Source organism: Urocitellus parryii, chromosome 14 (assembly GCF_045843805.1).
Source record: "Urocitellus parryii isolate mUroPar1 chromosome 14, mUroPar1.hap1, whole genome shotgun sequence".
Lineage (NCBI taxonomy): Eukaryota > Metazoa > Chordata > Mammalia > Rodentia > Sciuridae > Urocitellus > Urocitellus parryii.
In genome coordinates this window covers 52,427,107-52,494,145 of record NC_135544.1, presented here as the reverse complement: position 1 = coordinate 52,494,145, position 67,039 = coordinate 52,427,107, and the positions used below count along the sequence as shown (strand labels likewise).

General features: G+C 55.5%; 4 protein-coding genes across 9 annotated transcripts; 2 read left to right on the top strand and 2 right to left on the bottom strand.

Moving 5' to 3' along the window:
* Window positions 1-953: 953 nt before the first annotated feature.
* Reep4 (receptor accessory protein 4) lies at window positions 954-4,579 on the bottom strand. Of its 2 annotated transcripts, XM_026397512.2 has the most exons (8): window positions 4,095-4,579; window positions 3,234-3,306; window positions 2,737-2,813; window positions 2,524-2,644; window positions 1,986-2,099; window positions 1,477-1,612; window positions 1,198-1,352; window positions 954-1,114 (listed from the first exon to the last, which is right to left on the bottom strand). In XM_026397512.2, the coding sequence occupies exons 1-8, from the start codon at window positions 4,124-4,126 to the stop codon at window positions 1,049-1,051; spliced, it is 774 nt and encodes a 257-aa protein (XP_026253297.2). In that variant the 5' UTR covers window positions 4,127-4,579; the 3' UTR covers window positions 954-1,048. The 2 variants fall into 2 exon arrangements, with proteins under 2 accessions (XP_026253297.2, XP_026253296.2); XM_026397511.2 differs by having other exon boundaries at window positions 998-1,352.
* Window positions 4,580-10,115: 5,536 nt separating this feature from the next.
* On the bottom strand, window positions 10,116-15,784 carry Lgi3 (leucine rich repeat LGI family member 3). The gene is made up of 8 exons (XM_026397537.2): window positions 15,579-15,784; window positions 14,665-14,736; window positions 13,897-13,968; window positions 13,498-13,569; window positions 13,324-13,395; window positions 12,422-12,591; window positions 12,144-12,308; window positions 10,116-10,933 (listed from the first exon to the last, which is right to left on the bottom strand). Exons 1-8 carry the CDS (start codon window positions 15,782-15,784, stop codon window positions 10,116-10,118), a joined length of 1,647 nt encoding a protein of 548 aa, XP_026253322.1.
* A 5,560-nt stretch (window positions 15,785-21,344) lies between these two features.
* On the top strand, window positions 21,345-23,472 carry Sftpc (surfactant protein C). 3 transcript variants are annotated; one of them, XM_026397534.2, is made up of 5 exons: window positions 21,345-21,389; window positions 22,020-22,178; window positions 22,511-22,633; window positions 22,871-22,981; window positions 23,338-23,472. In XM_026397534.2, exons 1-5 carry the CDS (start codon window positions 21,348-21,350, stop codon window positions 23,470-23,472), a joined length of 570 nt encoding a protein of 189 aa, XP_026253319.1. In that variant the 5' UTR covers window positions 21,345-21,347. The 3 variants fall into 3 exon arrangements, with proteins under 3 accessions (XP_026253319.1, XP_026253318.1, XP_026253320.1); XM_026397533.2 differs by having other exon boundaries at window positions 21,348-21,389; window positions 22,871-22,965; window positions 23,298-23,472; XM_026397535.2 differs by lacking the exon at window positions 22,020-22,178 and having other exon boundaries at window positions 21,348-21,389; window positions 22,871-22,965; window positions 23,298-23,472.
* Window positions 23,473-24,676: 1,204 nt separating this feature from the next.
* Bmp1 (bone morphogenetic protein 1) lies at window positions 24,677-65,700 on the top strand. 3 transcript variants are annotated; one of them, XM_026397517.2, is made up of 20 exons: window positions 24,677-24,926; window positions 32,825-32,938; window positions 34,954-35,118; window positions 35,285-35,402; window positions 35,689-35,867; window positions 36,398-36,503; window positions 37,685-37,809; window positions 38,359-38,474; window positions 47,760-47,862; window positions 49,456-49,572; window positions 49,837-49,982; window positions 50,118-50,313; window positions 51,309-51,434; window positions 52,145-52,305; window positions 52,648-52,828; window positions 56,634-56,759; window positions 60,854-60,981; window positions 61,340-61,553; window positions 62,967-63,217; window positions 65,008-65,700. In XM_026397517.2, the coding sequence occupies exons 1-20, from the start codon at window positions 24,764-24,766 to the stop codon at window positions 65,140-65,142; spliced, it is 2,970 nt and encodes a 989-aa protein (XP_026253302.1). In that variant the 5' UTR covers window positions 24,677-24,763; the 3' UTR covers window positions 65,143-65,700. The 3 variants fall into 3 exon arrangements, with proteins under 3 accessions (XP_026253302.1, XP_026253303.2, XP_026253304.1); XM_026397518.2 differs by lacking the exons at window positions 56,634-56,759; window positions 60,854-60,981; window positions 61,340-61,553; window positions 62,967-63,217; window positions 65,008-65,700 and adding an exon at window positions 55,942-56,451; XM_026397519.2 differs by lacking the exons at window positions 56,634-56,759; window positions 60,854-60,981; window positions 61,340-61,553; window positions 62,967-63,217; window positions 65,008-65,700 and adding an exon at window positions 55,937-56,111.
* Window positions 65,701-67,039: the final 1,339 nt, after the last annotated feature.

Below are 67,039 nucleotides of genomic sequence, written 5' to 3'. Positions count from 1 at the left end.
CAGCGACCACAAGTAGCAGGGAGGGCCATCGGAGGAGGAGGCCCGGCTGGAGCTCTGCATCGTCTCTGCGGGACAGCCGCCAGCAGCCAGGCCCCGGCAGGGCGAGGCTCTGGCCAGGCTCCCAGCCCCGCCCTCCTTGACCTGGAAGCTGGGGGCAGCCCAGATCCCGGCAGCTGCTGCCCTCTGGTGGCCACTGCTCAGAATGCAAGCTACCCCTGAGGTACCTGTTGATGGAACTCAGTGGCTGGGGAGCTACTGGGAGGTGATGTGGGACACCCCCACCCCAAGCTCAGGACCTAGGACTACCCCCAACATCCCCCCTCGCTGCCCACTGCCCCTCCACACCTTCACTCCCACGGGCTCCTCCATGGTTGTAGCTTCCTGGCCAGGCCCAATCCTGGCTCCTCTTTTCAGACCTCTTTAGGTCTTGCCGTCACCCAGGACTCAGAGACTCCAAGAGCTCATTCATGACAGCAGTGACACCACATGACTACTCGTCAATACAGTCTCATCTGGCACTGTGTGACCTTGGCCTCGGCCTTGACCTTGGCCGTGCCTAGCTGGGCTATATGACTTAAGAGTGTGGAGGGAGGGGTGGGAGATAATCAAGAGAAGCAGAACACCTTTAGTATTTATTTATCAAAACATTCACAAGCCTGACCTCATTCACAACACAAAACACACAGCAAGGCACACACCCGGGGCCTGGAGCAGGCTGCCCAGTACTCTGGAGGACAGGAAGGAAGAAACAGCTGGTGGGCTTTTGATTTCATCTGTAGCAGTTTTGGGGGGCTCTGGTCCCATACCTGAGAAGGCAGAGGGCGGAGGAAGGCAATAAATAGAACCCTGGGCCCAGCCAGCTCTGACACTGTGGGTGCGTCCACAGCAGGACGCACAGCCTCTGCCCTGGCTCTAAGGCAAACGCAGGAGCCAGGAGGGGTGGGACCCAGGTAGCCGGTGCAGGCCAGCCAGTGTGCAGCCAAAGGAGCCCTGCACCTAGCCCGGCACCTGCAGGGCCTGAGGTAAGACTGGGCTGACTCCGCAGACCCTAGCTGTCCATGTCTGAGGGCACAGTCTTTTTCCGAGTTCGGACCTTCAGGGAGCGTGAGGTGCCCTGGGGAGAGAGCAGGTATACTGTGGGAGGTGTGGGCTGTGGTGTGGCCCACCCACCACCCTTACACCCTCCTTGCCACCGACCTCCCGGACCAGCGGCTTCCTCTTGACCACACGCAGGCTCTGGCTTCGGCTCAGGGGCTTCTCCCGGGGCCGCGCTGGTGGCTGGGGGACTACCTCGGTATCCGACCAACCCCCCTCCTCTGTGTCACTGTCCTGCAGGCCCCCTGCCTGGTACCCTGTAGAGAGGGGGAAACAAGCCTGGCCATTTACACAGTCTGAAGGCCTGGGACCAAGCCAGAAGTCCCTAGCCCTGGGGAGGCCATCACTCTCAAATGACTCCCAGTCCCTCTGTTTACTCACCAATGGGTGGCCTCCTGTGGGGTACCTGGTCTTCCAGGTAGAGGGGGTCCTGGTAGGTAGGGGCAGGGGTGTCGGGGATGGAGCGCAGGTCCTGCATGGAAAAGCTCCGCAGGCGACCGGCCAGTGCGCCCTGACTCTGTGAGGGAGGAGGAGGCACTGCGTCACCTGCAAAGGTGGGGGCTCTGGGGGGAAGGGGCTGCAGTAGGGAAGTCACCCAAGGATGTGAAGGGCCACCCTGCAGCTAACCCCTGGGGCACAGGGCTCAGAACTGAAAGCAACTCAGCAGCCTTCAGCCCTTGGCCACTTGGCAGAAACAGGAAACTAAGGCCACAGGCACAGGAGCAGCATTCCTGCTCCTTCAGCCAGGAAGGTCTGCGCGTCCAGCTCTGCTCCTGCACCTCCTCACCTGTCCTGGCACCCTGGCCCTAGCCCTAACTGCCACCTCTCGCCCCCCTGGCAGAGAGCTGGATGGGGTGGGGCAGGGGGCAGGGGGCTGGGGCCCACAGCACCTTGGTGGCAGCCTGTACAGCAGCGGATGCAGCAATGTTGAGACTGCGCTTCCCGAGGCTGAGCACTGTCTCGTAGCTGCGCTCTTTGGCCTGAACAATGTACGTGTCGATCTCCTGCAGAGCCGGGGGAGGAGAGCTCAGGAGGACAGCCAGAGGAGTCTCTCTGCCTCCACAGACTAAGCCACCAGTGATTGTCATACCTTCTGGTCACCCTGACCCAGTATGCACAGTCACAAAGGCCCAGAATGCACCAAGAGTGAGGTTTCCCACCCATTCACCCCCCCCACACACCTCAACGAGGGGCCATTCCCCACCCCCAAGACAACTTCCAGCTGGCACTTCACACCACTGGTCATTCACTGCACCCATTTGGTCAGCCCGGCAGACAAGGAGGCCAGGCCTTGTCAGGGTCCCAAAGTCAAACAGCAGCAGCCCTGGTGTTGGAACCCAGGTGTCCCTGCATCCTGAAGCAGGGTTCAGGGTTCTCTCTCTCCCCACACCCACCGCTAGGTCTCCCTCTCCACCTCCCCTAGGGTACCTTCTCATGACGGGATAGGGATGGGTGGACGAACTTTCGGTAAAGTAGGCTGGCCCCCTTCGTGTAGGGCGAAAGCAGCCACAGAACAAAGGCCATCTTGATCTCATAATAGAAAGGGAACCTGCCAGAGCACAGAGGGGCAAGATGAGCCCAGCAGCCAGGCCAAGGGTGGGACACCCCTGCCCCTTGGCCCACTAACCCCTGTGCCCAGACCAGGAGATAAAGATGTCTGTGAAGGTCTCGGCTGCCATGAAGATTGCAAAGATGATCCAGTACATCATCCACCGAACCTGTGGGACACAGAGCACAGAGGTCAGCCTCAGAGCCTGTGGTGCCAACACCGCCCCTGGCTGGCCCAGCCCAGAGATTCCAGAGAGCCTGTCCCGCTGCATTGTTGCATTCCCCCAAGCCTGGCTAGACAGGAGCCTCTGCGAAGCTGCCACTCATTCCTGTGCCTATCCCAGTGCATTTCACCCACTGGCACTTCCACAGCCACCCAATGGCCTGCCCTCCTTCCACACCCTTCAACAGGCCCATTCCTTCCTTCGACACTCCACTCAGGATGTGCAACAATAGTGGGCCCCGGGAAAAGCGGCAGGCCAGCTCAGACCCTCCACACCTCAATAAGCCCCACCACACCCCCCAATCCCCCTTAGGGCTGTCATCCCACCCCACCTTAGCTAAGCCCTCCTGCCACCTCTCATGCTCACATATTCACGAATGTTCTTGGTCTTCACGGCCTTGTAGGACGCATAAGCTGGATACAGCATCCCAAACACCAGTCTGGAAGAACAGCCAGGGGAGTGTGAGGGGCAGCATGCTCCCCCTGTACCCTGACAGGTGGCTGCCTCCCCCTACTGGGGTGCCAGGGGCAGGACCAGCCCTGTTTTTCCCGCTTGGCTTGCACAACCCGCAGTGCCTGAGTCAGTGCCCTGGAGGCCACCTCTCCACCCTGCTGTTTACAAACATCCTAAGCCTGCCCAGGCCTGCACCTGTGGCCCATGGGTACATGATGGAGAGAGAACACAGCTACCAGACAAGGTGGGTGAGAGCATTAGGCTGTCCCCTCCCCTGGATATGCAATCAGGCCCAGAGCCACCAGACCTGGCACTGCCAGGCTGCAGACAGGGATATTTGAGCCAGGCGCTGGAGTACTCAGAGGTTAAGGGTAAGACTGAGTGAGGAGGCTGAGGCAAGGTTGGTGAGTCATGTGACTGTTCGTATGGCAAGCAGGCCCTTGGATTCCCCACCCTCAGTGTGCCTATTACCTTGCTTCTGCCCTGGCTGGGATCTGCCTGTGGCCCTCAGCCCCAGGCATCTGTCTGCAGAATGTGTTTGCGAGCATGTGGGTAGGGTTGCTTTGGGTCAAGGATTCTGGGGAGGAGTGGGTCAAGGACGCGGTGCCCAGGTGCCCCGTGCAGGCCCGCAGGTCCGTTAACCTTTGCGGTGTGTGTGGGGGGGAGGTGTGAGGAAGCTCAGGAAGTTCCGTCTTCACCAGACGTTCCCGGCTTCCACCCCAGAGGCAGGCTGACACCCGGGGAAAGAAGGAGTCTGAGAGTGGCCATACTCACACCACCAGGCGACAGATCATCCAGGACACCATCCTGACAGCCTTGGGGACGAGGGGAGGGCCCCCAAAAGACGCCCTGGAGGGCGCTCACGCGGGGGCTGGGACGGGGGCTCAGTGGTGGTGCAGGAACCCGAGGGTCGGTCCCGCTGTCCCCTGGCAAAGTGGGGCCCGCCGCCCACTGACTCCGACCCGGCGGTGCGGAGACCCAGGAGAACCCGGAGACCAGCGGGCTGGGGGAGGCGGTGGGCAGGGAGGAAGCGGCTGGGAGCGGGCACCGGCTGGCGCGCTCCTCGGCCCAGCCGCGCGGCGCTGCAGTTGCGGCTCGGACCAGCTCAGTGGCCGAGAACCCGGTGTTCGGCCCTTGCTGGGCGCCGCTGCTGGTCCCCGGCCCGGGTGCCGGGTCTCGGTCTACGCTCTTGCGGGTCGCCGCGGTCCCAGCGCGGCAGGCAGTCGGCACCGGCCTCCGGGGCGGAGTTTGCAACTCACTTGAAAGTTGCACGGAACTGGGTCCTGCCCAACCCCAGGGCTCCGGCGCGCGGCGCAGGCGCAGTGCGGCCCTGGAGGGGCGGAGCCAGGTCAGGGAGGTGAGAGGCCGGCCCCTTAAAGGGCGATGCTCAGCCGGACTCGAGGGTGGGGCCGCAGGGTAGAGCAGCTCTCCAGTTGGGAAGATTAGGCGGTGGGAAGGTGCCACAGAAAGGGGGAGAGACAAAGAAAACCTGGCCTCCAGAGTTCTCACGGCTGTTCACTAGCTTCTCCCAGTGTACTTCCTTCTCGCCTCATTTTTCCCCTCTGTAAAATGGGATAGGGAATGAGATGGGTGGGGTCCACCCTGGAAGCCCAGGCACAACCTGGCAGCAAACTTGGTTGAGCGCGAACAAGTTCCAGTGTTACACCACTGTAGACCAGAAGTCAGTAAGCACCGCGAATCTGAGGGAGTCACCCCCCAAGGATCCACTTCTCTCTGGGGCATCTTTCCACGGCTCACACACCTGGACACGACTTTAATGTACCTTCTTCACTAGAAGTTTGAAATCCCATCTGTTCCTCTGAGTCAGGAATACAGATATCCCTAGGAACACCACAGCATCCACGCTTGAGGTTTTGTACTGATTTTATGCCCATGAAGTCTTAATTTTTGCAAAGATCCCCTTTACCATCTAGGAAATATGCTTGGTGAAGTCATTTGGCCGCTGTCACCCAGTGGTGTTTGCTACTGGCTAATGCTAATTATATGGCCTGGTTAGTCTTGGGAGGGATCAGCAGTGGCCAGCTGTGAGTGACCCTGGAGGGGGACAGGGAACTGGAGAAGTTCCTCTGGGAGAGAGGAGGACATCGGAAGAAGGGAGAAGATTCTAGAAAGAAGGCAGCCTTTGCTGCCTTTACACCTTCCCACGAGGGATTTCATTCTTTGTGATAATACCTGCTTCTTGCCTCAGCCGCTCCTTCTGAAAATGGGGAGAAGAGTGTCCCCCTGTGCTGTGCTGAGGAGAGGGTGAGAGCAGAGTTGCCCCGGGGCCAGGGAGCAGAAACACATACCACTTTTTATTAGAGCCATAGTTAACACCCACCACCTATGAAAAGGATGGGGTAGGTAATGATGGGAGTCAGGGAAAGGAGGCTTTTGGGGGATAAATAAACACACTGTGATTATATGGTCTTAATTATTATCATCAATTTTATTGGTATTGCTGAGTGTGAGAGACAGTAGTGAAACCAGCCCACAAGAGAAACTCTCCCGGGGCGGATGCCTTCCTCATGTTCACCCACCCCAGCCCCATCCCATGCTGGAGGAACAAGAAACGCCAGGGATCCCATCAGGAAGGTCCCAGCCACTATCCAGCTAGAGGCACAGACATGGTTCTTAGGAGAAAAGTATCCCTGGTCTCCTTGAAGGAGGAAGGATGTGATTGATGGTAAAGGGGATCAGCTGGGAGACAGAAGGGAAGGGACATCCATTCCTCAGGAGGCACATGCAAATCCAGGTCCTTTGGTACATCTTCCCCACTGGCTGCCTTCGGGAGCCCCATGCCTGAGCTCATCCACTAAGAACAGCTCTCCTGGCCCATCTACGTCCACCTAGCTGGAATGGTCTCTTACATGGCGACTCCTGGTCCCAATGTTTGTGCTTGGGGGATCACCAGGACTCTGATTTCTGTGGCCTTTGGTCCTGAGCTATTGACACAGTCACCCAGTTAAACTGGGTTGCTAAGCAGCTCTCTGGACACATGAATGAGCCCCAGGGCAGGTGACCAAGCAGCCATGCAGCAAAAAAGCTGGGCATTCAGGGACCAAGGGAGAGAAATGTCTCCCATCCTTGGGGGAGCTCTCCCCTGGAGAGAGCGGCTGTCACAAGTGATGTTTACCTTTCAGCTGGGCAACGCAATGTCAACGCAATGTCAACGCGTCTGGAAGACTCGACTCACTGTCCCTGGCAACCTCTCCCAGGCACAGGCTAAGGGCCCATTTCCCATTTGCAAAAGCAGGACAGGCAATCCCAAGACGATGAGGTTTGGGAACTCTAGGGGGCCTGCTTAGCCAAGAGCACATGAATGAGGTTTGAGGAGGTAGAAACCCAGACCAGTCAACCATAGCGGGTGAGGCCAGCAGCAGGGTAGCTGGGCATCTGAAGTCAAAGGTCAGATGTAGGGTGCAGGGGTTTTCTCCAAAGATATATTGCCTATCACACAAAGCATGCCTCCCAGAGTCACCTGTGTATCTCATACATTCCCACAGACCAATACAGATCACAATTATGTGCCACATACTCTATTCAAAGAGCCTTATATATCTTAATATATATAATGCATTTAAATTTTATCATAGATGACCCTGTCAGGTATATATCATGATTATACCTATTTTATAGATGAGGAGACTGAGACACATAGGCAAAGTCACATGGCTGAGTGTTACTAGCTGCTTTTGCTCAGCTAGTAACAATGTCAAATGGCCACATCAGGATTCCAAAAAGTAAGTCTCCCCACACCTCGTCCCATACTCCCCCAAGGATGGGAGATATTTCTCTCCCTTGGTCCCTGAATGCCCAGCTTTTTGCTGCATGGTTTGAGCCCAGGGGCACTCTACTACTGAGTAGTAAATACAGCCTAGCCCTTTTTATTTTTTATTTTATTTTGAGACAGTCTTGCTAAGTTGCTAAGACTGGCCTTGACCTTGACCAAAGCCTCCTGCCCCAGCCTCCTGAGTCACTGGGGTTACAGGCATGTGCCCCTGCACTGGGCTGGAAGTTTTCTCATCTGCTTTGCAAAAGGAGCAGTTGCTCAGGGAAGCCAATTGACTTGCTTGAAATCTCACACCAAGCAGAGGGACGGAGTCCAAATTCACACATGTGGGATCCTGATGGCAGAACCCAGGGGACGTTCTGCCGGACATCTGCAGTTGCATGGTTCCCTGCTATCTGGGAGCTCTGGGAGCTCCAGACCTGGTGTCCATCCCCCGTGTCCACAAGTCTTCAATGGAGTGATCAGTTAGGGGGTGAATGACCTGTGACACATTTGTGAAATATGTGACACATAAGAGACCAAAGGAGCCCTGGATAGCTAATGAGGTCCTGCAGAAGGGATTTTGGCCTATCCAGGGTGACACAGCTCGGTACCCCCTGCCCGAGGAGATCTTGTCTCCCCCAGGTTCTATCCCCTCCTGTCTGTTATCCTGACATGGACCCACACAAGGCAACAAAAGGCATCCATTCACTAAAGACCGTAAGTGGCAAGGAGGTGACAAGGAGAAGGGGGGCCCTGTCATTCACCACCGCCATTTTGCCGTACCCTGTGTGCTGTCTTCAAGGCCCCCATCTTCCTAGTGCCCTCAGCGTCACTTCCAGCCTAGCCCCATCGAACTCATCCCTTACTCCCGCTTTGTCATGGGCTCTCCGACTCCATTCTCAGACACGGAGAGAAGCACTGACTGCCCACAGAGCCCTGGGTGTGTCAGTCAGGACGAGGTCCCAGAGGACCCCAATGTCACCAGAACAGGGAGTCACGGAAGGTTCTTGGTCCGGGCATGACATGATGGAAGGATGCTTTAGGGGGCTGGACTGAGGATGCGGGAAGTGGGTGGGCAGGGTGGCGTGTAAGGGCCTGCGACAGCAGCGGGGAGGGTGGCTTGACCAAGGTGGTAGCCGAGAAAGGACAACAAGTGGTGCCCGTCTGAAGATTCTTGGGGACAAAGCATGGAGAGGAGACTTGGTGATTAAATAATAAGAGAAGAGAGTGATGTTACCAGGACTCCAGGATGCCTCACATCGGGAGGAGGGTGGCGATAAAGGACATGGCTCATAGAGGAGTTGGGGGCAGCAGGTGATGAGATAGACAGACTGCTGAGCTACTCTTTGCTATCATATGTCTGACCTCTGACAGAGGGGCACACTCAAGTCTCAGTGAGTCCCAAGCCTATAATCTCCCGGAAGGAACATTGGCTGTGAGTCAGCCCAGGTGGAGGAGATTCGTCACCTTGGCTCAGCACCTGAGTGTCATGGTCGTGAACTCCTGACCCTAGCACCAGCTGACCTTGGGGGTCCACTTCCCTGAGGGAGGGGAGCCAGGAGAGAGAGGGTCTGGAAGCCAATGCAGACTGCTGGGTGAAGCAGGGACAGATAGCCCAGCCCTGGCTCTGTTCCCAACGAAACACCTTGATGACATCTGAGAGCTGGCAATGGGGTGGAACTTTTTATTTGAAGCAAGTGAATCATAGCATTGCCCCCAATTGTCCCGGGCATCCTGCCACAAGGAGTCCCAGCAATCTGGACACTCCCCACCTCCACCAGCCTGGCTCACAGAGCTCTGTTCCCAGTGCACGGCAGAGGGCAGCAGAAGCCTGGCTCCCAGGCACCCTGAGCAGGCCCCTCACACGCCCACTGCTCGCCTCCACCGAGAGGCAGTGGTCCCGGGGTATGCCTGTGTGAGTGGAGGGGTGCCAGGGCCCCGAGATGCTCGAAGCCAGGATCCATTCCTGACACAGGTGGCTCAGGTGCCCCAGCTTCTCTGGCTCGGCCAGCTCTCACACGCCCCAAGGAGCAATCACAGTACAGATCCACATTCCAAAGATGGGGAGAGCGGAGCGTGGTCCGAGCCTGAGGAAGCAACAGCTACAGAGGGAAAAGCAGAAACAAAACTTCCATCCCAGCGGTTTCCAGTCCCCAGGTGAGCTGGCATTCAGGTCACAGAAGGAAACTCCAGGATGAGGGTAGATGGCACTGGGAAGAACCCAGGGGTGACTGCCGCTGCTGCTGTTATTGCTTTGGGGCAGAGGAGCTTCATCCTCAGGAGGCCACACCAGAATCACAGGCTCGCCACCATTCTTTTCCTTTCCAGCCTCAAGGTGGGCACACTTGGGTGAGCAGAGGAGGAGCAGTGACGTGGGCCCCTCTAAGAAGAGTGCCAAGCAAGGAACAGAGGTGAGCCCCTCGGGCAGCGTGAGTCCGCGTGTGTGCGCACGCGCCTGGACATGTGTATATATGGAAATGGGAGTGGGTGACCAAGTGTGTCTGCCGGTGTCCACGTGTGCATGCAGAAGGGGCCCAGCATGGGTGGATGCACCTGGAAGAGTGACGGCTGTGGCCAGGGTTGCAACAGGGAGTTGGAGCAGGTAAACAAACACCTGGAGCACCCACGGGAAGGCTAAGCCGAAGAACAAGAGGGTGTTCTCCTCCACATGCCCCACCCACCAATCATGTGCATGAGAAAGGGGGTGTGGCCTCTGGGTGGGGGAGCCACATGTGCACACATACTAGAGGACCTGGGTGCTGGGGTGCCTGGTGTATACATAGGTGCTCGTGATGACTACATTGACGAGGAAAGTCTCCCCTGGGCTAGTCCATGATGTGTGCCTGGGCTCACGAGAGTGTGTGTGTGTGTGTGTGTGTGTGTGTGTGTGTGTGTGTGTGTGTATAAGGGCACAAAAGCAGGTTGGCCGCATATGAACTTCACAGGCACATGTGCTGCTCATAGAGGCCCCCCCCAGCCTCTAGCGCCACCCTAAGGAACCTGGAGGCCTGGGCACCCCTCTAGGCACTGAGATCCACCACGACATGTCGGTACACCAGTGTTTGTCCCTTGAAGCTGGGGGCCAGGAGCAGCTGAGCATCCCCAGCAGGCATGTAGCAGAAGGCCCGGGGGGCCTGCACAGCCAGCTCCTGGAACCGCACAAACTTCTGTCTTCCCTCATCCCACTGGTAGATCTGGGTGAAGGAGAAGTCGCTGCCCAGTGCCAGGTAGCGGCGGCCACCCACCAAGAAAGGCTGCAGGGCCAGCGAGCCACGGGAGGGCAGGGCCTGCACCTCAGAGAAGCGGGTGCCCTCCCAGCGCAGGATCTTGGAGTCACCAATGTAGCGGCTGAGGCACAGGTAGCTGTCGCGGCCGGCACGAAAGTGTTTTACAGCCTGGGCATCAGGCACCTGGGTCACTTCTCCCTGGGCCACAAACTGCTTCTGAGTACGACTCCATTGGTAGATGACAGGTGCCTGGGAGCTGCTAGACACAATCAGCCGTGGCTTGCCCTCGCCGTCCACAAACTCCAGGTCAGTGTCCCGGTGCCAGGCGTGCAGGGCCTGGTGGGAGTAGAAGCCATTCTGGTTCCAACGGTAGAGGCTGGTGGCACCTGCCTTGGAGCTGTCAGCCACAGCGAAGTACCAGTCCCCATCAATGCGGAAGGCCTCCAGGTCATTGGGCTTGCGCACTCGCTGGGGATCTATGTCCTGCAGCTTGGTGAAACGTGTGGTGTTGGGATCCCAGTGGTAAATGTAAGAGCCACCAAACAGCTGGGCCACAACCACATACAGCTGGCTGTCCACCACCATTGGCTTGCAGTGTACAGCTGAGGGGGCTGTCAGGACAGAGGGAGGCGAGGTCAGGCAGTGTCAGGTGGACCCCGCAGCTCCCACTCCATCTTGCTCATCAAGGAAGACCAGTCCCCACAACTCCGGGCCAGTGCTGCCACCCTCCTGGAATCATCCACCCAGGACTCAGGGCTTGCTCATTTCTGATTGTCCACAGCCAACTGTCAGCTTTAGTATTGCCCTTGCTCCACCCTTGCCCTCAAGGTTCAAATACAAGCCAACACTGAGCACAAAATAGGTGTCCCTAGATATTGATCGCGTATTTAACCACATGTCAATTTCTGGATTATTACTGCATGTAATCACTTGCACTAATGTAAACACATATTACCTCCGTTAATCACACAGAAAGGGACTCTATTGTTTTGCTCATTTTACATAGAAGAAAACTGTGGCTCAGAGAGAGAGAGTGAGTTACCCAAACTACCTCATTGGCAAGTGGTCAGTTGGGAGGGTGAGAAACCCTAGGCGCACCAAAAGCACCCCTTGATGTTTAGATAGTGGTGCATGAAAGCACATTCTCCCACCTTTGGAAGGGCTTTTACGTGCAGGGATGAATGCCCATGTGTGCCATACGCACAACCAGCTCTGTCGGAGCCCTTCTCAGGCACAAAACTCACCTGGTGTGGGGCCCCTGGTCTCTACCTCACCATCCCGGCTTTATCCACTCTCCTCCTCATCCAGACCCCCACCTTTCCCTGGATCTCAGACACACACTCACATACAAAGCTGTTGCACACCTTCTTGACATTGTACACAGGGTTTCCTGCCACAACACCCTTTCTTTTTCTTTTTTCTTCTCCTAAGTATCCCTCAGCCTTCAAACCTCAGCTCCAACTTAGCAGATTCCAAAGCTGAGCTCATCAGCCTCTCCTATCTCCTCCTCTTTCCCTCTGACCGTCCTCTCCATCCTTCAAGAGTGCTTGCCTAACATACATGAGGCTGTAGGGTCCATCCCCAGTACTAAAAAAAATTAAAAAATGAGGCAGCTTGCATCCCCTCTGTAGGCCTTTCTTGATTGCACAGAGCATTGTGTTTAAAGCCTCCTCTTCTCATCTGCCTCCTGTACAGATGTCCCTGTCAGAGATCATGTCTCATCTATCCCTCTACCTGCCCAAATGCAGTGGAACTCAACCATGGGTCCTACTGCCATATTCCCCCAGCCGGGGCCCATACAGCCTGATCAGGCACAGGTACCTGGGATTCTGTCATAGTCTCGGAGCTGCCTTTCCACATAATCCCACTTCAGGATGGTACAGGCACTGGCGCCGGGCTGGGCCAGAGCCAGATAGAGGTCGCTGGAGTAAAGGAAGGGCTCAGCTGACACTGCTGGGAAGGACAGGGTCTGGTACAGCACAAAATCTGCAGGGACAAGAGGTGTGGGCTCAGCACCAGAGGAGGAAGGTAGCGGCCACTGGGTGGATATTGCAGGGTGGGGTGGGCCGCTCAGGTGGGGCCAGGGGCCTGCCTCCTACCAGTGGTGATGCAGTCAAATTCCCGCAGTGGCAGGTCCTGCACCTTGTGCTCCTGGAAGCGGGGTGGGCTGGCGCAGTAGATGGGAGCCACGGTGGTGTTGGTGTGTGACAGCCACTCCACCAGCCACTTCACCTTGCAGTCGCAATTGAGCGCGTTGCCCCGCAAGTCCCTGGATCATGAGAGCAGGGCAGGAGAGCACAGAGGGGACGGGCTCTGAGCTGCTCTGCCTACCCTGCCCTGTAGGCTTTCAGAAGCAGGTCTTGTCAAGGCTACTTGGGGTTGCTCACAGGCTGCTTTGCACCAGGTAGAGAGAGAGAGAGAGGCTCCCCTGGGGAGGATGCAGCCCCGTGTGCACAGGCTTGGCTGGAGGAGTGTAGGCTGTTGCAGCTCCGCTGTCCTCCTTGGCCAGGTGCCATGTGCAGTGGACAACCTGCACAATGCATGTCCCATTTCTGTTCCTCCAGCCCACCCGCAATTCAGGGCTTTTCTTTTTTTGTATGAATAATGATAAATGATTGTGGCTATGCCATAGGACTTAAATGTAGATTTAAACCAAACAGACATTTTAAAAGCATATTTTGGGGGCCTGAGGATATAACTCAGAGCACATGCCTAGCATGCATGAGGCTCTGGGTACAATTCCAAGTACTGAAACACACACACGTTTTTGAAACATACATTCTGAGTGTCTCATGTGCATTTTGAAAGGGCCCACAGGTGACTTGAGGAACCCAATTTGGAAGGCTACTGTCTATATCTAACTCAGCCTCACTCCTCAGCCCCCAGAACCCAAGCACTCCCAGCCTCTCAAGACCTTGTGATCAATTCTGACTCCCACACCACTCCCTCCAGGGGTGCTCCCTCTGTGGCATCCTCAGAAGAGTTTGGACTTGGGCCTTACAAGTCACTCAGGATGTCCAAGGGCCGAAAGATGTCTCTGGGCAGCGTCTGCAGGTTATTGTTGGCCAATGAGCTGCAAAAGAGACCTCTGGGTCATTTAAAAATAATGACAGAGGCCAAAGGACAGAGAGATGCAGGGCTTTGGTCAGTGAGTGTATGCATGTGGGGTACTCACAGGTGTGTCAAGGACTTGAGTCCCCTGAAGGTAAACTTGGACAGTGCCCAGATGTCATTGTTCTCAATGAAACTGGAAAAAAATGAGAAATTGCCTCAGCTGCTAGTCAGGAGTCCAGACATCCCCCCACCCCCTGAGGGCAGTGATTTCCCTCATCCTAACCCAGATCCCAGCTGAGACAGGCTTCCACTGAGTTCAGTGTCATTAAGCCTGTAGCAATAGGGCATCAGGCTGAGTGGTGCAGGCAGAGGCATGGAAATGACCCTCTGCTCGGAGAATTCAAGGGCTCTGGCCTTCCACCCCCCTCCCATCTTCTTGTTCCACCTCCCCCCCCAGCCCACCCAGGCTGGGCTCCCTCCTTCCTTCTCCTTTCCCATCACCCCTTTTCCTCCCACACACAGGTACTGCAGGTGTGACAGTCCTGTGAAGGCGTTGTCTCCGATCAGCGTAAACTTGTTGGAGTTGAGTAACCTGGGGAGACAAAGAGGGAATTAGGGCTTCTAGGGGTGTGCCTGCTGCCCTAGCCCTCTGTCTCACCCCTGGGCTTCCCCCAAGATCTGGCAGCCTGCCCCCTATACCTCAGGAGCCTAGCAGAGGACCCCTGAATTACCCGCATGGCAAGACCAGTGGGAGCCTGTTCTGAATCCAGAAGCTCCCAGGTTCCATTTACTCCTAAAAATGGTAGAGGGGCCGAGTTCTCCTGCCAGCCTGGCTCCTGGGCTGCCCTCCTGACCTCTCCTCCTTGGCTCCTCACCCTCATCCCAGCCCGCTCCAGGCCTTGAAGACTGCTGTTCTGTCTTTGCTCCCGTTCAGCTTCAAGCTCTTTCTTCAAACCCCAATCCCTGTCTCTAAGAGGCCGACCCCCAGTGTCCACTCTGGCATGGGCTCAAGCTATTTCACCCAGTTCCCTCAGGACTCCAGAGGAGCTAAGTCCCTGCCCCAAACCCCACTTTCTTGGCTTTGGCCTGACTTAGTTCTCCTTCCCACCTGCTGCTCTGACTCATGACCCCAGACTGCTCCACCTTTTGTGGCCTATCCTACAGGAGCAAAAGGACACCTGTATCCTCATCTCCAAAGGCTGCACTGCCCACTCTCCCTCAGCCCAGCCCAGCATCTGTCCTCTTCTACTGTGCCCCCGCCCGCCCTTCCGCAAGGCCCTGTCCATACAAGAACTGCAGCAGCGGCAGGTGAGAGAAGGCTCCATCCTGGATCTCTGAGAAGGCAGCATTCACAAGGGTCCTGTAGGGGACACTTAAGTCATTACTGTGGGGAGTCTGCAGGACCCATGAAGGTGGATAGAGCAGTGGCTTCTGTTCTCATTGGCCCTGCTCCCACCACCTGCATCTGTCCTTCCCTTTACCTCCCAAAATCACTGCCCTCCTTCTCCATACTCCTCCCCCACTACCTTCAGGAGCACAGGTGACCCTAGGTTCACCTTCGCTCTCAGCCAAGAGAAGGTTCCATTACCTGCACCATCCTCATCATCCAAACACCCACAGTGCTGGTGCTGAGGAGGGATGGGGTGCTGCGGTGGGGGAGGGGCCTGGCATCCTGCTCTCAAGGACTGGCAGCTTCTCCAGTCCCACAGGCAAGAGGGCGGGGGGAGCCTTCGGGCCAGTTGCTGCAAGTGAGGCTGGCCCAGCTGGGTGCACAGCAGCTGGCCTGGTGGCGTGCCAGGGTACCCCAGGGCACTCTCACTTGTCATCTCTCCCCCTGCTGACATCCCTCCTCCCCCTTTTCTGCCTTTGGTGTAACACCACAGTCAGGGGCCTACGTGCTCATCTAAATACCCCTTCCTCCAAGTCTAAAGCCCTGCACACAGTAGGTCTCACTGCTACTGGTGGTGGTGATGATTCACCCTTGACCATAAACTCCTGCTTTCTTCATCCATGGCTGCTGAGGCTGCAAGACTGCAGAGCTCTGTACCGCTGGGCCTGGAAGCCCCAGCCCTGCGGACCCCTGGGGTCCTCCTGATCTTTACACTCTGAAGAGCAAAGCAGGGTTTCCCCCATCCACTTCCAGAGAACTGGTCCTTGCCCTCCTGCTCCCATCCCCACCCCCAAGGACAGGTGGACACTCACAGGGAGATGACCTCGGAGGGCAGGTTCCTGGGCACTGCCTTAGAGTCCACACAGAAGGCGGTGTCCCTGGTGCAGGAGCAGCTGGGTGGGCAGGGGGGCGTCTTGGGGGGCCTCTTGGCACTGACTTGCAGCATCAGGCAGAAGCCCAGCGTGGACAGCGCCAGCAGCCCAGGCCCAGGGCCCCGCCTGGCCCGCAGCCCCGCCATGCCGCCTGCAGGTTCTCCCTCCAGCTACCCCCCTCCGGCGCCCCACCGCTCCCGGCAGGTTGTGCCACCCGGGCGGGCTGTCACCTCGAGCTACCGCAGCTCGGGCCGCCTGCCCACTAGACGCAGCGGACTCGTCCTGCCCTGGGGCGCCGGCTGCGGTCCCCTCCCCTGCTCGCTCCCGCGAGCTGGCTCGGGAGCGCTGCGCGGAACCCTTAGCTGCAACCGAGGGCTGCCGAGGCTGGGTGGATGCGGACTGCGGCGGGTGGCGGGGGCGCGCGCGGGGGCGGAGCGGGGAGGCCTGAGCCTGGGAGCAGCGGAAAGAAGGAGTGGTTGCACCCGGTGGCGGTGTGCCCTATAGGGCTCTTTGCGGCCATCTGCCTGGATCTGGTCCCTGGTTTCTGTGTGTGAGTGCATGTGTGTGAGCGTATACATGCGCATCCGTGCGTTGGGGAGACTGTGTACACACCTGTCTCTGCATGGGGTGCAAGGATCCATGTGCCTCGGTGTATCTGCGTGTGTGTCTTGGCTGTGAGGGGACATACAGTTCAGGAGCATGTCATAAGTGACACATGTACATCTAGGTTGGCATGAGAGAGTAGAAGCTCAAGGGTGCTTGTATATGTACTCGTGTTTCCCCACGCCACCGAATAGATTGCCTTTGAGTCTGGGCTGCAAGAGGGAAATGTAGCCACTGGAGCTGGAGTGGGGAGGAGTAGAATTCTGGAACATTTCTCACTGAACAACCACAGCCTGTAGGAGCTGGGAAGTGCCTTGGATATGTTCCTGTCTGGCGCTTTGCTTCACAAAGGAGGAAACTGAGGCTTGGAAAGCCGCCAAGCTCCATATCTCTACTGTGTGCTGTGTACTGGGCATAATCCTCAGCCCTCTTGAGAGAGAGAGGATGCTAACTCCCTTTTACAAATGAGAAAAGTGTGTCTCCAGGACCAGAAGTCCAACTTCAAAGTTCACAGCAGTCTTGTACACCATGAATTTTCAAAGGATGGCTCTCAGAGCCCACTGGTCCTTGAGAATCTTCCATGGAGTCTTTGAGATCAAAATGCTTTTAGTAGCCAGGTGTGGTGGCACACACGCCTGTAATCCCAGCAGACCTTGAAGGCTGTCAGGAGGATCACAAGTTTGATGCCAGCCCCAGCAACTTAGTGAGGCCCTGTCTCAAAATAAAAAATAAAAAGTGCTGGGGATGTGGCTCAGTGGTTAAACATCTCTGTGTTCAATCCCTGGTACCAAAACAAAACAAAACAAACACCAACAAAACCCAAACAAACAAACAAACAAACAAAACGCTTTTCTTAACAAGAAGATGTTATTTGCCTTTTTCACTTCCATGCTTTTATAGGAGTACCTGGAATTTTCCAGAAGTTACATGACGTGTCTTCTATTAAGCCCTAAATTAAAGAGATTTGCAAAAATGCAAAACAGTGACACTTTTCTAAATTTTTGGCAAAAAATACAGGTATTTTCATTTAAAATGTACATGATTTGTTATAACACAAATAGGTTTGTCCTTACTATTTAAATAAGTGTTTTTAAATTCCTCAGCAAATACCAATATAGTAAATCTCAATTGATTTATTCACATAAAGCAAAAGCTCTTTGGGGTCCTCAGTACTTTTTGAGAATATTAAGGGATACTGAAACTAAAAATTTGAGCATTGCTGCTCTATACTATGACATCTCCAGAGAGGGGCGGGAGACTGAAGAGCTCATGGGTACAGGGTAAGAGAAACCTGGAAGTCAGTGCTGGGCTTCAGTTGAGAGCTCTGTCCTCTGTCCACGTCAGTGTAGGAACCAAGACTGCTGGTCCCCATCTGAACTCAACCTCTGCCAGCAGGGTGGATATCTCTGCTCTGAGCTTAGGTTCATGTTCTTCCACCCAGGAATGCCCTTGCCCCTTGACACCCACTTGTCGCAGTGTCCAGCTGTCTGTGCTGCCGTCCCCATGCCAGCCTGGGGAAGCAGTGGGGGTGGGGAGGGTGGCTGGGGCAGCTGGGCAATGATCCCCACCCGTCCCTGGCACAGCTCTGCCCAGCACACAAAGGGCAGAGTGAATCTTGTCCCAATCCGTGCAGCTGAGGAGCTGGGAGGAGGAGACGGAGAGGCACACACAGAAGGGTGGCCACCATGGGGCTCTCCATCACCCAGAGCTCTCAGAGGGCAGCCCAGAGACAGATGCAAAGGAGGAGTCTAGGTCCTGCTTAGCTAGTGAGGGGTTCCCTGGGGGATGATGCAGGTGATGATAATGATGATGACTAGACTTTACATCATCGAGGACATTGGAGCTTTCCAATGACCTAGGGAGGGAGGGGAGACAGGCAGTAGTAGTCCCATTTCACAGATGAACATATGAAAACCTAGAAAAGCAGAATGACTCACTGAGTCTCATAGCTGTCAGTGGAAGCACTGAGACCACCACCTATCAAAGGAAAGAACTCTGGACTGTCCAGTAGGAGGCTGCTGCTCCTTCTGGTGACAGTCTTGTGGTTGCATATAATTAATTACATGTGGCTACGTGCTTGCTTCTTGTCCTTGGCAGATTCACAGGAGCACCAGGAAAGCATGCTTCTTTTCTGTCCAGGAGGGCAGCCTGGTTGGGAAGACAGGGCAAACAAAAGCTCCAATGTGGGTACTAAGTGGCAGATAAAGGTATAACAGAGAAGTGAGAGGATTTCAGAGGAGGGACAGCAAGGTCACAGAGCAGGTGCCTTGACTCTTGGCCTTTTAGGGTGGGTGGCATTCAGATGGCTTAAGAATAGGCCTGGAAGACAGAGGTTGGTCTGGGGGTCTAGGTTGAGGGCTGTAGATGACCAGCTAAATGTTCCTCCCACTTCTTCCTCCAAGGAGCCTGAGACCTCTACCAGGTGGTATCAGCACCTGAACTTCATTTATGAAACTTGACAGCACCCTTCCCCAGCCCTCAAAGATAAGTTTTTTATTTTATTTTATTTTTTTAAGCCATGAAACTGTGAGAGCTACAACCTGCAGCAGAACAGAGGACCTGGGAGAGAACTGAGGCTTTTTTCTCGGCACTACTCACGGCACCTGCTCAGAGCAATCCCCATTACCAGACATTGCGGCCCCCTGAGATGCCCACAGGGACCCCGAGATGCCTGCAGTTCTCCTTGGCTTTCCTGCTGGCCTGGCAAGCTGCCCACCTGGCTCGGGCCCAGTGCGTGTGAGTCAGCCATCAATCCCAAGGTTTCCAGGACAACTGGGGCGGGAGAGCAAGCCTGGGGGGCAGCAGGGTGGGCACTGCGGGGGAGCTGTCGCCTACATCTGGCACCTCCATACAGCTGAGGCCAAGCAAGAAGACACTTGCTCCCCCTCCCTCTCCTTCCCCCTCCTCTCCCCTCCCCTTCCTCCACTCATCCTAGGATACTCTTCTGCTGGAAGCTTAGACAAATATTTAAAGGGGCCGTTGGGGGTGGGAGGAGCATGGTAGGAACAAACATTTCCTTCCCTCTCTTCTTCCCCTAGCGGCTCAGGGGCTCTCAGCTCACATGCCATGCTGTTGGACAACCTTGAGGCTGAGGCCCTCCAGCTGGAGAGGGATTCCTTTGAGGACAGGGGAGCCTGCCAGGGCTGAAGAGTAGGGGGCCAACTCCTGGCCAAAGGGCAGGGACAAGGTGTGAGGGAGCCTGGAACCTGGGTGACATTTTAGAGTTAAAGTGCAGCTGGTTCTCTGTATCCATGGGTTTCACATTTGCCAATTCAACCAAAAGTAGATGGAAAGTATTTGTGGGAGAAAAACACTGTCCGGGCTGAACATGTACGATTTTTTTCCTTGTTATTATTCCCTAAGCAATCCAGTATAACAACTATTTGCATATCATTTACATTGTATTAGGTATTATAAGTCATCTAGAAATGATTTAAAGTATATGGGAGGCTGACTGTAATCCCAGTGGCTAGGGAGCCTGAAGCAGGAGGATTGCAAGTTCAAAGCCAGCCTCAGCAACTTAATGAGGCCCTAAGCAACTCAGGAAGACTCTGTGTCTAAATGAAATATAAAAAAGGGCTGGGAATGTGGCTCAGTGGTTAAGCACCACTGGGTTCAATCTCCAGTACCAAAAAATAAAACATAAAAAACAAAGTATACAGGAGGATGTACATAGTTTACAAGCAAATGCTATATGCCATTTTACATAAGGGACTTGAGCATCTACACATTTGGTGTATATGTGGGGAGGGTCCTGGAACTCATCTGCAGGGTCAGGAGGGATTGCTGAGTAGGAGGACAAGAGAGTCAGGCCAAGAAAAGGAGGTGTTGCGTTCTGGGTCACACATTCATGAAAGTTAAGGACTTTAGAGACCATCTGGCCCAGCAAGTGAAGGGAGCCCAAGAGATAGGGTGAGGCCAACTCCAATGAGTCCAGCTCCGAGTTACTGATAGATTGAGCTAGTGCACTAAGCAGCAGGAGTGGGTAAGAGTAAGGCAGGGAGAAGGAGAGGGAGGTCTGAAAAGTGGGTGGGATGTGGGTACATACAACTCTCAGGGGACATTTAGTTTTGTTGGTTTGGTCCTGGGAATTGAACCTAGGGCTGCTTTACCGTGGAGCCACATCCCCAGGTCTTTTTATTTTTTATTTTGAGACAGTCTTGCTATACTGCTGAGGGCCTGGTTAAGTTGCTAAGGCTGGCCTCTGACTTGAGATTCACTGTGCTGAGTAACATCCAAGGATATAAAAGGAGTCCAGAGGGATAGGGTGATAAGCCGGCAGGCAGTGTGGGCCGATTCAAAGACAAAAGATTGGGACCACACTCAGCCCTGTACAAGGATGTCCTGGCCTAGGAAAGCAGTGTCAGGCATGCAATCTGTCATCAGAAGCTTGCAGCTTACAGACCAGCCCAGAGCAAAGAATAACCCCCGCCCCATCCCCACGAAGAGTTTTCCACCAGTGGGGACAGATTCTCCAGAATTAGGAGATGAATGACTGGGGGCCGGTCTGAGGTTAGGTGCGGGATGTGTGGGAGATGGCAGGCAAAGCAAACAGGAATTCAGCCCTTAGAGAAATGCACATTGATGGACACTCCAACTGATGTCAAAGCCCCTCCTACCTTCAGCAGAGCCCCTCTGGGTCTCCTGCACCGCCTCCTGTGCCCGCTTTCTGGAGCCCATCACTACGCTCGGGGAAATTCTGTTGGGAACTGGGACCCTTAGCTGGGAGAAGTTCACTCTGGCAGCAGACAGAAGGGAAGCACAGGGCTGTATGGGCAGGTGCCAGCAAGAAAGGCTGGACGCCAGGAAGACACCCACGGCAAGAGGTGCAGGTGGCCTCAGGGCAAGTTTGCTCAGCTCACCCAGGTTTGCTCTTGCTGGGGCCAAGAGGACTCATGTGCCAGGCATAAGGGCCCTTGGGGGCTCTTGCAGCTGGCTTATCAGGACCTTGGCTCTGGAGGGCCAGGAACAAACAGGCTTCAAAGCCGGGGGCTTGGCTCGCAAACAGGGGACCCGGCCCTTCACTTCTGTCCCCTCTCCCTGTGGGACACATATAAGACCCTGGTCCCAACTGCGAGGTGAGGAGAGGAGAAGGCCTGCAGCAAGATGGATGCAGGCGGCAAGGAGGTCTTGATGGAGAGCCCACCGGTGAGTGTGACCAGCTGTGTGAGTGGGGGTGGTTGTGTGCACAGATGTGTTCTGGGTTCCGCCTCCTCCATCCTTCCTGGGTCTGTTTCTTCATTCATGTTCATTCACTCAACCCGCCTAGGACCGTGCTAAGTTAGGGTGGGAACACCAAGACCACTGGCACAGAGTCCTTGGGGGAGAGAGACAAGGAAGCCCACAATTCCGATAAAAAGGGGCTGGGAGCCGCCATAGGGGTCATCGGAAAGGGCTCTAGAGAGCACTGAGAAGAGCCACTAAGTACTTGGGAGATCATAGGAGGGAGTAGCGGCAGGAAGAAGTAGTAGCATGGATAAAGGCCTGGAGGTGCAAGAGCCTGGATCATTGGGGAACAGAGGTTGCCACAACTGGGGTTCTGGGGAGTCTAGAGGAAGTATCAGCAAGCCAGGCTCTCTTGTGTCCCTTCTAACCTGGGCTTGTTGGAGTGCGGGCCACCTCATCCCAGCAGGCTCCTCTGATCTCAGCCTCCTGTGTAGATCCACAGCACTGGCTGTCCAGCCCTGAGAGGGCATGGGAGTGTGTCCAGTTTGTGCAGGGCAGGGAGGGGACATCCTCATGACCTCACACTTTTCTCCCTGCCTGCCATCTTGTCAGGACTACTCAGCAGGCCCCCGGGGCCAGTTCCGCATCCCCTGCTGCCCAGTGAACCTCAAGCGCCTTCTCATCGTGGTTGTGGTGGTGGTCCTTGTCGTTGTGGTGATTGTAGGGGCCCTGCTTATGGGTCTTCACATGAGCCAGAAACATACTGAGATGGTGAGCAGGCCTGGGATGGGGTGAGCAGCGGGCACAGGGCAGGTCAGAGGGGCTGCGTGGGTTGGGCACATAGGAAATCACCCAGGGGAGTGGTGGGGAGCAGGCAAGGACAGAGACGGGAATGGGTGACACCTGACCTAGCCATTTCCAGCAGGCTCCTGTCCCCCAGTGTGACAGCCAGTTCCCTCTCTCTAGCACCTGGTTCTACTCACCTTCCCTGAGCTCTCAGGAAAGAAGGAATTTCTTTTTTGAGTGAAGGAACCTGAGGATAGGCAAGGGTGCTGAAGGGCCGAGAGGGGAAAGAAGACTGTCATGCCACACTATAACCCCAGGTCCTCGAGATGAGCATTGGGGCACCAGAAGCCCAGCAACGCCTGGCCCTGAGTAAGCATGCGGGTACCACTGCCACCTTCTCCATCGGCTCCACTGGCATCATCGTGTATGACTACCAGCGGGTGGGTACGCCAGTCCAGGGAACCAGTGACAAGACTTTGCTAGAGCCAACCAGCTGTGCTACTTCACTGCACCCATCTCTCCCTCTCCCTTAGCCCTTTTGCCTCCCTGGGGTGCCTGAATCCCAGACTCCAATGTGACTCCCTATGTGCTGTCTAGAGTGAGCTGGCTGAGGACCGGGGTTAGGGAGCCAGCGAGGCAGGGACTTTCCCAAATGACCTCTAGCATTCCATGCCCAGCTCCTGACTGCCTATAAGCCAGCCCCAGGAACCTACTGCTACATCATGAAGATGGCTCCAGATAACATCCCCAGTCTTGAGGCTCTCACTAGAAAGTTCCAGAATCTACAGGTAGGTGTGTAGGTGAAAGGAGTGGTCTGTCTCCCTCCCAGCACTGCAGGGAGGAGTGTTTAAGGTGACAGCTATTTGTCACCCGTAAAGCACGGCTTCTCTTGGGCTGCCAGGTAAGTGAACCTTTATACCCTCAACCAGCACCATAGCTTCCCTCCTGTCCTTAGCTGCCCACGGTCAGGGTACTGACCTCAGCTGAGCCCACATACTCCCCGTGGGCTTCTGACTTCTGGTACTATACTTGTGGGGAAACTGAGGCTTAGGGAGGCTGCCCAACATGCCTGGGGTCCCCCAAAAGGGCTGCATGATGAGAAAGAAACTCAGTTTTCAGATTCCAAAGTAGGTTCTCTTTTCAGGCCAAACCTGCAAACCCTAAGCTGGGCCAGGAGGAGGGGCATGAGGGAGGCTCTGCTTCCTCAGGAGGAGACCTGGCCTTCCTGGGCCTGGCGGTGAGCACCCTGTGTGGAGAGGTGCCTCTCTACTATATCTAGGACTTCCAGGTGAGCAACTGTGGCTGCCAGGGCACTGAGCAGCAGCGGGAAGGTCTTGGGACATGTCAGCTGTCCAGACACTGGGGATGCCCAGAAACCAGTGGTCCAGGGAGCTCAGGGGAGGGAAGGCTCACAAGACATAGGCGTGGGCACCCCTGGGGCTCTCTCTCACACATGATAAACAACGCTGTTGCTTCACAGGATCTGTGGGAGTGAACCAGGCAGGAAAGATCTGCAAGCAAAGGGGAGAAGCTGCTCTGGTTCACAGCCCAGGGTCTGACCCTGGAGAAACGGGAGCGAGGGTGTGGGGTGTGTGTGGGGGTGTATGGGGGAGAGATGGTTCCTCTGGGCCGGGGGATTCCTATCACAAAAGAATAAAGCAACTGATTGAAAAACAAAGGGTCCAACTTGTACCTTCTGACACCTTCGAAGTCCAGAGTGCTGGGGCCGGCTCGGAGATGGGGAGGGCCTTGGGGGAACAGTCGGGGTTTTGCCGTGTCTCCTCTGTCCCAAGAATGTTGGGGACTCAGTCCATCCCAGATTGGGGAGAGGGGGCAGTGGGGAAGGGACCCGGGAGCCATCCACGGGCGTGAGGCGCCCTCCAGTGGTGTGTCGGAGGGAGGGGCAGAGACAGAGACAGCGAGAGAGACCGAAAGAGAGGGCGAGATGGGAGAGAGCGAGGGTCGGAGGGAGGGAGAGACGAGAGATGCCGGCCAGACCACGATCGCAGACGGAGGGACAGAGGCTGAGGTGGCGGAGAGTCCTGACAGCGTGTCCCGCCGCCGGGAGGGGCTCGGGCCGCCGGCCGCGGGGCAAGTCGCCGCTAGGGGGCCCCTGGCGGGAGCGGCGGCCGGCCGGGCACCCCGGGCGCCGGCGCCCCCTCCCCGGCCCCGGCCCCGGCCCCGCGCCCCTCCCGGGCGGGCGGCGCGGCTCCCTGCCCTCCCCGCCCGGGCTGGCGCGCTTCCCGGCCGGGCCGAGCACAGTCCCGGCCCCGAGGGGGGCCGAGCTCGGGCGAAAACCCGCCCTCCAGCGCGCTCATTTCCCTAAGGCGGGGGGGAGAGAAAGGAGCGAGCGCAGGGAAGGGCGAGGGAGCCGCGGAGCAGGGCGAGCGCGAGCCGCTGCGAGCGGGGGGCGGGAGACAGGAAGCGGGAAGGGAAGAGGTAGGCAGCGCGGGGGGAGCGGGAGCCAGCGGGCGGCCAGCCGCCGGGAGCGCCTCCTCCTCGCCGCCAGAGCTCGGTTCCCCGCCGCCGCTCCCGCGTCCGGGTGCGACCCGCCGCCACCGTCCGCCAGCATGCCCGGTGTGGCCCGCCCGCCGCTGCCGCTGCTGCTCCGGCTGCTGCTGCTGCTGCTGCTCCCGCGCCCCGGCCGGCCGCTGGACTTGGCCGACTACACCTACGACCTGGGAGAGGAGGACGCCCCGGAGCCTCTCAACTACAAAGACCCCTGCAAGGCGGGTAAGCGCCCCCCAGCCCCCCGCGGCCAGCCGGGGCGCGCGGAGCCGGGTGCGGGCAGGCCCGGCCGGGTAGGGTTTGGGGTTGGGGGAGGACTGTCCAGTGTGGGAAGCCGGGAGCTGCCTGGTTGGCAATGCAGTGGGGAACAAAAGAACGAGGGAAAGAGGGAGGGGGAAGTTTGGGGGACTTTTAGGACTGAAGTTTTGCTGCTGTTGGTGGACGGCGCTGCTGCTGCCTCTTGCCCTCCCAGAGGATTCCTGGGGAAATCTCCCTGGGTCCGAGAGAATCCCGCGGGCAGGGAGGTTTCCTTCTGCAGGAAACTTTTCTGGTCAAACTCTGTGTGTGTGTGTGTGTGTATGTATGTGTGTGTGCGCGCACGCGTTCTTTTCCCTTCTCCCCCATCCCTCCAGCTCTGCGGAACACTGGTGTTTGCCAGCCTGTCTGTCCGTCTCCCCCCCCCCCCCTGAGGCTGCACATCTGTCTAGGTTGGTGCCTGGAGGCCTGCAGCTCCAAGGAATAGGTCTCCCAGCCGCCACCCCATTCCAAGGGGAAGAGTAAAGTTTTCCAGGGATTCTGTGGGATCTTTCTCCTAGCCTTTGGTCTTAGCCAGCAGCAACAGCTTTCTGGGACTCAGGAGACAGCTGTCAAAGTCAGAGAAGGAGGGGACATACCTGTGTCCCTGTGTGCCAAGAGGGCCCTGCCAAGGCCAAGATGGGGTGGAAAAGAGGACACACAAAGAGAACTCAGATATTCTGCATCAGCCTTCTTACCCTACATACAGCAGAGGCCAATTAGGTGAGGTCAGGGCCGAGAGAGAGAGAAAGAATGTGCATTGTCCATGAGGACCCTCTGTAACCCCTTTACTACTTCTGGGACCAGAAGAGTCCTGCCCCTGGAGTGACCAGATGGCCGGGCACTCAGGCCATTGGCCTGATGGGATGACCCTGAATAGGCTGCCTGGAATGCTCAGGGGATGAGATATCAGAATTTTTCCTCGATTTCCTGCCTCTGTCTTTGGCCTGTCTCTAAATAGCCAGGGCCAGGGTCATGGTTCCTGGAACTGTAAACAAGGGGATGGGTGGGGGCAGGCCACTCTAGCCCTGGCCCTGGAATCCTGGTCGGGCACACTCCTTGCCCTCTCTCTCCTCACTTAGGGTGGAATGGGAGACCTTCTTCCTCCATATCTGCTGGCTGTGGGCAAGCTGGGATGTGAGCTATCATCTTTCTTGCTAGGTGCATGGGGTGAAGAGGAGGCAGAGTGGATAGGTCATGGGCTCAGGAGGCAAGCAGAGCTAGTTTTCAATCATGGACTCATTAGCTCTCCTTTTTGGGAAAGGTGACTATCATCTCTGACCTTTGGTTTTCTCACCTGTAAAATGGGACCGTTAATATATCTCTCCATCGAGCTGCTGGAAAAGACTAAATCTGAGAACGTATTATCACTTACCACATAGTAAGCACTAAAATGTTGGCTTCCTAATCCCCTGTGTTTTGTGCCTCTGACTCCCACTTCATTTTAAAATAAATATATTTTTTAGGGGGAATGATCTTGGTTTTTAGGAAAAAGTAATGTCTCCTTGACACCAGCCTTTTGTCCCTTCCCCATTCAATGCTACATTCCTGATGCCTAACATGTCCCAGGCTGGATGTTGTGGGAGGTACAGAGAGGTGCCAGTTAGGCCCTTGCCTTCAAGGGTCTTACAGTCCAGCAGGGGCCAAGAGTTCACAGACATAACCAATAGCACCACCCAAGGTATGTGAAGTGCCATACTGGAGGATAGGAGGCCCCTTGCTCCCTCTGTAGCCCTGATGATGGGGACTGCAAAGTGATTGGAGGGGCCTGGGAAGGTCTGTGGAGCCTTCATGGAGAAGCTGGGGCAGGGGTGGGGGAGGGGAGGCCTCAAAGAATGGGTAGGAAGCCATGCTGATGTTGGAAATGGGAGTGATTTTGGGAACAGCAAGAGGCTGAGGGCTGTATCCTCAGTCTCAGATTTCATGCTAGGGTGGGGCTGACTAAGTTGGAACTTCAAACAAGGGCTCTGGAGAAAGTTCTCCACCAGGGTGAATTGAGGCTGGTGGGGAGCTGGGCCAGGCTTGGGGGTGGCCGAGAGGGCCCGAGAGCCTGACAGGGCCAAGCTTCAAGGTCAGATCAGGCCTCCCTCTTGGGTGTGACTGATGCTCAAGTCCCATGGCCCACCCCTGGAGGAAATTGGATTCTAGTTCCTGGAAACACACACACCTCTGTCGAGCCTGGCCTGCCACCCACGAGCTGTGGGTCCCCCGGCTGCCCTCTCCGTGCTGTCTCCTCCTGCCTGGCCTGGCTTCTTGGCCCTTTTGCATCCAGGCTCCAAGATGCGGAGGCGACTGGCAGGCACTGGCCTCTACTTCCTTTGAATGTGGCTGGTGGCCCTGCTTACCTCTTTTTGCTCCACCCTCCCCAGCTCTCTCCTCCTCCTTCGTCTGCCTCACTTGCACTGAGGACCAGCCATGAAATTCATGCCCCTTTGACTCCCACAGCCTACCTGTGATCTCTTAGATTGCTCTGAGGATAACCAGGCTCTGTCATTTGAAGTTTCATTTGAAGTCACCTCTGACAGTTGCTGTTTGAGTTATGGTTGCTATTGCAGTAAGGGCAAAATTAAGGCCCTTGATACCCTGGAGAAGTTCCTGGACCTTCTGTGCAGCATCGTACAGTGGACAAGAAACTAGGCTGGTCTGTTGGTGTGCTCAGAGCAGTTTCCTCGAGCCTGCTCTCTAACCCTTGCCCAGGGAGATTTGAGGCAGCCCTGATCTCTTGTATATTGGGATGCTAAACATCAAAGGGGTCCTTCTCTACAATTCCCAACATTGCCAGTGACCCTCAGGGATCTGGGAGAGGAGTTGGAGGCAGAAATTGGGGCATAGTTCATCCCACAAGCAGAGAAGTCCATGGGACCTGACCCTGAGCCAGGGAGGCCCTTGCTTCCACCCTGACCTCAGCTGGCAGCTTGGAGGTCTGGGGGAGGTGCAGTGGGCAGCAGCTCCCCCAGCGCTCACCACCACCCTTGCCCTAGTGGCCTTGTGGCCCAGCTGTGGACTTTAGGGTGTCTTGGGGGTGGGATGTAGGTTGTGAGCACAGTCTCTTCTGTCAGAAGACCACATCCCGCCTTCCAGACACACTGAGTCACCCACCCACCTAAGCCTCTACTTTCTGAGTCACCCTCTCTTTTAAGTGCCCCAAGGGAAGAGGAAGACTATTCCCTGGGCTCTGGATGGAGGGGACTAGTGAGATTCCTCAGGAAGAAGGCATTCCTCAGGATTAGACTCCAGAGATTGAGGGAGAAAGTATTGGGGGAGGGTGACAGGGGAGGGATGGAATGGCCACTCCCCAGGCCACTGTGGACCTCCTAAGGAAGGATATCTATACTGAGAGGGCTCAGCTAATCTCCCTCTCTCACACATGTGTGCACCCCATGCATTTCTAGGGCACCCTTCTCCTTTGGAGAGTGTGGCCTGTGAATGGAGTACACACCTGCAGTTAGAACTTGCACAGGGAAGTGGCTGATTGTGCACATTTGTTTGTGTCCTTGCTTTAAAGTGGGTCTGTTCACCTGTGTGTGTTTGATTCCTGAGTAAGCACAAGTGTAAATGTGCTCCTGTTGGCAAGTAGACAGGTGATGAAGTTCATTTGCATATTTAGGGGTCCCCTCAGTGTGTCCTCCCCCACCTAGAAGTCTGTCCTGTCCTGCACCTATGGCTTTAGGTCTCCATCACACCAGCCAGGTTTCTCTCCTGCCCCCACAGAAGAGATGGCCTTGCTGTGCCCTGGGTGAGGGGATTCGGAATCCAGAGCTCACCTTGGGGACAAAGTTCCTCCCCCGGTCCAGGCACATGGATGTTGCTCTGTCCCTTTTTCTGTTCCCAGCCTGGCTATGGAGAGCTACCAGTGCTCCTGTCTGGTTTACAGCCAGAAAACAAAACAAAAACTTTTGATCCTGTTTGAAAACAATTAATATCCTGACCCTGACCCCTGGGCTTCCTTTTGGTCAGGAGGGGCATCCTGGACTCTCTGGCCTCCAGATTCCCTAGCTTCCCAGGTTGGGATCCCAAATGGGTAGGCCCTCAGGCCTGGCTATTGGCCATAAGGCTCTCCTGGCCACCTCGCCCCTACCCCCACCCCGACTGGGTTCCCACGCATTCTTCAGCCATGACATTCCCACCACAGGGCGCCTGCTCCCTGCTGAGCACCACAGCTGGGCCCTGTTCCTCCTTCTACTTGACCTACCCCAGGTCCACACGGTCCTGGTCCCATATGCTAGCAAGGTTCTGTGGCTTCTGTCCTTGGGTTTCTCTCAATTGGGGTGCAAGTGTTAGGGACCAGTATGCCCAGGGAAGGTGTAAAGCTGACCTTGAGCTTCTGGGGTTGGCATTGAGGTGGCATTGACCAGTTAGTAGATGCTAACTGTGCTCTAGATTCTGTTCTAGGAGCCTCATTTGCATGGCTTGGTTTCTGCATGCAGGATTCTATCATTAGTCCCTTCTTTTATAGAGAATATTGAGGTTTAGCAGAACTTACAATGACATTGGCTAGGAGTAGTGAACTGGGAGTCAAAGACAGGTCTGTCTGACTCCAAAGACCTTGCTCTTTAATGACAATGTAAAGTCAATCTGAAAGTCCAACCACATGAGTCCAGTTGCCCTCTGTATCATAGCTCCACATCCATGGGTTCAGACAACCATGGATCAAAAATATTTGGGAAAAAAAAAGTTGTCTGTATTGAGCATGTACAGACATTTTTCTTGTTATTATTCCTTAAATAATACAGTATGACAACTACTTACATGGTATTTACATTGTTACGTATTACAAGTCATCCAGAGATGATCTTAAGTACACAGGAGACTGTGGGTAGGTTCTGTGCAGAAACTACAGCATTGTATATAAGAAACTTGAGCATCCGCAGGTTCAAGTATCTGTGGGATCCTGGATGAATCCCCGGAGGATAACTGTGTGTGGTAATGCCCCTGGGTATGGATGTGGAAGCCTGGATGTGCAGTGTGTGTGCAAAGGTGCAAATCATGCAAAAATGTAGGGGTGTTCATGTGGTACATGCACACCCGGGTGATGCTGGCATGTATGAATGTGCTGCCACCTCCCTAGATCATACCATCTATCCCAAATCCTTATTGAGGCCACTCTTGCATGTCAGCTTAGAAGCATCTTCTGTTGCTAAGCCAAAGCCACAGAGGAAGGCTGTTGGGTGACAGAAACTTTCTCAGGGGCTGGAAGAGATCTGGGCCAGTTATAAGCAGGTGCCTTCTCAGACCCAGTGTTTGGATCTCTGCAGCAAGGGAGGTGGGCTGGCATCTGGCCACAAGTTTATCTCTCCAGTGTTTGTAATGGGACACTCCTAGGCAAAAGCCGGAGATGGAGTGTGGCTTACTGGGCGTGTTGTGGGTGGGCCGGGATTAAATGAACTCATTAATGTGAAAGCACATGGTAGTTTCAACAGACATTTACATAAGGAGTCATTACAGCTACTATTACTGACTTAGTGAGTTCAGAGCACGCTGCTGGTTTGTGTGTGTTGGAGCTTGCGCCTGTGTGTTTTTTAGGACTATCTGTGAGTCTGTATTTTTTTGTGGATGTGTGTTTCTAGGGAGTGGCTATTTTTGTGGATGTGTACTTACGGTTTGGGTTCTAGGGAGGTAATGAACTTGAGTGCAGCAATCCCCGGACTGGGGATGGGGAGCCTTATTACAGGATCCAGCCTTTCTGGCAACCAGCAACAAGGTCTCAGTTAAATCTGCTCCCTTCTGGGCCTCAGTTTCCTTCCCTGTAAAATGGATGATTGGCTAGGTGACTGCTAGTCAGTCCCACATTCTGTTGATCTGTGTCTCAGGGAGTATGTGTCTTTGGCATGTATCTGCAGGTCAGAACACTGGCGTGGTGCTTCATTCATTCAAAAAAAGCATCGCTGAGTGCTTTCCACCCAAAGGCCCGTGCTGGGCACCACTTGCGCGTGCAGGGACCTATGTGTCTGACCTTGATGGCTCTGCATTTGACAGCAAGGGTGTGAATGTCACCATATGTTCATTGGAACACTAACCACATGTGTCTGATTCTCTGTGTGATGAAGTAACTGTATATGTGTCCACCCAGTGGGGCCAGCTGGGGAGGAGAGACCTGTGTGTAAGGCCTCAAGGTTAAAACAATTTGTGTAATGCTGACCGCCTGGCCTGTGCAGTGCTCCAACGGGATGAGAAGCAGATGTCACCATGGGCGGGGCCACAGGGAAGCTGCTCTGGTTGCACCTCCGACTCGCACCCCTGGCTTTAGCCCAGCCCTTGTGAAGCTCACAGCTGGGCTCCTTCAGAGTGGCCAGTTCTATGGCTTCTGCTTCCTCTTGCTCTAGACTTCTCAAAAAAGAACACAGGCGGGGGGCGCTGGGGTTGTGGCTCAGCGGTAGAGCACTCGCCTCCCATGTGTGAGACCCGGGTTCGATCCTCAGCACCACGTAAAAATAAATAAACAAAATAAAGATATTGTGCCCATGTATAACTAAAAAAAAGAACACAGGCAGCTCAGCCCATGACTCCAGAAACGTCTCTTCCCAACACCAGAAATCAAAATGGCCTGTTGGGGGAGGGGGGGTCTCTTCCTCTGGGCCTTTCTTCTCCAGAGAGGGGACTGAGAACGGGAATCACTTGAGAACTGTTAACCCTTTCTTGCCAGCTGGGAAACTCCCAGTGTGTCTACCTGCCCCAGTTCTTATTGCATTGTATTATAATTCATGTCCTCCCCTTTATTTGATTGAAATGGCATCTGCTGTGTGAACACCACATGCTTGGCACAGTGCCAAAGTTATGAGCATACAAACAGACTCTGTTAGTCAGCTTTCTGATACTATAACAAAATAGTCCAGATAAATGACTTAGAAAATAGGTTCATTTGGTTCTTGGTTCTGGTGTTTCTAGTATAAGACGGTGGAGGACATTGTTTTGGGCCTCTGATGAGGGCAGCAGCACGTCATGGCAGAAGAATGTGGCAGAGCAAAACTGCTCACCTCATCAGTTAGGAGGCAAGGAGAAAAGGAAGGGACAGCCCATAGTCCCCTGTAAAGGCACACCCCTAATGACCTAATGGCCTCCCTTAAGGGCCCACCCCTAAAGGCCCAAAGCACCTCCCTTTAGCACCTCCTTGGGTACCAACAGCCTTTAGCACAGGGACCTCTGGGAGTGCATTTATGCAGACCATAGTATAGACGCTACCATCCTGCCCCAGTGTATTTTCTCCAGAGCACTGTGCTCCAAACCGTCTGCAATTCTCTAAGTCAGTGTCTAGGCACTTGTGGGTTATAGAAGGCGGGCTACTGCTCTGTCTTGCTAATCATTGGCTAGTGCCTGACCCAGGTGCTGAGTGTTGACTGAAGAATGAAGGAATAAATGACACACTGTGTCCTTGTGGAGATCACAGCCTGGTAGGGGTTGGTATCCATTTTGCCAGGATTTTATTTTATTGTTTTATTTTTTGTGGTGCTGGGTCATCGTGCATGCCAGGCGGGCACAGTGCCACTGACTTACACTCCCAGCCCTTTTTCTTTTTGGAGATAGGGCTTGCCCTGTTGTCCAGGCTGTTCTCCAAATCCCTGGGCTCTGTGGTCCTTCTGCCTTGTACAACCATGGTGTGTATCTCCTGCCCTGCTGTTGCTGGTCTTTTAGCTAAAACTGAGCATGATCTCACAAGAGATTCTAGAAGCTGATCTGTCACTGCCCTTGTTTTTCTCCTCCAGTGGCATTTGAGGGTCGGAGTTGCTGTGGGGACTGGGCGGGTGTGCCCACGGGTCAGGGCTATCACATGCTGCACCCAGTCCCAGGTAAGAGAACTAACTCAGCCCTTGACCTCTTCTTTTTTTCTTTAGTTGCCTTTCTTGGGGACATTGCCCTGGACGAGGAGGACTTGAGGGCCTTCCAGGTGCAGCGGGCTGCAGATTTCAGGCCACGCATGGCCCGTAGGTCGTCCATCAAAACAGCAGGTACAGGCCAGCCCTCTGTGTCCCAGAAATGGGTTCCAGACTTGGGGAAACAAGGGATCCCCCTGTTCCCAGCCAGAGCCTTCCGGCTCAGAGGCCACGAACTTGATCCCAGCGCATGGGCTTGTCTTCCTTTGGAATATCTTTATCCTTCCGCAGGAGGAGTAGGAAGTGTGGCCATACCCAGGACCTAAGAGCCCCCAGCTTCCTGCTTACAGCTTACAAAGTACTTTCAGAGGTGTTGTCTAACTTGACTTCCCCAACTACCTTCAGAGGTGTCTGTCAGGACAACTCCTGGTTTAAACTCAGAGAGTAAAGCAAACTTGCCCAAGATCACATAGCTTGTTGGTGGCAGAGCTGAGACTAGAACCCACCCTTCTCTCTCCAAATCTGAGCCGCTGTGCCCAACACAGTAATCCCCTGGGCCTGCTGGTCCCACTGCCCAGCATTCTCTGGGGCCCTTCTCAGGAGCTTCATTCATGACTTTTCCAACCGTCTCCTAGACGTGATGGTGCGCCTCCGCGTTCTGTGCCCTTCCTGCTCGGTACCTGGGTTGTTAGTATCTCTCCATGCCACATGGGAATTGCTTCCACGTCTCATCTCCCCAGCTGGACCTACAATCCTCAAGGTCAGGGATGGTCTCTCCTCCCTGGTGACCCAAGCACCTACCAACTCCTGTGGCACTTGTATGTGGAGAGGGGCAACGGAGGACTGAGGACCAGGGCTGAGTTGGCTCTTCTCAGCCTTCTTACTGATCTATGGAGGGGCAGCGGCTTGTCACTGCTGTGCTGCAGGTGGCCTGGGGCAGGTCCCGACAGCCCAAGGGTGGAGATGCCTAGCAGGGGTCTGCCCAGCAGTCATCCTGTCTAGCAGGAGCGAGGATCTTAGTGTGGGCAACCTAGGAGTAAGGGTCAACTAACCCAGAGGGCAACTGGCATCAGAGAGTGACCTGGTGGCCTGGTGACAAGGGAGGCTTATATAACTTTAGCGGAGACTAGTAAGAATGGTGCAGGGGAAAGCCACACAAAGCCAACTCATGAGGTGACTTTGGGCAAAGCTTTGGCTTCAGTTTCCTCATATGTCAGATGTAGGTAATGGCACTTGCCCCATCCCATAATGCTGTGATGTCACATGAAAATGTGACCCTGAGAAACTTAGAGAAAACATGAAGTTTCATATGCTCCATGAATGCCAGGTTTTGTTAGATGAGAAGGGACATTTTCCAAATCTCAGATCCCCTAGGTCCTTAGAGTTCCTAGGAAATGAATACATTACTGATCTCCTTTGCAATCATAGCCATTCTTGCCATTGATGGTAGTTATGAATAGTTATAGCATAACTTCACCGTAATTGTAGAACTTTGTATTCTGTGTAGTCACTGAAAACACTGAATTAGCGAATACTGAATCATTGCTCCAGGGGAAACGTGGGCTCTGCCAGCTTCTGGTCACATTTTTTTAAACTGGTCACCACATGACCTTGTCTTATGTGTATTTCATTTAAAGACACCTTATTTAATACATAGTTGATTCATGAACTCACAGCCAACAGCACTGACTCAGGCCTGAATAAATTTATCTAACACATGCATTTCTCTGTAGAACACTTCCCAGCCTTCTTGCCCTTGGGGACATGAGATAGCACTTTATATTACACTTGAGAACCATTTTAAACAGCAAAATCATCTACAAGATGCACCAAAATGCAAAGAAACATGGCACTCAATAAACCTTAAAAAGGACACTTGTTTATAGTAGGGGAGCTGAAACAAAGCAGCGTCACCCCGGTCAGCCTCAGCAGGGAATGCACACGCTGGGTAAGAACTTTTACCCTGCTCTGTGCTTGGCCACGAGTGACCGTGAAAGCCTGAGAGTTGATTTGGGGGTTACAAATGAATTTTAGCAGGTAGGCAAATTCACAGATACAGAATCCACAACTAAGGGGGCCCTGCTGGGCTTTGTCTCCTCCCTCTGCCCTCCACCCACCTGCTGCCAAAGCCTTTCCTCTTTTAATTCCAGGAAACTCTTCTGCCCCTGGCTGCCAGGGAGCTAGTGGGCAGCCTCAGAGGGAATCCCAGGGGAGATGGAGAGGCAGGCCCCGGAGCCGGCGGGCAGCAACCTCCAGACCAGAACGTGTGTGGCCTGATGGGGTCATCCCCTTTGTCATCGGGGGAAACTTCACTGGTGAGTGGGCTGCTGTGGGGCCCAGGCACAGCCTGCATCCGGCCCTGGCCTTGCTACTTTGGCCTGTCTGTGGCAGTGTGCTCTCAGTATGGCTGGTACGCTCTAGCAGTGCGTGGAAGTGGGCCACCTGGGCACCGTGATAGCCTGGCTTCCTTCCTCCCGGCAGGCAGCCAGAGAGCAGTCTTCCGGCAGGCCATGAGGCACTGGGAGAAGCACACCTGTGTCACCTTCTTGGAGCGCACCGACGAGGACAGCTATATTGTGTTCACCTATCGACCCTGCGGGTGAGCAGGGACCCACGGGCACTGCACTCTTGGCTATGACCCTCCCCCAGGTTCTGCCCTGGGCTCTGCTACTGCCCTCAACTGGGCACTGCCCTGGTGCGCCAATCCCCTCCCACCATGGGGCATCTCCCTGTTGTTGTGACCCTGGCACACAGCCTGGGCATTGGGTGCTCAGGGACCCCTCCACCCTTCCACTCCCCTGCCAACCTGGCAGCCTGGCCCGGCCCCTGAGTGGATGCACTCCCCCAGCTCGGGACCGCCCCCCTGAGCTGGCCCCGCCCTCCAGGTGCTGCTCCTACGTGGGTCGCCGTGGTGGGGGCCCCCAGGCCATCTCCATCGGCAAGAACTGTGACAAGTTCGGCATTGTGGTCCATGAGCTAGGCCACGTCATCGGCTTCTGGCACGAGCACACAAGGCCCGACCGGGACCGCCACGTCTCCATTGTGCGAGAGAACATCCAGCCAGGTAGGAAGCACCTCCTGCCCCAGCCCCACCTCTGGGTCCCCTTTTGGGTGGAAGCTGCACCTGCTGCCCATGGCCTGGGTCGGGACCTCCCTCCAGGCATCTGCTCAAGGCAGGTTCAGCTGGGGGGGGGGGGAGGGGGTGGGGGTGGAGTGGGGTAGCAGCAGCCCAGGCCTGGATGCTCCTGCAGGCCTTCTCCTTCACTTTTCCACGTCTCCTGCCCTCTGCCAGTTCTGTCTTCTAGGGTTTTCTTCCCTGTTTTCCTCAGCCTCCCTCTCCTGTCCCCTCCCGCCTACCGGCTCTGTCCGCCAGACATTCTCTAATCCACTGGTCCCTTCCCATAGTTCCTTGGGCCCACTTCCAGTAGGTCCCTCCATTCACTGGCTTCTCTCTGAATAGGACTCTTCTGCAGAGCCTCCCCACCCCCAGGCTTCCCTTGGCCACTCCCCAGGCCCTCAGGTAGGGGGCCTTCAGCCGGTACAGGGAGGACACAGGCTCCTGCCTCCCCGACCCCCTTTTCCTGGTCTTCGCAGGGCAGGAGTATAACTTCCTGAAGATGGAGATCCAGGAAGTGGAGTCTCTGGGGGAGACGTATGATTTTGACAGTATCATGCACTACGCCCGGAATACCTTCTCCAGGTGAGAGATGGGCTGGACCTCCTGTGGAGCCGCCCAGCCCAGCCTTCTGGAAGCCGTTTCCTTTTCACCTCCTGCTTTGCACTGGCCCACCCTCTGCTGCAGGCCTCAAGGGCAAGGGAGTGCTCTGGGTGCCTGCAGCCACGTGGGTGATGGCCCAGCCCAGGCTCTTTGCCTGTCACTGAGCACACCTGGCTTCCGCCCTGGACCAGCCCCCACCTCCAGCTCACAAGACACCCTCCTTACCCTGCCCTGGTTCCCAGAAGACACAGCCAGAGCCCCTTAGGGGTGGCCCAGCCTCCCCTCACTGAGCGTGGGAAGTGACCCCTCCCTCCTCATGGCCTTCCCGGACTGGCCTTTCCCAAGCCTGGCTCTTTCCTCATCCCCTGTCCAGGGGTTGGCCCTTCCCCCCTCTTCTCAGAGCTCCTTCTAGACACACTTCTCCTGCCTCCAGACCTGAGGGAACAGAGGCCAGGGAGGAGTAGTGAGGTCACTCTGCCCTCCACACCCACAGACCCTCTGCATCCCCACCCCCTGCTGCGATCTGCCCAGCTGGGTGTGAGTCAGGGGCCCTGGGGAGGCCGGCTGCCTGCTCCTCCTTCCTTCTGCTCCTCCCACACCCGGGGTTCAGCTACCGGGAACTGGAGGACAGGGACACTGGTGGATTGGGAGTTGGTGGGACTGTCCTGTGGTCTGGGCTGGCCACGGTGGAACCTGCCCTTGCCCTTTGGCCTCGCTCCAGGTGCTTTCAGACAACGCCCTGTTGTCAGGGTGAAGAGTTGGCCCTGGTAGTGAATCAGGGGAAGTTCCCAGGGGCTGAATCAGCCTGAGGGGCCACCGAGACAGGAGCTGGGTGGGGCTGCAGAGATGCCCACAGGATGGATTAGGGCCTGCAGCTCTTCTGAGGCTGGGGCACCTGGAGGGTCCCCAGGGCATCATTGGACTGGGTCTCTGACCTCCCAAAGCATACCAGTTCCTGTGGTATGGCTGCCACGGGGCAGGGTGGCTGCTGGTCAGTGGGCAGCTTAATGACAGGGTGAGACATCTCCACCCGTCCCTGACCCTGCCGAGGAATGTCTGGGCTCTGGCAGGGTCGTGACCCGTGGGGGCACACTGGCCAGCCACCTCTCCTTCCTCACCTGCCTTCCAGTGGATTCGCACTCACTCTCTCCATTTCCTCCCAGGGGTATCTTCCTGGACACCATCGTTCCCAAGTACGAGGTGAATGGGGTGAAGCCTCCCATTGGCCAAAGGACCCGGCTCAGCAAGGGGGACATCGCCCAGGCCCGCAAGCTCTACAAGTGCCCAGGTCAGAGCAGGGAAGGGACAGGCCAGGTGGGTGGAGGGCAGGGCCTGGGGCCACCAAGAAGGTGGCAGCTGTAAGTGTTAGAGGAGGGTGTTGGGAGAGGCCTGTGGAGGTTGGGCCAGGTCTCACTCACGGAACGGAACTGGATCAGGTGGTATGGGAGGCTGAGCCACCTCCTGGGGCTGGCAGAGGAGGGGAGGGTCAGGGGCTCAGGACTGGGGGCCAGGGAGAGGGAGAGGGTAGACAGTAGGAGTAGAAAAGGGGGAGAACAGCCACTCCAGGGGAGCGAGGAGGAACCGAGGCCCGCCACAGGAGCTTGACCTTAACTCTGGAGCCCATGTTGCCTTGACGACAGGGCATCCCGTTACCCTGGCAGCAGTGGGCCCTGGGAGGTAGGACGGTGTGTGCCCATGCGAGGAGGAGGGTGGATTTTAAAGGGACAGGACCTTCCTCTCTCCCCCAAAGGATGCCGGGGCTCAGGGGGGGTGAGCCAGAAGGCAGGGGAACTCGGCGCCTGCAGCCCGCTGTGCAGTCATTTCCTTTCCTTGACAGCCTGTGGAGAGACCCTACAAGACAGCACAGGCAACTTCTCTTCCCCTGAGTACCCCAACGGCTACTCGGCCCACATGCACTGCGTCTGGCGCATCTCCGTCACGCCCGGGGAGAAGGTAACCCAGGACCCTGGGAGTGGGAGAGCATTTCCTCTGAGGAGCCTCAGCCCAGGGACTTCTCCCACGTGGGGGTCAGTGTGGACGCCGGTGACCACAAGTCCCATGGGGCACGACAGTGAGGAGGGGCTTCTGCCCATTGGCAGCCCTCCTCCCCACTCAGGGACCTAGTCGGCACCCCTTTCCAGATGGCCTTGCTGTGAGCATCTGCCGTGCAGGGCGGCCAGACTGCCCATCTCTTCCTGAGTGCTTTCCTAGGTGCTTGTCACCTAGTCCCTTGCCATTCTTTCAGCCACCCTGTGTCTTCATTTCACAGACAGGCAATGAGGTGCAGGGAGGTTAAGTAAACTTGCCCTAGGTCACGAAGTTGACAAGGAGTGAGGTGGGATTTGAACCCTTGGCGGGACTGGGTTCCATCTCAGCCTTGTCCTTGACAGACTGGGTGGCCTTGGATGAACTGTTTAGCCCTAGTCGGGGGCTCTCATCTGCCCCTGAGGAGGCTCTCATCTGCCTGTCTGGGCTTGGGCCAGGGGCTCCTGAGGGCCCTTGCAGTTCTGATGAGCTGTGGTTCTGGAAGAGTTAAGGGCCCAGGCAAAGGCCTCCCACAGGATGCTCCCTGGTACTGAGACCCGACAGTCTTGGCCCCAGGGACCTGACTTTGTGACCCTGCCTCGCTCTCTCTTTTTCTCCTCTGCCTGTCACCGGTGTATCATTCCTGATCCAAAGAGGACGCTCGGCCTCTGTCCCTCTTACCTGGGGGTGAGCCTGGTTCTCACAGTTGCTTCCTTTGTGGGGCTGGCTGGGGTAGACTGTGGCTGCCTCAGCCATCCTCCTGCAGGGAGTCTGCCCTTCCTGCGGCTTACGCAGGCAAGCAAGGCGGACACCGAGTGGCCAAGGGGCCCCAGAGACCAGTGCAGCGTCCTCTGCAGGGTCCACTAGCCTGGTTTGAATTCCTGAGGTGATGAGGGGCTCACTACATCTCAGAATAAGAATATTCTATCCATTCTCTAGCCAGCTCTTAATGAAGAGGGGAACCATGATCCTGAAATCTCCCAGTCCTTCCCTCCAGAGCAATTCATTGTAACTCGTCTTCCTGTTTCCCAGTCAGCCCTCCCAATCTGGGAGGCCACTCTCCTGCCTCCTCACCCATGCAGGGACTTGTCACAAGGAGTCTGGATTTCTCAGCACTCCTGGACCCACCGTGTCCTTCAGAGTCTAAATGCTCCCAAGAGTGAGCTACAAGATTTACTCCCCTTGTCTGCAGTGTGGAGTCCCACCACCCAGCAGGTGGCTGTGCCTCTTACCTGTGCCTTGGCTCCTTTGACAAGCAGGTCTTCGTGTCCTCTTCCTGCTCTCTGATCAAAATGTCCAACAGGACGCAAACCAAAGCAGATCCCAGATCTACCTCAAACTGACATGGATCCATTCACTTGCAATGACTTGTGACAATGTAATGACTTAACATCATTACCTGTTGACGGGGACGTGTCTCCTGAGACCTCCCCTCTGTCATCTCTCTGTCCCTGGCACAGGAAGTGGTTAAGAAGTGCCGAGTACCTAAGCTGGACTATCTTAGCAGCTGACAGCCCCTGCTCTGCCAGTTGGTAAAACCCCTTTGAAAAGGGAGAGAAATGCGCTTGCTGGGCCCCGCCGTCAAGTTCTTCTTTTCTAAATGGTCACAGAGCATCTGTTTCGTTGGGGACTGACATTCAGCTCAGTGGTTTATAATTCCCGGAATCCACTCCTAACCCCCTCCCGACACTCCCAACACACACACCCCACTTGAAGATGGGGAAAGCTCCTGCTCTGAGTTCTCAAGATTACACACGCTGATCACATCTGCAAGTTATTTGAGTGTCTTCTGATGTCATTTGTGAGCCTAGGGACAAATGCAGTGAGAGAGGTGGTCACTGACTCTTGTTCTGCTGCGTTATTGAGCAGTTTCTCCTTCCTCTGTGAATGATGCTGAGGTTTAGTTTTTGCAATCTGAAGATCCTTCTCACGTGGGACAGACTTTTATTGAGAACTGAGTAATTTTCTCTTCTCTCTGCGTTGGCATTTGACCATCTTTCCTCAAAAGGGAATGTTCTTCTCATTCCAAATCTCACTTTAAATTGCAATCCTTTCTGCTATTTCCAACTGACCGAACCTGGCTTCCTTCTTCCCCCTGCCAAGGGTCTTCACTTCTCCAGCCTTTGGAAATATCACCTGCAAATCATAATAATAACACAAACAACAAACAATTATTGAGCATATGTTCAGTTCTTCCCCCCCCCCTACTGGAGATTAAACCCAGGGGTGTTTTACCACTGAGCTACATCCCCAGCTCTTTTTATTATTATTATTTTTAAGACAGGGTCTCGCTAAGTTGCTTAGGGGCTTGCTAATTTGCTGAGGTTGGCCTCAAACTTGTGATCCTCCTGCCTCAGCCTTCCGAATTGCTAGCATTCCAGGCATACTTCTTCATGCCAGCATGTGTTAAATTGTTTACATGTGTTGACTTTTAATTAATACAACAGTGTTATAGACCTAGTTGTCCCTGTTTTGTGTATGAGAAAATGGATTTGGAAGAATTAGAAGCTGGCCCAAGATCACACAGAACCTAGATGATGACACATGAATCTGAGATCCCGTATGGTATGTTGCTCTAAACCCTGTGGTATTTCAGTGATTCCTTTGGTGCTCTTCAGCTAACGTGTGCCTGGTAGTCTGGCACTGGGCCAGACACCAAAGACGTTCAGATGTCAGAGACAGTCCAGGCCCCAAGAAGCATGGAGTCAGGTAGGGGATTGCTTTCTATCCTGCTCAGGAGTTTGGCTCAGTCAGCAGGGTGAGGCGGCTTGGCCAGGATCAGCTTCCTTCCCTGTTGTCCCTGGATGCATGTGCCCCAGCTCTCTAGTGGACACCTGGCCCTGCCCCAGGAGCCTGTCTGTGCTGCTGGTCCATTCCTTCCGTAATTCCCAGAAGACCCTCACCAGTTCTCAAAAGCCTGTGTGGAACACCAGGGGAAGTGAGCTCAGGATAAAAATTCCATGTTGATCAATGCTTTGAGGTAGAAATGCATCGAATAGAAAGCAGTCTAGCTGTGAACCCAGGCTAGCACCATGGGGACCTTGACATTGAAGCCTGGTGGGCTAGAATAATAATGGCCACTTTTTTTTTTCCTTTGCTGTTATCCTTTTCCTTTTGCATCCCACTTAAAAACTGCACTGTTTTAGGGCTGTAGCTGTAGCTCAGTGGTAGAGCATTTGCCTCTCATGTGTGAGGCACTGGGTTCGATCCTCAGTACCATATGAAAATAAATAAATAAAAGATATTGTGTGCATCTACAACTAAAAAACAATTTTTTTTTTAAATTGCACTGTTTTAAACTGTCTATGTCCCGTCTTTGTTATTATGACAATGACGTGCCAGGCAAAGTCCTGGATGTCTTACACACACCACCTCGCTATTCCCCACAATTTTAAGAGCTGGGTGCTGTCATGGCTCCTGGGTAGATGAGGGAATTGGGGCTCATAGCACTTGGGGAACCTGCCCAGGTTTACTCAGGTAGCAGTGGTGCCGCTGGCACTTAGTTCTGCACTACCTGAATCCAAAGTCTGGTCTTTCATCAGTGAACTTTCAGGAGAGCCACCTGCTCTAGTGGGTGGACTTTGACATCTATTTTGGCTGCTGGGAGGTTGTTTTTCATTTGCTGCCCAGTGTTGAGCTTATTGCCAGAGTTTGAATGACAGGTGGATCTTATACAATTCTGCACGTCACGAGTATGCCAGACACGGGAAAGAGCCTTCTTTTAGGATCCCCCAAGTCTCTGCGCACAAACCATTAGCAGCTGAGCCAAGGACCCACAGCGGTTCCCAGGCAACAAAGCAGAGGAGGAGAGTGTTTTAAGGATCTCATGGTCAGCAGGCAAACAGTGCAGGGAAGCCAAGAAGATAAGAACTGCAAATGTCTTTTGGAGCTGGCAGCATCCTCCGCCTGCCTTCTGAAGTCCCTCCTGTTCTTCAGGGTCCAATCAAATTCCTCCTCCTTTCCCATTGCCCAGCCAGGCAGCAGCGACGCCTCCCTCTTCAGCAAAGCCTTTACTTTTCGGGTGCTGGAGGGCATGGGGCTCTGAGGACTAAGGGAAAGTGGACACTGGTTCTCAGCACAGTTGCTGAGCAGTCTTGACCAGCAGACCCCTGGAGGCCACGTGGGAAATGGTGCAGGGTAGAAGTTTAAGAACCAGAGTGTCTGGGTTTGATTTCCTGGCTGTGCGATCTTGGAGAAGTTGCTCAACCTCCCTGTGCCTCTGTTTCCCCACCTCTACAGTGAGCCTCCTGCAGGTATCCCCTTCACAGGGTTCAAATGAGGATTCAACAAATTAGTCTACCTCAAGCGCTTAGAGTAGTAAGTGGCCCATGGTGAGAATTCAGCGGATGTGAGTGTCTTTTCTGTATTCCTGTGTGTTGAACGAGGAAGCCCTAGGCAGCTGCCCTAGGTTCTACTTGCCTGTCTCTATGTCCAGGGTTCTCAACGGACCCAGTTGAAATAACAATCGATCTTAAGCCAACTCAACTCTAATAGTGGAGTTCACGCTGATTGGCTACATAATTGTGCCAGACCCTGCTGGAAACTTTCATATGAATCTAATTCCCCTAAGTCCTGCGAGGCGGGTCCTGTAATCATACCCTCTCAAAAGAAGGAAGCAGAGTGCCGGGAGTTCGGGGCCTGCCTGAGGTTGCAAGGCGAGGCCACGTTGAAGCCCGCCAGTGGCCGAGGGTTGACATGGCTACCAGCACAGGGCCTCTGCTGAGCAGCGAGGCCTTCTGTCCGTCCTTCCCGGGCACCCAGCAGGGGTGAGGAGACCTTCGCAGTCATGGGTGCCCTGGGAGCCCCCGTACCCGTATCACTTGGTCCCCCAGCTCCCCAGGGAGCCAGCGTGACCACCTCCATCCTTTACACAAACATGCTGAGGCTCTAGGACGCCGAGCCACAGGCCCACAGTCACCAGGCAGGAAGTGGTGGAGCTGGCCAGGTTTTCTTTGGCAAAGGGACGTTCCCCTGCCACCAGGGCACAGCTGTTTCCGCATGACAGAAGTCGGTACAACTCTTAATTAGACACCTCTGGTCTCAATATAGCTGTCGCCGGGCCTCCCCGGAGGATGCTGCTGACCACCCGTGCAGGTCTCTCCTCCTGAGAGGGGGACCTGGGGCTCCTCTGTGCCTTGGGAGGCCTTGGGTGGGCCCTCTGGGCTCTGTGGCCAGGCGTGGTTTCTTCAGATCTCATCCTCCCTGGACAGGGCCAGGCCTGCTTTTGAGAAGGAAGGAAAAACAGACGCTCACAGCTGTGCCGGGCACACAGTGAGGAACCCTCCGGGCCAGCTGCTGCCGTCTTTTCTGGATTCCTAGGTGTTCAATGAGGGACCTCCGTCTTCTTCCCCAGCATCCACGTGTCTCGCTCTGCCTCTAGGGTTCTCCTCGGAACCACTTCAGATAGCAAAATACCTTCAGCAAACTCAGCTCGAGTAGCAAAGTTCACACGTATTGACAGCTCTCGGGAGCCAGACCTGCCGGGAAATGTGCACACGTTCAGTTCCCAGGCACCTGGCGGCAGGTCCTGAGGGGCCACGGCAGGCGTGGCAAAGGGTGTCCGTTTGGGAGCCGGGGTGCCCTCACTCAGCCCTCCGCAGTCCTTTTTCCATCCAGCATCTCTTTTAGATATTTTTATCATTCGTTAGATACAGAAATAACACATGCATGCTGTGAAATCTTGAGCCGTCTAGAAATACACACGTAAAACAGTAAATATTCTCCCCTTGATCCTCCTCTGAATCTCACTCCTCGGGGGTGACTAAGCATGGGGAGCACTGGTGTGTCCTCACAGACCCTCCTAGGTGTGTGTGTGTGTCTGTGTACCCACACCCATACCCCACCACACACACACACACACACACACACACACACACACACACACTGTCTTCTGCACCTTGTCTGGCGATTGACTGTCACTCACGTCCTGGTTCCGTGTCTGCTCTCGGGGACTAGCCCATTCATTCTCATGAAACCCTGACATCCACCGTCTTCATTTCCCTTCAGTTAATTTTTCAGTCACCTGCCTGCAGGCCTCTACGGATGGATGCTTGGTTTCTTTTTCAAGTTTCCATCATTACTAAGAATACTTCAGTAAATACCTTTATACTTCCATCTTTTTACGTTTAGGCACGTCCTTATGTAGAGTAGGTTCTTCAAAGCAAAATTCCATCTGAGGAATATTTATTGAAGTCCATAGTTAAACAGATGAAGTCCTGGCCTTCTGCTTTAGTAAACACAAAGGAGACTCAGACAAAAGCAGATAAGTAAGTCACTGTGCAGGAGGGAATCAGCAGGGGGAGGAAGGGGAGGGTGGGGAACACCGACTGATGTGGGTGGTCAGGGAAGGCTTCTCCTCTGATGGGTTGGGGTAGAAACCTGCAGGAAGTGAAAAAGCATGTAACAGGCAGCTGGGAAGCACTTCCAGGAAGCCAATGCAAAGGTCCTGGGGTAGCTGTGGTGTATTTGAGGGTGGGTGGAGTCAACTAAGAATGCAAGGAGAAGAGTGGAGGGAGGTGGGAGGGAGATAAATGGTCCTTTGGATTTAACTCCGGGGTATGTGCATTAAAGGATTTCAAATGGGGGAGATGCGGTCAGGTTTACATCATAAAAGCTCTGCTCTGATTGATGCTGTTGAAGGCAAGGTACTGAATAAGGACTTTATTTCAGAAAAAAAGATGATACTGAGGCTGGTGATTCCTCCCCAGAATGAAGAGGAGAAGCCGGGCACCTATCATTCTCACTGCTTAGAGGCTGAGGCAGGAAGGTCACAAATTCCAGGCCAGTGTGGGCCACTTGGCCAGACCCTTCTCAAAATAGAAAGGGCTGGGGATGTGGCTCAGTGGTAGAGCATCCCTGGGTTCAGTCCCCAGTACCAAAAAAAGGGAGAAGAGAGGCAGGGTGTGGGAGTGTGCCTGGCCGCAGCTGGTGGGCTGGAATCCCAGCTGGCCTGGCTGCGTGTCTCTCCAGCTACATGAGGCCTTCAGGGTACCAGACTGAGGAGGCAGCAGGCCGAGGGAACCAGGCTGGGGTCTTCAGTGAGTACGGTGAGGAGGAGGAGGAACAAGAGTGAGGCTGAATGTAAGGAGGTACCAACAGGCTGGACCAGGCTTGGGTTGGAGGACTGCAGTGCCAGCCCTCTGCTGCCTCCTCTGTGGTCACGTTTGGTCATTTTCTAAAGAGATCACAGGTTGCCTCGTGAGGTGCTGTCTGGCTCCCTAGAAGGGCTAGAAAGGTCTTGCAGATTCAGCGTTTGAAAATGCTGGGACTCAGGACAACACTGAGGACGACCCGTGAGGCTCATGATCATCAAGAGTGATGTTTAGTTCCCTTTCTAAAATATGACCTCACCCAGGTCTAGCTCAGGGAACCACAATTCATAACAGGCCTGCCAAATGTGGATGGATGTAAACTGATTCAGGAAAAAGTAGTAACTTAAGAAAGAAAAGAAAAAGGAGAGACTAAGAACTAAGGTCGGCGAGGAGAGAAGGGACTGGTGGAGTTGCGAACAGGGAAAGTGCCCGGCCAGTGGGTGCAGGGTCCCTAGGTGGCAGATAGGAGAGTTGGGGGAGTGGATGGAGAGGAGGGCTGGGTGGGATCAGCGCTTAATGATGGTGCTGGGCCCTGGGGCAAGGCCTCTGGGATATGGCCCAGGAGGGATAAAGAGAGGGTGGAGAGGACTTCAGGGAACTGAGAGATGGAGGTGGAAGGATCGTTAAGGTGGGTGTTAAAACCACCCAGCATGTGACAAGGCCATGGGAAAGTGCCCAGGGGCCAGAAGCTCTTCCTTGACAGGGCGCAGTGTTGACCCTGATACAGCAAGTGCCAGCACCTGCCTGGAAGTCATTGTCATCCTGGCTTCCCCTGTAGGCATCTTTTTTGGGGAGAGGTGGATACCAGGGATTGAACCCAGGAGTACTTAACCACTGAGCCACATCCCCAGGCCTTTTTATTACTTTATTTAGAGACAGGGTCTCCTTGAATTGCTTTGAGGCTGGCTTTGAACTCATAATCCTCCTGCCTCAGCCTCCTGAGCCGCTGGGATTACAAGCCTGCATCGCCCCGTCTGACTGTCTGCATCTTAACTTTCTAATAAGGCGGAGGGGAGGCCTCCTGTCCCCTTTATCAGGGAAGCTCACTAACACAGAATAGAAGGGCCCCTCCGGCCCTCAAGTGTCCACTGCACAGGCCTTGTAGGTCCTAAGGAACGCCCCGAGTCCCTGCTCGTGAGAACTCTGACTGCACAGCAGGCTCGGGGCTCACTCTGGATGCTACCAAGGAAGTGGTTTCCCTCCTGGGACAAGGGCTAACTGCTCTCCAGTGCTCACTGAGCATCCATGAGCTAAGAGGCTGCAGCGGGGAAACTTAGGACAGTGCCTGTCCCAGGGAGTGCCACAGCAACGTCAGGCTCTTATCCCTGTTTTGCACACCAACTGGATGAGGCCCAGGGAGGCTAGGTGGTTTACGCAAGGAATGCAAGGAATGCAGGGCTGAGGCCCAAATCTCAGGGAGCTGGATCCTCTTAGGTATATCTGGTCCCTTTCTATCCTAAACTCAGATCTTGTATTCCCTGCAGCCGTTAACACACCCAGAATTAGTGCCCGGTAAATATGTGCTGACTGGTGACTCAGCCATCTCTCCTGCCTCTGCCCTCTGGCCCCTTCATTCCCATCTCAGACACCCTTCTGCCCTCACACCACCCTGGGCCTGTCCTGACCGAACACAGGGGCTCTTGACCACTGAGCCACCTCCCAGCTCTTTTTTGTATTTTATTTAGAGACAGGGTCTCCCTGAGTTGCTTAGTGTTTGCTGAGTTGCTGAGGCTGGCTTTGGACTCTCGATCCTCCAACCTCAGCCTCAGGAGCCACTGGGATTACAGGCACGCGCCGCTGCTCCCGGCCCATTCCGTCTTAAAGATGATGCAGTTGATCCTGACCTTAAGGAGAGCCGAGTTAGCTGTCTAGACCCCGACCTGAGGGGACAGTGCAAGAGAACTCCTAGTCTCATACAAGCATTTGGGAATGGGGACAGAGGGCATGCGTTTTCAGTGGAGACCGACACGGGCTGTCTGGGAAGAATACTGACCATCAATGGCAGGCGGTTAACTCTTCCTTAGTGACCCCTGTGGTTTGAGGCGGGCAGTGGTCGTGCAGCAGGCCTGGGAGGCCAGAGCCGATGGGGAGCGGTGTAACGCTTCCTCCCTGCTTCTCCTAGATCATCCTGAACTTCACCTCCATGGACCTGTACCGAAGCCGCCTGTGCTGGTATGACTACGTGGAGGTCCGCGACGGCTTCTGGAGGAAGGCGCCCCTCCGAGGTAAAGCACAGTGCACGGCAGCCTCCTCGGCCAGCGGTTCCCCCCAGAACTGCTCACACCCTGCTGTCTTCATCCTCCTCCAGGCCCCTTGATTCGCAGGGGTGACACCCTGGTGCAGGACCCAGGAGTCCTGGCATAGATAGTCCAGATTAGCTGCCGAGCATTGTGACTTGGGGCAAGGCCCGCCCCTGGTCCAGATCTCTCTCCTCAGTGCAGGCTTCAGGGTCTCCCTCAGAGGGCAGCTGTCACTGTATTGATGGGGGACATCCGAGTTGACAGAGAGAGCCAGATAGGCTGTTCTGTGCATCCCCAAAGCTCCAGTCTCTCTCCCTTTTTGGGGCAATTTCAGAGGCCCTTCTTTCTGTGTCTGCAAGGCCCCATGATACAGCGCTGCTCAGTAGCAACTCATTATAAACCCACTGGGAAGGCTTTTAACTCACTTCAGAGGGCATCACACCTGGCACAGTGGCCCGACCTTGTTTGCACAGGACACGTTGTCCCTGGGAGCTAGTGCAGGGCAAGGAAGTCAGTGGGGACTAAGTAGGTCAAAACCACAGGATCACTGAAGTTGCTTTAATGGTCATAGAATTAGGGCAAAGCAAGTCCCTTGTTCCTAGAGGACATCTGCATCAAGTCTAAGGAGCTGTGTGACATTCCTTCTCCTGTCTGGATGTTATCCTGAGTAGGGCTGCCTTAGCACCTGTGCCAGAAGCAGCTCCATGCAGTCTTTTTTTTTTTTTTGAGATTACAGGCATGCACCACCAAGCCCAGCTAATACCTCTATTTTTAATTTTATTGATTTATGTACGGTGCTGAGGATTGAACTCAGTGCCTCACACTTGCGAGGCAAGTGCTGTACCACTGAGCCACGACCCCAGCTCTACCGCAGCCTTGTTAGCTCTCTCTGTTTTCCCCCAGGGTTGGTGTTTGAATAGTTCTCATTAGTCACACAAAGCAGCTGTCATTACAACACTTCCTCCGTAGCTATGTTAGGTCTCCAAGATTGCAATTTCTTTCTCATAACTGACATTCCTAGGTCAGCACCCTCTGTCCCTTGCCGAAAGTTGGGAAACACCCAGTCTTATTAGGAACACACAATTAGCCAACCTCATCCCTGATGTTGACATTTGGGTTTTATATCAGCAGAAGTGTTTCTGACTCAGTCCCTAGATTCTAGGATTTGTTTGGGGTGCTGGGGCACCCCCTGCCTTTGATCCAGTGCCTGTAAAAGCATGTCATAATGTGCAGAGAAAGCGATGTCCCTTTCTTGATTGTTACTTCTTTTCATGGAGACCAGGCAAGGCAACGTAAGTGGTGAGAGTTAATATGCTTTTTTAAAAGGACCATAGTTCCCATGTGGTCAGGTATTAGGAGGACCAGACCCCTAGAAGCAGACTCACATCCTATCTGAGGTATTTCTGGGTGTTCAAAGCTAAGCTTCACCTTGGACAAGCCATGAGTCATCCAGCAGCTCTGTGGTCCCTGTGCGGTAGGATGGTTGCTGATAAGGACAGAGCCCCAAGCCTCCCAGAGGGGTGGGGCTTCTTGGAGACGGGTGCTGGGGCTCAGGAGTCCTGTCCATGCTGTCCGCAGGCCGGTTCTGTGGGGGCAAACTCCCGGAGCCCATCGTCTCCACGGATAGCCGCCTCTGGGTGGAGTTTCGCAGCAGCAGCAACTGGGTTGGAAAGGGCTTCTTTGCCGTCTATGAAGGTACTAGGGGTGGGGGGAGCTATGGGTTCCCTGGGCACCCTAGAACCATTTCTTCCTGGCACCTGAGGGTACAGTTATGGATCTCCCTGGGAGAAAGCAGAGGGTGGGGTTGTTGGGGCAGGCTGTGGGGTCAGGTAACACCAGGGGTATCACCGGGGTCGGGAAGCTGGGGGTGTGGGAAGGGCTGGAGGGGTAGGAAGGGGCTCCCAGGCAGGGCAGAGTGTGTGACTCACCACCTGTCCCCCTCACCCTGTATCCCCAAAGCCATCTGTGGGGGTGATGTGAAAAAGGACAATGGCCATATCCAGTCGCCCAATTACCCAGACGACTACCGGCCCAGCAAAGTTTGCATCTGGCGGATCCAGGTGTCCGAGGGCTTCCATGTGGGCCTCACATTCCAGTCCTTTGAGGTAGGCCAGAGACCGTGTGGTCTGACCCGTGAATCCTGTGTTGGCGCCTGGGACAGCCCACCTGTCTGCAGGCTCCCAGGGGCTGGGGCCCTGGCAGCCAAGACCCCTGTCGCTGATGGAGCCCCTGACCCCTAGATTGAGCGCCACGACAGCTGTGCCTATGACTACCTGGAGGTGCGCGACGGGCACAGCGAGAGCAGCACCCTCATCGGGCGCTACTGTGGCTACGAGAAGCCCGACGACATCAAGAGCACATCCAGCCGCCTGTGGCTCAAGTTCGTCTCTGATGGATCCATCAACAAGGCTGGCTTTGCAGTTAACTTTTTCAAAGGTGACTCCTCCTCCTCTGCTCCATGCCCCTCCTGTGGCCAAGCCACCTCCTCATTCCTTCTTCACTCACCATTTGACATGAAGACCACCAGCAATGCAAATGCCAGGAAGATGCTGGGCACCCTCTTTTTTTTTTTGGCATTGTGGATTGAACCCAGGAGCACTCTACCACTGAGTGACATCCCTGGTCCTTTTTATTTTATTTTACTTTAATTTTTTTATTTTTTTTGAAATTTTTTTGCAGTGGGAAGTGTACTAGAGATTTGTAACCCAGGAGCAAATCTGAGCCACCAAGCCACATTCCTAGCCCTTTTTATTTTTTATTTTGAGACAGGTTCTCACTAAGTTGCTTAGGACCTGGCTCGGTTGCTGAGGCTGGCCTCAAACTTGCAATCCTCCTGCCTCAGCCTGCCCAGGCCCCGGGTTACAGGCGTGCCACACCGTGCCCACTGTTGGGAGCTATGGGCAAAGGAGGGAGAAAAGCCCAAGGAGAAGACGAGGTTGGAGAGACCTGGGGAGAAAGTAAGGCAGTGAGGGTTTTTTCAGTGTGATCTTGGGCAGGGGATTCTCCCCGAGACTCAGTTCTTCACCTGTAAAATGGACACGAGTTTCTTGGAAAGGACTGAAGGAAAAATAAAAGAAGTCCTTTGGCAAAGAACAACAGCACACAAGAGGCACTAGGGAGTGGTGGTGGCTGCCCAGCCAGCCCAGTCTGTGGGGCAGAAGCCCAACTGAGCACTAAAGCAGAGCAGGGTGGCTGGCAGTGCCAAGCAGGGGACCAAAGTACAGGGCAGGTGCCCTGGGCTCCCCTGGTTCTGAATAGGTATGCACTGGGCAGGGCTCAGCTGAGCAGACTTGGGAGACATACCCTTGTCATTCCTTCCCATGACAGGTGGCCATGGGAAGCCTGAGGGACCCTGGCCTTGTCCCCAAGCAGAGGGCAGGAAGAAGGGGCCAGGACCTGGGGGTCTGACACCCTCTTTCCTTTCCCTGCAGAGGTGGACGAGTGCTCTCGGCCCAACCGCGGGGGCTGTGAGCAGCGGTGCCTGAACACCCTGGGCAGCTACAAGTGCAGCTGTGACCCTGGGTACGAGCTGGCCCCAGACAAGCGCCGCTGTGAGGGTGAGTGCCCACTTGCCTCCCAGCCCTGTTCCCATCCTGTGCCCCAGGACATTCCCCTTCCTGGAAAAGCTGGAAGCATTCCTAGTACTCTGTTCCCAACTTAGGGGTAAGAAACACAGTGGCATTGTTGCCACATAGGATATGCACCGGCTTCGGGGTTTTTTCTTCTTACTGTTTTGTTGGTGCTGATCATGACCTGGCAGTCCATGTCACCACACACCAGAGGGGTGAATCAGAGTGTCCTGATTCACAATTTGGAAACCACTGGTCTGTGACAGGCACTGAGTCTCAGCCTCGGGGTGCATGTCCTCAAGCTGCTAGTGACAGCGCTCCAAGCTGAGGGCTCCAGCTCAGGCTGGTCTCAGTGCACCCTGAGTGGCACCCCCCATCCTGCGCCATGTGCTTCCCAGGTCTGCTCACGGCACTGCTTTTCCAGAGCCCCTCCCTGCCCTCCTCCCAGACCCCTGGTCTATTCTCCAGCAGAGGGGGTAGAAATGGCCCCAGCACAGACCCGCGGTCCTCTCCTCCTGCCTCCAGGCTCACCTCTGGAGACACCCACCCTCACCTTTCCTCCTTCCTGTCTGTCCCAAGCCCTTGGGCTGTGGATCCCACAGACCTCCTTTCCTCCTAACTGCAACCCAGGCCAGGTGTCAGGCCCCTACCTCGAGTGGGGTCTCCTGGCCATGATGCCACTTCCTGTGTCCCCCCAGCTGCCTGCGGTGGGTTCCTCACCAAGCAAAACGGCTCCATCACCAGCCCAGGCTGGCCCAAGGAGTACCCTCCCAACAAAAACTGCATCTGGCAGCTGGTAGCCCCTACCCAGTACCGAATCTCCCTGCAGTTCGACTTCTTCGAGACTGAGGGCAATGACGTGAGTGCCCTCTGGGGCCAAGGGGGACAGGAAGGCATGGGGTGTGGGAACTCAGCTCAGAGATAGCAGTGCCCTCTGAAAGAGGTCCAGGCGGAAAGTCTGTGGGAATGTGGAGGAGACTGCCCCCAGTTGGGGCAGGTGAGAGTGTAGGACATTGTCTTGGAGTCTTGCGAGTAAGGAAGAGCTCGGAGCCCACTGGGCATTATAGGGCACCCAGGAGGACCCCATGTGGGGAGCAGATAACGCGAAAGTCTAGAGAATCTGTAGGACGGCAGCTTCCCTGGGGCGGTTGTGGCCAGGAGAGGTGTCCCGAGGAAGCAGCTGGAGCTGGGCTCCCCACAGGTGTGCAAATACGACTTCGTGGAGGTGCGCAGTGGGCTCACGGCTGACTCCAAGCTACACGGCAAGTTCTGTGGCTCTGAGAAGCCCGAGGTCATCACCTCCCAGTACAATAACATGCGCGTGGAGTTCAAGTCTGACAACACAGTGTCCAAAAAGGGCTTCAAGGCTCACTTCTTCTCAGGTACCCCAGGACTCCCCGGCTCCCAGCCCTGCCTCCCCTCAGAGGACAGGGCTCCCCTTCCTTCTGCCTCTGCACCCCTGTATTCCCCAGCCCTCCCTGGTGCCCGGCCTACCCGCTGCGTCCCCACTCACCAACCACCACCAGGCCAGTCCCTTCAGTGTCTGAATCCCACTACTCCTGAGCCCTCGTGGTCATAATGGCGCCGGGCCCAGCAAGCGCAGAATATCTGCAGAGAAATGAAGTGTGAGGACGTTCCAGGTACCCAGGGCCTGCATGCCAAGGCCTGAGAAGGCAGGTCCTGGGGACAGGGCTCAGTGTGGCTGAGAACAGGGGGAAGAGGAGAAGAGAAGGTGGGCTGTGTAGGGCAGATCATCCAGCATTCACTGGACTTTCTAATCAGCCCCAGCATAAGTTAGCGCTGGGGCCTTCCTCCATTACTCCCAAAGCCTTCCCATTCCCCTCTGCCCTTGCGGGTGGGAGGCTCAGATCCCTCAGTATCTCTTGACTGAGCTGCCCCACATAAGGCTTGGCTCAAATCCCTGGGCCCCTGTCTGGGTGGTCCAAATGGTCATCAGTCCCCACCCAGCCTCTCCAGCTCGACCTCCAGGGTCCCAGAGGCCTCTTTTCTACCTTATGACTCCCCTAGCCTTTGGCCCAGGGCTAGACTGCGAGGCAGCTGGTGTCCTCCAAAGGCAAAAGGGCTGGAGCTCAGGCAGTCAAGGGCAGGAACTCTCTGGAACGCAGCATGAGGAGAGCAGGAAGCCTGCTGGAGCAGGTGGCTTGGGGAGGAGTGGCCAGGGAACCCTCACCCCAACTCTCCTGGTGGGCCGGGCCTAGGGTGGGCAGGAAGCTCCCGGCTGCATCCATGCCATTTCCCTTTCCCCATGCCTCTGCCGAGGGTCCTGCATCCTCCAGCCCCCTGTGTGGCTACTCTGCACCCTGCCTGCCCTACCTGGATGCCATGCACCTGCCCTGTACATTGGTCCCCTGCTTGGCACTGCCAGCCACCCCACTCTGCTTTAGTGCTCATTTGGGCTTCCGCCCACAGCCCCTGCCCCACAGCTTGCTGAGACCCTCTCCCTGCAAGGCCAACCCCTTCCTTCCCTGGGCCCACCTAGAAGTCCTAGAAGGTGTTTACCAGAGGGCCGGGGGGACAGAACACCTGCTCAGGGGCTGCTCGGCCCGGGAACCATTACCTGCTTACTTGTCTCTTCCTGCCCTGGTGTTGCTCCGGTCTTGGAGGGGGCGGGGCCAATGCTCACATCCCTGGAGTTATTGCCCTGCCCCCCACACTGCATGACACTGTGCCCACCCACTCTTAGCCATGCATAAGACACAGGCAAGCATGTTGGCATACGTACACGAGAGCGCGCAGACACACATGCACACACACACATGCATTGCCCCATGGCACAAGGAACTTGGAGAGGACCCTCACCAATGGGCATCAAGGTTTAGCCCTCAGGGCCTGGGGCTTCTGACTCGGCCCCCCCAGGAGGGGGCTCTTTGGACTTTTGGGACACCCATCGAGGAGACCCTAAACCAAGAAGGAGAAGCAAGAGCTTGAAGACCTTCGGTCTGGCCCCAGCATCTCCAGGGCCTTTGGGCACTGTAGGGTGAGTGCCATCTCCTTGTCGGCCCGCACCTACTTCCCTTTGCTCCTGTCCCTCCTGCAATTTGTTCCTCAGGTGCCAAGATGGGGCTGCCCATTCCCCTTAGCCTGTGCCAGAGTCCCTGCCCTGGATGTTGAGTCCCCTCCCTGGGACTGACTTTCCCTGACTCAGCCACCCCTCACCCACTCACTCAATCATCTGGCAAGTATTTTTCTTACCATTCTGGGTGCCGGACACCAGATCAGGTATTTGAGGTGCAAACACAAGCAAGGCACGGGAAGACAGCAAGACGTCTTCACCCAGTGTAGAGCTGAGCCCCAGCTCCCAGTGTCCTGAACCCCAGGACAGGGAAGGGGGTGCCTGTCACCCCACCTTTCCCACAACTGGTGCAAAGGCAGTATCCTCAGGACCTCGGGCAGGTTCCCCGTAATGTGCAGAGAAGGAGCCATTGGGAAGGGACTTGGATCCCATCTGACAGCCCTGTATTCCTGCAGGCCCCAACGGGTCTGACCCACCTGCATTTGGGTGAGAAGCAGGGCCCTGTGCTCAGGCCCTCAGGTTCCTCTCCCGGGAGACCAGAGCAGGGTCGCGTCACAAATTCCACCTGGCTGGTTGAATGCCAGCCGGAGTCTTTCCACCACATCTCTGGAATTCTGGGCCTCCTTTGTGCCCACACACCTCGCCAGGATGCCCACCTCTACACTGGCACATCATCCCCCAAATGACCACAGGGAGGCCTGAGAATATGTGGCTGTGGCATTCACCCACCCGACACTATGTGTATCTCTGTCATCGCCCCATGTGTGCATGCGTGTGCGTGTGTGCAAGGGGCCCCAGCACATGAGCAGCACCATATGTGAGTGGGCAGCTAGTGAGCACGTACCTATGTCCTTGCATCCTTGTCTAGGTCCCCAGTAGCCACGTGTGCGGGCGTGTCTGACTTCCTGAGTGTGTCTGCATCCGTGCGCCGTGTTGGAGGTGTGTGTCTGTGTTGGTGGTATGGACCGCATGCACGTCTGTGTTGCCGGGTCTGGACCGCAGCACATCCGTGCACAGGGCTGCGTGGCAGCGTGTCTGTGGGCTTGTGTGTGAGTGTCTGTGTCTGACACTTGGCAGATGCAGCCGTGAGAATGAGAGTATGAGCGCAGCTCTCCCAGCCCCCTGCACACACCATCCCCACCAACGGCTCCTGTTTCTCCCAGTCCCATCCCCAGGGTGCGGGGTGCACACCCCAGCTCTTGCTGTCCCTCCAGGCCTTCTCCTTGCCACAGGCTCCCTCCCCTGTGCTGTGCCTCCTCCCACCTGCTGACCCAGCCCTCAGTGACCTGGCTGCGATGACATGGCCGCCCGCATGTGTGTCCGCTGCCCTCCCGCCCCGCCTGGCCCTGCCTACCTGCCTCAAGGCCCGGGTCTGGTTTTCATTGCTTTCCCTCTCTGGTCCCTGCCCTCCACCCCCACCCCTTGGTCCCTTTTCTCCTTCTCTCTGTCGTTTCAGAAAAGAGGCCACCTCTGCAGCCCCCTCGGGGACGCCCCCACCAGCTCAAATACCGAGTGCAGAAAAGAAACCGGACCCCCCAGTGAGGCCCCCCGGCCTCCCAGACCCTTCGTTACTCAGGAAGCTCACCTCGGACAGACGGAGTGGGCTGGGGGCTTCGGAGCCCACCCACCCCCTGCCTCTGCTCTGCCACTCTGGCCACCTCCTCTGGCCGGACAGAACTGGTGCTCTACTCTCCTCCCCTGTCCCCCTCAGCCGACAGGGGACCCTCCCTGCCCCCCTCCCATTTTGATGGTGTCTGTGACATTTCCTGTTGTGAAGTAAAAGAGGGACCCCTGCGTCCTGCTCCTTTCTCTTGCAGTCTGCTTGTCCGTGTGTCTGTTTTTCCACTTGTCCGTCTGTCCAGTAAGCAGGTAATGGTAGAAGTCCCGATGCTGGTCAGCTCCAGACCCTCCCCCGGCCCTCCCCCCACCCCACTTGCACCTTCTCTCCCCTCAGCTGGGCCCGCTCAGCTGTCTCCGCTTGATGCAGTGCCCAGGACCCGTCATCGCCTTGGCCTCCCACCCCCCAGCCCCGCTGCCTGTCACTGGCTCTCGTGCTCTCCCAGTGAGAGGCAGCCCCGCCAGGCCTCCCGCATCCCCTGGGGCCACCAGACCTCAGCCTCACACAGACCAGGCTGCCCTTGTTTGCCCCCTAGACAAGGACGAGTGCTCCAAGGACAATGGCGGCTGCCAGCAAGACTGTGTCAACACATTCGGCAGCTACGAGTGCCAGTGTCGCAGTGGCTTCGTTCTCCATGACAACAAGCACGACTGCAAGGAAGGTAAGGGCGGGGGGACACCACGCTGTCAGCTGGGGTGACCAGAGCTCGCCGGGTACCCCAGAATACCTGGGGTGTCGCACAGGTAGATCTTTACACTAGAGGTGGGAACCCGCAGTGTCGCCTCCACCCACCTTGGTTGAGACTCACAGAGCAAGTGCCCTCTGAGGTCACCTCACTTCACCTCCCACCTCCCCTTCCCATGGTGGGAGCACTGGTGGGCTCTCCCTGTCTGAGTCAGGAGAGGCGCTCACAGCTGCCTGAGGCTCTGTTCTCAGGCTCTTCCTGAAGCCTACAGGCAAGTCTTTCTCTTTGTAGTGACCCCCTACCAGCACACAGGCCCAGGAGGAGAGGGGGTAAAAGCACAGATCCTGGAGCCAGGTTGCCCAGCCCCACTCTGCCACTTAGCCAGCCGTGTGCCCTTGAGCCACTACCTACCCTCTCTGTGCCTCCTCTGCTCCAGTGCAAAATTAAGGTCATAATCATCCCCACCTCAGAGGGCACAGGGGAGCCCTGAGGTACTCTGAGCAAGCATAGTTGTGAATGTTTCCATGTTACATTTCTGATCCCCGAGGCACCCAGAACAGGGCTGCCATTTCACTGTGAAGCTCTGCATGTGCATGTCGAGTATCCCTAATCTGAAAATTCAAAGTGCTCGCAACTGGAAACTCTGAGCACCCCCAGGATGCCACAGGTGGAAAATTCCACACCTGACTTCATGAGATGGATCACAGTCAAAACACAGGTGCATTGAAAATATTGCATAAAATTACCTAAGGTGTGGATGAAACATGAATGAATTTCTTGTTTAGACCCATCCCCAAGATATCTCCTCACCTATATGCAAATATTCTAATATCAGAAACATTTCTGGTCCCAAGCATTTTGAATAAGGGATACTTCTTATGTATTTAACAATAGTGCTCAGGTGGTCACAGTGGTACACACCTGTAATCCCAGTGACTTGGGAGACTGAGGCAGAAGGATCACAAGTTTGAGGCTGGCCTCAGCAATTTATTGAGACCCTCAGCAACTTAGTGAGACCTATCTCAAAATTAAGAAGAATTGGACTGGGGATGTTATTTAGTGGTAAAGCATCCCTGGGTTCCATCCCCAGTACCAAAAAAAAAAAAAAAAAAAATCAACTGTCATGCCATCACCCATATCATTCAATACCTGTTAGGACACAATATAGCATGGTCTACTCCAAGTCATTAATTGCATGTTCCCTGTCTGCTGAGCATGTACAATTCCAATAACACAACATAGACCTGTCTGTGACACTGACCATGTGACTTGGGGTGAGTCACTTAAACCTCTCTGAGCTTCAGTTCCTCATCCATGAAATGATAAAGAATGGCCCCCAGCACGTGTGAGGCAATGGGTTTGATCCTCTGCACAACATAAAATAAATAAATAAAACAAAGTAAAGGTATTTACCCATCTACAACTAAAAAAAAAAAAAAAAAGAAGAAGAAGAATGGCCCCACTCTGCAGGATACTAAGACTTCTAGACATTGCACAGTATTGGCAAATGACTCTTCACCATGATTAAGTGGACACCCCAGCTTGGTGCAGTGGTGCATGCCTGTAATCCCAGCGGTTCAGGAGGCTAAGGCAGGTGGATTACAAGTTCAAAGCCAGCCTCAGCAACTTAGTGAGGCACTAAGCAACTTAGTGAGACCCTGTCTCAAAATAAAAATAAAAGGGCTGGAGATGTGGGCCAATGGTTAAATGCCCCTGGGTTCAATCTCTGGTACCCCCCCCCCCAAAAAAAAGTGGAACCCAGGTGGAAATAAAAGCTGCTAAGCTGAATAAACAGAATCAATGCACCTCAGTGAACAAGAGTCAAGGACTTTCTGAGTGTTGCGCTCATAGTCCTTGGAGTGCTCACGTCTTTTAGCTCAAGGGGCCTTATCTGCTCTTGTCTGAACTGTATTCTGGCTCTGTAGTCTCCATGGAAAAGAGGTTTGATAAAGAAAAGCATCAACCAGTCAGCCAGGAAAAGGTGTTCCCCTCCTGGAAAGATGGCCTGTTCATCTGCTTATCCGATTCATTTGAGAAGCACCAGGGCCCCTCACTGGGGTGCAGGATAATGACGGATCAGTCTATATCCCCTGGCCCGTGGAGCACCCAGCACTGCAGAGTTCTGTAGGAGATTGGAGAAAGGAGTCCCTGTTTCTAATGCAGATTATAGACTAGCTGGGGAGAGACATCAGTGTGCAAGGCAACAGCGGGGAAACTGGTGTGGAAATGGCGTGGGCACAGTGGCCATGGAAGCTACAAGTGGGTGATGAGGACAGCCCTCAGCTCAACAGTGGAGAGGCAGGAGCTCAAGCTGTTTGCACCAGGGACTTGCAAGGGCCCTGCCCTGGGGCCCCTGTAGGATGCATTTGAGGAGCCTCTGACTCAAGGCCCAGACGGTCCCTTTTTCCTCCCGATCCTACAGCCCAGTGGCTGCCCACTTACCCTCAGAGGGACCTGCCAGAGAGCGTGACCATGAATAGTGATCATCGCTTTTCAATATGCATTTGGGAGGCCGCACTCTGCAGAGGCAGAAGTCAGATTGCTGTGGACCAAGGAGACATAAGTAGTGAGAAGGTGGTAGCCAGTTTTCCAGAAGTTTAGCTGAGAAGAAGAGGAGTGAGGAGGGGTCATTGCTGGGGGCACAGAGGAGAGTTCTGCGAGGTCCATGGGCTATAGAACTGGGAGTTAGCCTGACAGTGGATCCTTTGTGGTGGGAGGGTTCCCTGGTGTGGCCAACAATAAGCTCTAACTCCCAGAAAGATGATCCATGCTGATGGGGAGAAAGGACAACTTCACTGAGGCCACAGGGAAGGAGGGAGGCAAGCAGGTTCATGTGGGAGGGCCCTGGTGTCCTCGGGAGGCAGGAGGAGGGCGGTCTGCAGCTCAGGTGGAGGATAGTTGAGACAAGGGCTCAAGGAAAGGGATGAAGGTTTTGGACAATTGCTGAAGACCGGAGAGATGGAGCTGGGAAAGGACAAATCCAAAGAGGATCCAGTGGTCTGGGGGCCCTGTGAGGTCAGAGACCACAGATGGGGTTTTCTAAGTTGGAAGGGCAGCACTCTGGGATGCCAGTGTGGATGAGCTGTTTGGTGATTAGCCAAACTACATGTCTAGCTGGAGAGGGAAGTCAGCAAGCCCTCCAGGTTCGTGGGGGCCAAACATGCCGGCTGAGAACACAGGGGCCTGTGATGATCCTGCCTGTCCTGAACGCATTCAGACCTTTGCCGTGGTTTTGGAAGCAATGCAACGTTAAGGACTTTTACACAGTGTTTACACTGTGAGGTGTTACATAAGTGATCCAGAAATGATCTAAAGCGCACAGAAGGATGTGCATAGGTTCTGTGCAAATACTAGGCCATTTTATATAAGGACTTGAGCATCTGTGGAGCCCTGGAATAAATTCCCTGTGGTACTGAGGGACATCTCTACTGGAAGAAAACAGAAAGGGAAAGACCAGGGAGGTGTCTCCAAAGTAGAGTAACCACCGTTGGCAAGGCCAGGGCCGAATACGCTGGGAAACAGGAGCAGCCACAGAGACAGTGAGGTGCTGGAGGCAAAGCCCAGGGTGAGGATCTGAGGAAGGGAGACGAGAACCCACGGGACTGAGAAGGTCCAGGGACACAGACTGTGTTGGTGGGCCAGCCACCTGCTGGTGGACATCACCTAGGAAGGTGGCAGGAGTCGGGAGCAGAGGAAAACGGAGTCAGGTGCCAGAGTCTCCTGTGGCCAGTGGAGGGCAGTTTCAGGATGCACTGAACTCCCAGAGCTGGGAGAGTGTGTGATATTAGGTGTCAGGGTTCCCTGGCAGAGGTGGTGTGGCCACATGGCCACAGAGGGGTCGGGTTGGCCCCAGAGAGCAGCTTCCTTCGATGCTCACCTAAGGCCTTCGCAGGAGCCAAGCACTTAGACTTGCCCTGGGCACGGGTCCCGGAGTGAGAAAGAAACCACAGGCATACTTAGTTCATTTTGTAAGCAGGGGACAAGAGACAGAAGGAAGGAAGCGCTTTCCTCCTAGGAGACATCAGCACATGGGGCCCCTCAGAGCCCCTCCACCACTCATATATCCACAGCTGGCTGTGACCACAAGGTGACATCCACCAGTGGCACCATCACCAGTCCCAACTGGCCGGAAAAATATCCCAGCAAGAAGGAGTGCACCTGGGCCATCTCCAGCACCCCGGGGCACCGGGTCAAGCTGGTAAGGACCTTGCCCCCCCATGCATGAGTGACCCTCCCTCCATGCCAGGTGGCTCTGCTTGCTTCTGTCACCTCAAAAGCACTATTGTGTCAGAAGTGCTGGCTGCAGACAGGGTGGCCTGACTGAACCCATGCCCTGTCATCCCTGCAGGGACATAGGCCCCCCTTCCCAGTGCACACTGGAGGTGTTCCCGCATGACCCCATTCCCGAGTCCTCCCTCAGCAGCATCCCCCAGCCGTGGCCATTCCCGTGGGTGTGCATGAGCTGGGGTCCAGAGGCTCAGAGTGAAGCCACCCATTTCTACCCCAGCTGCCCCTGGCCACCTCCTTAATAAGCACTCCTGCCTCGTGCCTCGCAGACCTTCTTGGAGATGGACATCGAGTCTCAGCCTGAGTGCGCCTATGACCACCTGGAGGTGTTTGATGGACGTGATGCCAAAGCCCCTGTCCTTGGCCGTTTTTGTGGCAGCAAGAAGCCTGAGCCCGTCCTGGCCACGGGCAGCCGGATGTTCCTGCGCTTCTACTCGGACAACTCAGTCCAGAGGAAAGGCTTCCAGGCGTCCCACTCCACAGGTGAGGCCTGTCACAGGCAGCACTGCCCTCCCACTGTCCCCTGCGCTGTAGGCATTGCCGACCTAGGTCTCCAAGCCAGGCCAGACAGACAGAGCCCAAGAGGCAAGACAGTGTGTTCCCAGGACAGGCCAGAGGGGCAGAGGGAGCACTAAGGAGGGAGGTCAGGAAACAGCAGTAACAACAGTACAGGGATGGGGGGATCCCCAAGAGTCTCCACTGGTGACACATAGACAGTGCATCCTCCCACCCATACCCCCACCCCTAGATGCACCCATTCACTCACTGTATGGATATTTATGAGCATGTGATGTGTGTGGCAGCATGCCAAGCTCAAGTGGCAAAAATGACCTTGGCCCTTCAGGGGTCCACTCTGCATTCTCCTGCCTATTTGACCCCCATGGACTGAGCTGTCCCTGTTCCAAAAGACGGGGATGGGGGGCTTGTGGCAGTGAGTCAGACATGAGCCCTTCACCCCTGTGCCTGACCCCCAGGAGCCAGAGAAGTCAGGTGCGGATCTACAGCATGAGACACGACACAATAAGGGCACAGCGAGGGCACTCGGGTCCAACTGGGGGTAGTTGGGCAGGGACAGGGGCAGGGGCAGAGGCCTCAGCACGGCTCAGGGCGTGCACAGGTGTGAGTGTGTGAGGTCGGCAGCAAAGTGGGCACCCTGGGGCTGCAGAGAGGCTGGAGCCCATCCTGGGAGCCCATGGGCACAGACCAAGGGCGTCAGCTACAGTTCTCCGGGAGCCCCCTAACAGGGAGTCCCCAGAACTGATGGGTCCACGGCCTCCCTTCCTCCCCTCTAACTCCACCCTGACCCCACCTGGCCTCCTCCCCACCCCCCTCCTGGGGTCATCAGCACCAGGGCACAGGAGAGAGGCCTGAGGGCATTGGGCAGAAGGAGGCTGCCAGTGACCCTGCCCTGTGTGTTCCTGTTTGCCCTTCCCAGGCGAGGGTCACAAACCAGAGGCCAGAACTCCATCTGGCCCGCAGACTTCAGTATTTGGCCCACACATTGTTTTTTAAAATTTTGAGCCAGCACTGAAGAATCAGGAGTTTCCACATAAAACCAGCTATATAGCTTCTCTCCTGAAAATGGAAGCTCTGGTGACACTGAGCCACATTCTTCCTTGGCAGCTCTCGGCTGGGGCAAATTAACAGTGTCCTCTAGAGACCAAGTGTGCCTTCCCCTGGCCTAGGCCACCTTCCACCAGGAGACTCACCTCAGAGCACCCCAGCTCCTCGTAGCCCCTAGCCTGAGGCAGTATAGCAGGACACTTGCTCAGCCAAGTCCTAAGCCAGGTACCACCCACACTGACCACGTGGCCTCCCTCCCCAGCCTGGTGTGATGCCGTGTCCAGCTCAGGGTGGTACTCAGGGGGCGGTGGCCAATTTTGTCGTCCCCTGCAGAGTGTGGGGGCCAAGTTCGGGCAGACGTGAAGACCAAGGACCTTTACTCCCATGCCCAGTTTGGTGACAACAACTACCCCAGCGGGGTGGACTGTGAATGGGTCATCGTGGCCGAGGAGGGCTATGGTGTGGAGCTCGTGTTCCGGACCTTCGAAGTGGAGGAAGAGACCGATTGTGGCTATGACTACATGGAGCTCTTTGATGGCTATGACAGCACAGCCCCCAGACTGGGGCGCTACTGTGGCTCCGGGGTGAGTGCCCTCCATGACCCTCCACCCCTCTTACCCCAATCCTGAGTCCCAACACTAATAGAGAAAGTGTCCCTGGAGGCCTGGGGTGCTAGGCTGAGTGGCACACATGCCTGACCATCTGTAGATGGTTGGGGGTGCTCAGAGAGGCCACCCTACCTGGACCATCCCCACCCAGGAAACCAAGGTCCTCTCTGGACAACACAGAGGTCTTGGCAGCCTCTAGGCCAGGTCTTGCTCTGGGCTAATTTGGCTAGTCCCATAGGGTCACTTCATCTGAGGAGGGGATAGTTTCTCCTGTGTTCCTTAGCCCCTTGTCTCTGTCCCAAGGCAGATTCCCAGGGCCTGAGTAGGGGGCAGATGGTGGGTCCAGAGCTAGGATGGGGGCCTGAGCTGTGTCGCTCTCACCAGTCCTGGATGAATTACAGAAACATTCTAGTCTCTTCTTCCCCAGCCAGTTTCTCCCCTTAGTGAGAGGCCAGCTTGTCTCCAAGCCATTGTTGCTGCCATCCAAGCAGGCCCTGGGCACTGCTTCTCGCTCCCTGACACACACTTACAGGAGGCAGCAGGCAAAGTCAGCTTGACAGGCTTCTAACCAAGGCCATGTGCTGGCCCAGGGGTGGATGTTTTCCTCCCAGAATGAGCTTATGGCTCTCTCGCTCATGCTCCCTATTTTATTTTTTTTATGTGTGTGTGTGTCTTTTTAAATCTTCTTCTCTCCAGAGAAAGCTGCCACCCCTTCCCTGTCTCTGTCTCACACCAACACATGCGTGTACCTTCCCACGCACTCACATGCACTCAGACAAGCTGCCTGGCCCCTCCCCCTCTCGTGGCCATCCTCAAGGGCAGCCTGGGTGCCCCAGGGAGGGCTAAACCTCCAGGAGCGGCGGCAGCTGCTGGGTCCAGCATTGGCCGCGTACCCCCTTCGGAGCAGAGCTCTATTCTTGTGTGGTCAGCAGGACCAGCCAAGGTGGAACAGCCGCGGGAAGCCGTGTCCACCCCCAGCCCGCCCACCCAGCTACACTGGCATCTGCTGGCTAACTAGCTCGGGCCCCTCTCTGCTTTGCCCCTTCCTCTTCTGAGTCACACATCAAATGGGGTGTCTCCAGGGAGCGTCTTCCAGAGACCTCTCCCAGGGTGGGGCTCAGGGGAGGGGGTCCTGGGAAGGAACCCTTGCAGGGCTCTGTGGCACAGTCCTGGAAATATCCCAAGACACTCAGGAATGATTTCTCCAGCTCGAGGGCCAGAGCATTGCTGTAGCCATGGAGCCACCCAGGAAGGGTATCACCTGGCACAGACCACTGCCAGACCAGGTGTGACAGAGTCCAGGTCAGGGAGAGACTGCGTCTGTCCCCACTGCTTCCTCCATGTCCTCGCAGCAGAAAAGTGCTGCCCCACCTTCTCTGAGTCCACAGGGACTGCAAGAAGGTGGCCCCATGCTACGTCCCACCACTGCATGTCTCCACACTCCTCCTCTCGCCTGGCCACCCCTAGGCCCATCTATGCTCGGAGAGCTAGAGCTTTCGCTCCTCTGTGCCGTCCAGGGACTTGAGGCCCAGAGAAGAGAGGTGGCTTCAGGCCTGCACTACCCACGAGTTAGTGACAGAACCGAGTTTAAAATGGAAGCAGCCTCTGAACCGAAGACAGTCTGCCCTCTCCAAGTGTCCCATTAGACTGCCACTAGCATGATACTGTTTCAGGGGCTGGGGGAGTTTGGGGTCTCCTGGAGGGAAGAGAGCAGCCGGGTCCCCCTCCTCCCCCTCGTGCTCCACGCCTGTCCCTTTCTCCACCAGCCTCCGGAGGAGGTGTATTCAGCCGGAGATTCTGTCCTGGTGAAATTCCACTCCGATGACACCATCACCAAGAAAGGCTTCCACCTGCGGTACACCAGCACCAAGTTCCAGGACACACTCCACAGCAGGAAGTGACCACCGCCCTTGCCCGGGGCGGGGACGGCAGTCCTGCTTCCCTTGGTCACCTGGACTGGACAGTGGGGGTGGTGGGCAAAAGTGACACCTCATGCCTCACCCTCAGGCCCCAGGACCTGCAGAGCCCACAGGCCAGGAGAGGCTGCCCTCCGGAGGTGGGGGACTTGGACTGCTTTGTAAGCCGCTTCCCCACCACGTGCCCCGCCAGAGTGAGGGGCCAGGGCCAGGGAGCCAGCGCTTCCACCGAGACACTTGAAGTAACCATTTCTCTCTGGGGCCCCCACCTGGTGGCAAGAGGGCCTGTCAGCAGAACACTGCCACCTTCCTGCCATCTCCACGTGCTGTATTGTGTATAGCCAGTGTACCTTTCCCACCCCTCTTCAGCCTTGATTTGGTTTTATTTTGACCCCCACTTCCTCGGTTCCTGGGGCATGAGTGTCTGTGCATGTCCCCTAGGAGCCACAGTGGGGCGGTGGCCAGGAGAGTGGAGAAACAAGGCAGGGCTTCTCAGGCCCGCTGGCTGGTCGGCCACACCGGCCCCCCAGCCAATAAACTGAAAGTGTTACAGCCAATTCCCTGTGCCAGATGCTGTCTGGGACGTGGGGGTGGGGGGTCTCCTTCCAGATGTGCAGGCTCGCTGGGTGTCCGAGGCCGGCGTGTGGCCAGGACACCTGGCTTTGCTGGCTCTCCTTCCCTCCTGTGAGGGTGAGATTTCACACTTGGGCATAGGAGCGCACGCGCACACACACATGCCTGTAAACTGCAGGCTGCAGGCACGTTGCGCGCACACACACTGTTCCTGGCCCTCCCACACAACAGGAGGGTAGAACGTTCTATAAAGAGGCTGTCTGCGTGGAGGGAGGAGGTACATAGAAAGGTTTGGGGTGTGTCTGTCCATCTGGCTTTCCTTTCTGGGGAATGAAGGGCTGTGAGGGCGGCTGACCAGAGGAGCCCACTGGGAGCCAGGAAACCTGCATCAGCTGGGATGGGGCCAGCACTAGCCTCCTGGCCTCGCAGGCCTCCCCTGTGGAGACACTTGCTAGGCAGCCACTGAGCAAACATTCCAGCCCCTCTCTCCCCCAAGGCTGCAGTCTCCATCCAGCCCCTCCTTCCTGCCATTGCCCTCTCTCCAGCCAGCTGTGAGGCCCAGACCTATGCCTCCCAGAGGCCAGGAGAGAATCCACAGCCCTGCTCCCTCCCTTCCAAGGGGGCTCTCCTTCCCCTTCTCTCCCTGCTCTCAGGGAAATAAAGCAGAAAGAGGACAGAGGGAACCTGCTCTTCTGCCTGGGCTGGCCACGTTTAGACTCTGGAGAGCGTCAGACAGCCTGTCCAGCCCAGGCTCCCAGAGAGCCTTCAGTGGATGGTGAATCTCACACTACCCTGAGGCTCCTCCTTGTCACAGGGGCAGATGCTGTGCCAGATGTGTCTAGACTCTGGGGATCACCCCCACCAGGGAGCAGTGCAGCACAGTAGACCCCGTGTTGGCCCTTTAAGTAGGAAGCAGTGGTGGGAAGCCGAAGGTACACCCACTGCCTCATCTTCCCGGAAGCCAGCCAGTCTGGGACCCTCTCCTCCCTGCCTGGCCTCAGGTAGGATCTTGCAGCCCTGCAAAGGGGAGGGAGAGGCCCAGAAGGGTACTGCTCATTACAGCAGCAGTGAAGTCCCAGTGACGATGTCACAGCCACTTCTTGCTCCCTTCTCTGATAGGGTTGTTCAGGACAGCCTGGAGGACCATGACCAGGATAGAAGCCCTCGGCAGTGGGAGCCTCCTGGCCGTGCTACCCAGAAACTGTCCACCAGCTTGGCACTGGCTGCTCCTTAACAGAACTTACAGTCATTGGCCACAGTCCCTGCTCAAAAGCCATATGCCCAAAGGAGCCAAGATCATAACCCTGTC

Bases quoted from the DNA above. Each gene is read 5' to 3' on its own strand.
- Sftpc (XM_026397533.2), top strand. From the start codon at position 21,348: ATGGATGCAGGCGGCAAGGAGGTCTTGATGGAGAGCCCACCG. The intron at 22,634-22,870 runs GTGGGTACGCCA...TTCCATGCCCAG, and splicing joins TCGTGTATGACTACCAGCGG to CTCCTGACTGCCTATAAGCC. The intron at 22,966-23,297 runs GTTCCAGAATCT...ATGATGAGAAAG, and splicing joins CTTGAGGCTCTCACTAGAAA to AAACTCAGTTTTCAGATTCC.
- Lgi3 (XM_026397537.2), bottom strand. From the start codon at position 15,784: ATGGCGGGGCTGCGGGCCAGGCGGGGCCCTGGGCCTGGGCTGCTGGCG. The intron at 14,737-15,578 runs GTGAGTGTCCAC...TGTCCCCTACAG, and splicing joins CCCTCCGAGGTCATCTCCCT to GACCCTTGTGAATGCTGCCT. The intron at 10,934-12,143 runs GTACCTGTGCCT...CTGTCCTGACAG, and splicing joins AGACTATGACAGAATCCCAG to CCCCCTCAGCTGTACACTGC.
- Bmp1 (XM_026397517.2), top strand. From the start codon at position 24,764: ATGCCCGGTGTGGCCCGCCCGCCGCTGCCGCTGCTGCTCCGGCTGCTG. The intron at 35,403-35,688 runs GTGAGCAGGGAC...CCCGCCCTCCAG, and splicing joins TTCACCTATCGACCCTGCGG to GTGCTGCTCCTACGTGGGTC. The intron at 38,475-47,759 runs GTAACCCAGGAC...TGCTTCTCCTAG, and splicing joins CCGTCACGCCCGGGGAGAAG to ATCATCCTGAACTTCACCTC.
- Reep4 (XM_026397511.2), bottom strand. From the start codon at position 4,126: ATGGTGTCCTGGATGATCTGTCGCCTGGTGGT. The intron at 3,307-4,094 runs GTGAGTATGGCC...CTGTTCTTCCAG, and splicing joins ATGATCTGTCGCCTGGTGGT to ACTGGTGTTTGGGATGCTGT. The intron at 2,645-2,736 runs GTCTGGGCACAG...GTGCTCTGGCAG, and splicing joins ACAGACATCTTTATCTCCTG to GTTCCCTTTCTATTATGAGA.